Source organism: Sciurus vulgaris (assembly GCF_902686455.1).
Source record: "Sciurus vulgaris genome assembly, chromosome: 7".
Classification (NCBI taxonomy): Eukaryota; Metazoa; Chordata; class Mammalia; order Rodentia; family Sciuridae; genus Sciurus; species Sciurus vulgaris.
Genome location: NC_136467.1, coordinates 108,334,013 through 108,401,141, shown reverse-complemented (window position 1 = coordinate 108,401,141; position 67,129 = coordinate 108,334,013). Strand labels below are relative to the sequence as shown.

The window sequence follows — 67,129 nt, the reverse complement described above, 5'->3', positions numbered from 1 at the left end:
TTAAAACAAATGGTTCTGGAAAAATTAGATATCCATATGTAACAGAATGAAACTGCATCTCTATCTCTTCCCTGCATAGAAGCCAACTCAGAGTGAATTAAAGGCGTAGGATTCAGACCAGAAACACTTAAACTACTCAAAGAAAACACAGAATCAACACTTGAACATATTGGTGTGGGCACTGACTTCCTTAATAAGACTATTGAAACTTAAGAAATAAAACCGACAATTAATAAGTGGGATAGCATAAAATTAAAAAGCTTCTGGCAATGGTAAATGAGCATGAGGAGAGAGCCTCATGAATGGGAGGAAATCTTTGCTAGCTATTCTCCTGATGGGGATTAATATCCAGAATATATAAAGAACTCAAAAAAAAATTTTATTGTAAACAAATGGGATACATGTTGTTTCTCTGTACATGGAGTCAAGGCATGACTCCATTTGTGTAATCATAAATTTACATAGGGTAATGTTGTTTGATTCATTCTGTTATTTTTTTTCCCTTCTCCCCCACCCCTCCCACCCCTCTTTTCCCTCTATACAGTCCTTCCTTCCTCCATTCTTACCACCCTCCTTAACCCTAACCCTAACCCTAACTCCTCCCACCCCCCCATTATATATCATCATCCGCTTATCAGCGAGATCATTTGTCCTTTGGTTTTTTGAGATTGGCTTATCTCACTTAGCATGATAGTCTCCAATTTCATCCATTTGCCTGCAAATGCCATAATTTTATCATTCTTTATGGTGGAGTAATATTCCATTGTATATATATGCCACAGTTTCTTTATCTATTCATCAGTTGACATTTCTCAAAAGAAGAAATACAGATGGCCTACAAATATTTGAAAAAATGTTCAACATCCTTAGCAATTAGGGAAATGCAAATCAAAAGTACACTGAGGCAGGCACAGTGAGGTACACCTGTAATCCTAGCGGCTTGGGAGGCTGAGGAAGGAGGATCATGAATTCAAAGCCAGTCTCAGCAACTTAGTGAGACCCTAAGCAATGTGGGGAGACCCTGTCTCAAAATAAAAAATAAAAAAACAGGCTGGGGATGTGGCTTAGTGGTTAAGCACCCCTGATTTCAATCCCCAGTACCATGCAACAACAACAACAACAACAATAACAACAAAACAAAAATAAACCAAAAAAAAAAAAAAAAAAAAACTACACCGAGATTCATCTCACTCCAGATAGAATGACAATCATCAAGTATACAAATAGCAAGAATTTTTGGAAAAAGAACACTTTTATGTTATTGGTAAAACTACAAATTAGTAGAACCACTTTGGAAAGTAGTATGAAGATTCCTCCCCCCAAAAGGAATGGGAAGACCATTTGACTCAGCTGTCCCACTCCTTGGTACTTTCAGAGCATTTGAACAAGTCTGAAAGTATTTACATTGGCACAAGATATATGGCCTGGTAACTGTATTTATAAGATAGGCTCTTGGGCGTGGGCAAATGAAATAATGGCAAAGTACCTGGTGCGTATCATTAGATGGAAAGCATTTTTTTTGTTTGATAGATAAATGCAAAGGAAAAGTGTCAATAACCACCAGAAAAAAAGGAGTAAAGATTATGTCCTTCTCAGTTGAAGTCCAAAAGATATTTTAGTATTATTTCTCTTGGCAATGCTTTAATGATTTGTGGCAAAGAAGCCATAACAAACTTTGCTGTTGAATTTCTGCTTTAGTAACAAACATATTTTTATCGAATAAACTTACCTTCAATTTTTGAATTCTCTTACCCATCCCCCACTATTTCCCAACTTGCTTACTCATCCCCTGATTTCCTCTGTCGTTATGGTACTCCTTCCACCTGAGAAGTCTGCACTTGCTATTCCTACCTTAGAACTTTCTTTCTTCCAAAGCGTTCTACGTGGATCAGTCCCTGGTACCACTATTCAGTTCTTCTTCAAGTGAAGTGTCATCTTCTCAGGTGGGATTTTCCACATCATCATGTCTAATGCTATGTCCTATTAGGCAACAGGCTCTCTTTTTCTCCCTTATCTGGTTTATTTTTCTCTGTAGGGATGACTACTATGGCTCATGCATATTTGCCTAGATTTCCTTCTGAATTGTGGATCTTCCCCCAGAAGGACAAGGATTTTTGTGTTTTGTTTACTAACAAATTCTTAGCACTGGGAATAATGGCTTACAGTGAGAACTATTTGAATATTTGTTGAGTGAAATAACGGGATTCAAAGCAAAATGATCTTGCTTGTTTTTACAGCTGCAGTAGGAATCACCCTTCCTTTGGTTGCTGATGTCTCCTTAATTATTTGAAATTGTTAGACCTTAAATAAAATAGAGGCTGAGATAATACAATAATTATATTTAGGAACAAATGTTGTTTAAAATGTGGTTTTTAAAACACAGAACTCAAAAAGAATTTATGGGTCATGTCATCCTAGGTTTATAATGCTGGGGCATTATAGCTGTGGCTATTTAATTTGCCCCATAAAATAAAGAGGGTCATTGCTCCTAGACTCCCATGATCCTCAGGCCCCATAGTCTCATAATTTTTCTTCCTAGCACGTTGGAGGCAACAGGAGGAACAACCAGTTCAGAGTCTGAGCTTTTATATCTACTAACATCAACTTCTAACATTTATTTTTGTTCCTTGACAAGACAAAAAAGGCCTCTGTTTTTCAGAAACAGAAGATAGTTGCAAATACTTACCATCCCCTACCCTGGTTCTCTGCTTTCAATCATGTGCCCTTCTCAGAGAAGTACCTCATCCCTTGAGTTAAAGATCTTACTCTTTGAAGTCTGACCTAGGGAAGTTGGGTGGTAATATTAGATCTTACTGTTTTGTTTCATTTTTTTTTTTTTTGCTTAAAAAAATCACTCAATGCAATAATAAATACCTTATTCTTCATTCCATATTTTAAAGTACAGGTTGATTTTTAGTGAGATTATAACATAACATGCAGGTAAATCTAACATATGGTGGGGAGTCAGAACTGAGATGAAATGAATTTGAAATGAATTTGGTGACCTGATGACACTGAAATCCTTAAAAGCCTTATTCTTGTTGAAGTCATTTTGAATTGAGTTTTTTGATTTTTGCAATAAGAGTGCTAATACATGTGTGCAATTAGGTACATATATGAATGAGAGTATTTTGAAATATTACAATCTCATGAACAATAAAATAATCCAAACTTATAGGCTATCTGCTCCACTCTTGAATTCTACAGGTATGTATTATATTCTAGATACTGAAGAGGGAAATAAAACATCACATATTTTCTTTTCATAGATAAAGTTGAAAAGCCTAAGGTATTATAATAAGAGAAAACTACTAATTCTTCCATGCCATTTGATATGGACCCCTGAAAAGGTGCATTGTTTTACTATGGAAGGAAAAAAAGGTGAGAATAGAGCTTATAGATAATTTATAAAAACATGTAACAATGCAAGTTGATACTTTATAAGAAAGAATCTATCAAAATATTTTAAGCAGAAGGGAAATATATGCTAAGTATGTTCCAGAAAGAACTGTTTGGTGGAAGGTTAAATGATGAATTGGATTTGGGAAGATGTTAGGGCATCCCAAATTAACAGACCAGTGAACGAAGAATAATGACACTTGAAGATGTCTATCATGACCCCACAATACTAATCTTTTCTTTATAAGTTAAAACCTTATGACAACCTTGCGTGGAGCCAGTCTCTCAGTGTCCACTTTATATCTCTGCCCCACTTCGATGATTCTCTTACTATTACAAACATTTTCAATATTATTTTATCTGTAATGATGGTACATGACCAAAATGGCCTTTGATGTTATTCTTGCACTTATTTTAAGCAATAAGAAGTGCATCCATAAAAGATGCTGAATTTAATAATGAATGCTGTTTTTGTTCTGACTCCTCCATTGTCTGTCTGTCTGTCTGTCTCTCCCTCTTTCTTCTTGGGTCTCCCTATTCCTGGCGACATTGAAATATTCAAATTAGGCCAATGAATAACCCTAGCATGGCCTCTAAGGATTATAGTGAAAGGAAGAATCCACATTTCTCATGTTAAATTAAAATTCAACTACTTAGAAATTACAAAGTTTGGCGAGAAAGTCATGTAAAATGCCAAGATAAGCTACAAGCAAGGCCTCTTGTGTCAGGCAGCCAAGTTTGGTGGTTCCAAAGGAGAGGTGTTTGAAGGAAAATAAAAGGGACACCCCAGTGAACACACAGATGTTGGGAAAGCGCAGCAGCTGGATCGCCAGTGTGGAGAAAGTTTTAGAGTTCTGATAGAAGATCAAAGCAGCCACAACTTTCCCTTAAGCCAAAGCCTAATCCAGAGCAAAGCCACACTCTATTCAATTTTTTTTTTTTTTGTGGTGCTGGGAATTGAACCCATGGCCTTGTGCTTGCAAGGCAAGCACTTTGCCAACTGAGCTATCTCCCCAGCCCCTCTATTCAATTTTTTGAAGACTGAGAAAGGTAAGGAAACTGCAGAAGAAAAATTTGAAGTTAGCAGAGACTGGTTCATGAGTTTCAAGGAAAGAAGCCATCTCTATAACATAAATGAGCAGGCAGAAGCAGTAAACTGTGAATGTAGAAGCTATACTTTGCCTGGAGGACCTAGCTGAAGTCACTGATGAAGGCACTAACAATATACTTTCAATGCAGATAAAATAGATTTTTTCCAGCAGAAGATACCATCCAGACTTTCATAGAAAGAGTGGAGAAATCAATACTTGGCCTCAAAGCTTCCAAGGACAGGCTGACAATGAACTGGTGACTTTAAGCTGAAGCCAATATTCACTTACCATTCTGAAAATCCTAGAACCTAGGATCCTTAACAATTTTACTAAATCTACTCTGCCTGGGCTCTAAAATGGAACAAAGCCCAGATGAGATCCCATTGGTTCTCAATATGTTTTACTGAATATTTTAAGTCCACTGTTGAAATCCACCACTCAGAAAAAAATACTTACTAAGTATTGACAACGTACCTAGTTACCCAAGAACTTTGATGGAGATTTACAATCAGATGAATGTTGTGTTCATGCCTGCTGACATAGTATCCATTCTTCAGTCAATGGACAAAGACTAATTTTATATTCAGGTCCTATTATTTAAGAGATATATTTTATAAGGTTTTAGCTGCCATAGATAATAATTCCACTGATGGATCTGGGCAAAGTAAATTGAACATCTTCTGGGAAAGATTTGCCAGTCTAGATACTATTAAATACATTTCTAATTCATGGAAAGAGATCAAGATATCAACACTATTAGGGGTTTGGAAGAAATTGATTCCAATCCTCAAGACTTGAGGAGTCCAAGATTTCAGTGCAGGAAGTAATAGCAGACATGGTGGAAAGAGCGAGAGAAATAAAATTAGAAGTGGACTTTGGAGATGTGACTGAATTCCTGCCATCTCATGATAAAACATCAACAGATAAAGAACTGCTCTTTAAATTGGTTCTATTTAGTTATATATGATAGCAGAATCCATTTTGATATAATTATACAAGCATGGAATATATCTTATTCTAGTTAGGGTCCCATTCTTATGGATGTATGTGATGGTGGGATTCACTGTGTTGTTTTTATGATGTACATGGGAAAACTATGTCAGGTTCATTCCACTGTCTTTGCTTAGTCCCCCTCCCTTCCCTCCATCTCCCATTGTCAAACCTATTCCACTTCTATCCCCCAGCCCTTATTGTGGGCTAGCTTCCACTTATCAGAGAGAACATTCCTCCTTTGGTTTTTTGGGACTGGCTTACTTCACTTAGCATGATAGTCTCTTATAATCATCAGTTTGCTGGCAAATGTCATAAAGTCATTCTTCTCTTTGACTGAGTAATACTCCATTGTGTATATATACCACAGTTTCTTTATCCATTCGTCTGTTGAAGAGTACCTAGGTTGGTTCTATATCCTAGCTATTGTGAGTTGAGCTACTATAAACATTGATGTGGCTGCATCACTGTAGTATGCTGATTTTAAGTCCTTTGGGTATAAACTGAGGAGTGGGATAACTGGGTCAAATGGTGGTCCCATTCCAAATTTTTGAGGAATTTCCAGAAGAACTGCTTCTTACAGATGAGCAAAGCAACTGGTTTTCTGATCTAGAATCCATTCTTGGTTAAGATACCCTGAACTTTGTTGAAATGACAGTAAAAAATTTATAATGTTATATAAACTTATTTGATGAGGCAATGATAAATTTTGACAGGAACAATTCTGATTCTGAGGTAAGTCTTTCTGTGGATAAAATGTTTATCAAATAGCACTGCAAACTATAGAGAAATATTTTGTGAAGGAAGAACCATTTAGTATGGCAAATTTAATTACCGTCTTACCTTAAGAAAGTGGCACGGCCTCCCCAACCCTTGGCAACTATCACCCAGATCAGTCAGCAACCATGAACATTGAGACAAGACTCTCACCAGCAAAAACATTACATGTCACTGAAGGTTCAGATGATCATTAGTACCTTTTAGAAATAAAGCATTTTTCAATTAAGGCACATACATTTCTAGATATAATGTTATTTGTACACTGAGTGGGCTGCAGAACTGTGTAAACGTAACTTATATATGCACTACAAAACCAAAAATTTCATGTGACTTGCTTTGTTGTGACCTTTGTTTTATTGTGGCAGATTGGAACTAAACCTGCAGTATCTCCCAGGAATATCTATAATAATGATGTTCACATGTTTTATTATCATGAAACATTCAGAAATATTATGTCATGATAGTATAAAACTGTGAAAAAAATGGACAGAATTTTTTTTTTTTTTTTTAAGAATAGGGTCTGGTTATATTGCCCAGGTTGACCTTGAACTCTTGGACTAAAGCAATCCTACTATCCTACTATCTCAGCCTCCTAGCCACCATATCCTGGGTAGGGATTGTTGATATTCAGAAATACCATTGTTCGGAGAGTTAAGTGATTGTATGAAGAAAATGAGAAAAGGTGCAGATCATGATTCTCTAGAGCTCTTGGCCTTTCATTTTTCTACATGGTTTCGTAGGAGTCAGAACGTGGCTAGCATCTACTTTATTTCAGCATAGAAGATTTCTGCTTAGTTTCTCAGCTGCCATATCACCTTGACCCAGTGACCAGAATCAGTTGTTCCCTCTAATTTTTTTTTCTTGTGGAGTTAACTGTCTCTACCTTATTACTAAAGTTTAATCTTGACTTTGAGTTTATTAATTATCCCTGCTAATAGTTTAACCAAACATTTGGCAAGTCAGCACACCTAACAAAGCACTCTAAATTTTCAATAAAAAGACTGAAATGAATTTCTACCTCTATGAGCAGTAATTACTTCTGGTAAATGAATTTTTTTATTTTAGAAAACAATATAAAATCCACTTACATTGTTTTGATTTTTTAAAGAAAGTAATAATTTCCATGAAGTTGGGATATTGCAATGCAATGAATCAGCACATATGGCATATGCTAGATTCTCATTATATATTCTTTTTATATCTATTCTCATGTATTTATTTCTCTATTATGTATATTACACATATGTGCATGTTAAGCAAGTGCTCTACTGCCCAGCTACTCCCTGGCCTGAGCTACTTCTGAAGACTCATGTCATGAAGACTGTCCTTTGTTTACCAGAAAGCTACATAAAGGCATTGGGTATCCAGTGTATGTTCAATTATAAATGTAAGTTGATATATATCAGTGCACATAGAAGACTTTTAATTTAAATGTTCTTATTCTATTGATAATATGTACTTTGTATTAAATTTTAATGAGAAAATATTTTTACTTTCTTTTAAAATTTTAATGCGCCAACCATTCAACATATCAATATACTATTTTGAAATTTAAAAATGTGTGATCATTCTTTGCATAATGACATATTAGTGGGCCACATTTGTGATGGGGGTCCCCTAAGAAAAATTCCTAGTGATGTCATAATCATCCTAAAATCACAGCATAATGCATTAACCATGTTTGTGATGATCCAGAGTAAAGAAATCTGTGCTGCCAGTCAGAGTATAGAACATACAATTAGGTGCATTATCTAGTACTTAGTAATGGTAATAAATTAATTTGTTCTTGATTTATGTATTTACTATAGTCTTAATCATTATTTCAAAATCATCTAATTGTCATCTCATTTACTTTGAAAGTTTTACTGTTAAATCATATACTAAGTTATGACAGCTGCAGCCTCATGCATCTTATTTAACATGTCTCCTGATTGCATCAAGAGGTCATGTGAAAGAATCGACCTATACCATCCAGGTTTGAATAAGTAAACTCTATGGTGTTCATATAATGACATAATTGTCTAACAATGCATATCTCAGAACTTTATTCATTGGTAAGCCACACATGCCTCTATAAAAGAGAGAGAGGACATGGGAATCTACTAAACTTTTATGATTTATTTACATATTTTTTTTCTTGTATTTGTTTTAAAAGGAATTTCGCTCCTGTGTCTTTCTCTCATAGAAGTGATGTTTCAGGTTTGTTAAACAAGTAGGGGTGGCAATAATTTTAGTCTTTAATTTAATAAATCAAGGAACACATAGTGTTCTTTAATGTAACATTGTAGCAGTAAAGATTGTTTTTGGAAGTTAGAGTGACTTCTTATAACATCTCTATCAGCCTCACAAAACAGTCATCCAGCTATCATTAGTTATTTAAGAAGTTTACTTACTTAATTATGTACCTATTCCTTAAAACTCTTACTCAGTAGCTAATGTCAGGCAGAGCACTGGGTGGGGATTACTGAGCAGAACACGAGCTAAATACACACTAAGCTTAATAATGAACAATGATAGAATTGAGAAAATGTAAGGAAAGTCCAAGGGGCAATATAATTGATACATCATAAGGAAAAAGGTTAGGAAGGCAAATATATGGTAGGTAAAAAATGAGAGTATCAAGGATAAGTATATCAAATGATCACTAAAATTGCGTTCAGGGAGTCTGGACTTGGAATCAATGTAAGACTCAATAAATTCTAAGGATCTCTGCAATCTCCTTAGTGGGTGTCATAGTGCTTTTGTCTTTCAGAAGAGTGCAGAGCCATGGAAACTCCAAGAGTCCATTCAAGCTCCAACGTCTAACACTTTTCAGGCGAGTGAACCAAAAATGTACACAGAATTTAAAAACAAGAAGAGAATACTAGGACAGGTGTTCCTAGAACAGTTTACTGCGACACTCCCTGAATGTTACCATCTGCAGAGGCTCAGTGCTTTAGGGGATACAGAGAGGCGCCACCCATGATTACTAATAGCTTATATAACCTGATTGGCGTGATAGGCATCTGTGGAGAGTGTTGGTGCCAGTTCCGCCCGGGACACAGTCCCAGTGGTGTTCTCACTCCAGGGGCAAACATACTGGGTTGCTTTCTTCTTAGGGATATAAGTCTTCAGAAGATCTGGACTTACAGCTGACTTCACGTCCAGAAAAGAATCCTGATAGATTTATTACTATTATTATAAGAAAAGTGGAAAATAAAAAAACAAAAACAAAAACAAAGTTGCTGATGGCCAGGGCTACTTGCTCTCATCTCGTAACTGCTCCCCACTTCCCTAATCCTTGCCTTTCTATTTCTTCCTTGGGGTTGGGATATTTGTGATTGTGGAGGAGGTAACAGAATGAGGGGGGCAGGAGTGGCATCTCCAGGGTGAGGTCACTGTCACATGCTTTACCATTAGAATCAGCTTTCATCCAGATGCTTCTGACCACCTCACCCTGACTGGAGCATCAGAGTTAGCATCTTTCCCCCTGAATTCCCTCTGCAAAGGTGTGTCACTTGCAAAGGAGGTCAGTAGACCACTAAATATTACGCAGTTCCAAAACCCAAATAAACATAAGAATGTCCCTCTAAGGATCATTGAGATACAGCCATGCCTCACTCTGTGGAAGGCTGTAGAACTGATATTCCAGGGGACTCTGGGGGATGTCCTAGTGGAAGATAGAGTTCTAACACACCTCGCCTCCTCCTCACCACCTTTGGATACCAGCTCAAGTACCCTGTTAAAATACCAAAATAGAATGTACTTTCTTGGTTGCTTTCTCTACGATGCACAAGACAATAGAACTTTTATTTGACTTGAGTGAACATTTTTCTGTAAATTCAGTCAAGAGTCATGCTAACATGGTAGTGCTGTCATTCTGTCATAAGTCACTTTTGCCTTTAAAGAAAAGTTATGGGTCTTTTTCAAATAAGATACTTATGCACTAAGTATTTTCTCACTTTGTTCTTGCATGGTTGATTTTTGAACCTAAATTCTATCTTAGTTATTATCTTATTTCAGATTTTTGATGCTTGTTACCCTCGATTCTATCACTTAAAATATTAGCCACCTGTCCAAGTTTAGGATGATTATGTGCCACACCAAGGATTGCTCTTTCACAGTGATTGGATATTTATTTATTTATTTTTTTTGTATTGAGGATTGAACCCAAGGGCTCTTTACTACTGAGCTACATCCCCAGCACTTTTAATTTTTTTAAAAAATTTGAGACTGTCTCACTAAGTTATTTAGGGCCTTGCAAAGTTGTTGAAGTTGACCTCAAATTTGTGAGTCTCCTGCCTGAGCCTCCAATATTGTGTGACAGGCTGTTTAAAAGGTTAAAAGTGTGATTGAGAGGGAGGAAGGGGTGGGGGTATGAAAGATGGTGGAACGAGACAGACATCATTACCCTATGTACACATATGATTGCATGAATGGTGTGAATCTACATTGTGCACGCCACAGAAATGAAAAGTTGTACCCCATTTGTGTACAATGAATCAAAATTCAGTCTGTCAAAATAAAAAAAAATTAAAGAAAGTTTCTTTTAATAAGAGCAAAAGGAAATGATTTGAAGAGGCATTTCATTTCAGTTTATAAAGAAGCCAATGAAGAGCCTTGCCCTAGGAGATCACCCTCCCCCAGTAACCGCCCTGGAATCTGCCACCTGTGATGTCTGCCTTCCTCATATCATGCATCAGGTCAGTCAATGTCAGTCTGTAAAGGTTAAAATCAACAAAGCTGGATCTTATACTTAGTTTCCATCTCAATGGGTTCTAACAAGTTTCCAGGTGATACTGATGCTTTTGATGGGGACACTTTAGAAATCAAGCCTTAGACTGACCTACTCTGTCTAATTACATGGTCTTTATTACGTTTCTACTTAATAAATTCTAATTACATTCCAATCTTATCTCCAGAAGAGAAAATCTAGGTTGACTTGTTTGGAGTTTTGGGACTTTCCAAATATTCCAGTAGAAATTGATACTATCACTTGGTTTAACTAAGAAGAAATATTTTATTTATAAATTCCCGAGAAGTTGCTCATTGTTGTCCCAAATCACTACTTAATTGCTGGCTTGCGTGAAAATTACTGGAAGCATGGATTGACAACATCCAATTATGGTCAGAATCTTGTGCTGAACAAATAAATGTAGATGATATTTCCCCTCTAATTAGCATTTTTCAACTAGTTTCTTGTATCCATCATATTAGAAAATTGTCCCACATTGTTTTATAATGAAATTGTTGAAATTCAGATGAAACATGGGCACCCAACACATGTAGATTTGTAAAATGAGATCAATCTTGATTCATAAGCATAAACTGCTAAAGAGAAAAATTAAACTTAGAAAAAATTTTAAAAAATTATGTATTTTTAATTATAATTTTATATGACATCAGGTTCAAGAATGCTGATATTGCTGGAAATTGGAGGAATTTCTTATAGAATAACATCAGAATTTTAAGCTTTTTTTTCAAACTCTGATTTGCCATGTCAATCATTTTACTTTTTTGTTGGTTCCACAGTTTAACTATTGTGAGTTGAGATGCTATCTACATTGATGTGATTGTTTCACTGCAGTATGCTGATTTTAAGTCCTTTGGGTATATTCTGAAGAGTGTCATTACTGGGTCAAATGGTGGTTCCATTGCAAATTTTCTGAGGAATCTCCATACTGCTTTCCATAGTGGTTGTACCAAGTTGCAGTCCCACCAGCAAAGTATGATTGTATCTTTCCCCACACATCCTTGCCAACATTTATTGTTGCTTTATTCTTGATAATTGCCATTCTGACTGGAGTGAGATGAGATCTTATTGTAGTTTTGATTTGCATTTCTCAAATTACTAGAGATGTTGACCATTTTTTCATATATTTGTTGACCATTCTTATTTTTCTGTGAAGCATCTGTTCAGTTCCTTTGCCCATTTATTGATAATTTCTTTTTTGGTGTTAAGTTTTTTTTAGTTTTTTTTTTTTTTATATATCCTGGAAATTATTGCTCTATCTGAGGTGCAGAGGGCAAAGATTTTCTCCTATTCCATAGGCTCTTTCTTCATTCTCTTCATTATTTCCTTTGCTGTGAAGAAGCTTTCTAGTTTGATGCCATCCCACTTATTGATTCTTGATTTTATTTCTTGCATTGTAGGAGTTTTGTTGAGGAATTTGATCCCTAAGCTGATGTGTTGGAATGTTGGGCCTAAATTTTTTTCTTGTATGTGCAGGTTTTCTGTTCTACTACCTAGATCCTTGATCCACTTTGAGCTGAAATTTTTGCAGGGTGAGAGATAGAGGTTTCATTTTGCTACATATGGGTCTCCTATTTTTCCAAATGAATTTCATGATTGCTCTTTTTATTTCTATGTAAAATGTCATTGGGATTTTAATAGGAATTGTATTAAATCTGTGTAATGCTTTGGGTAGTATGGCCATTTTGACAATATTAATTCTGCCTATCCAACAGCATGGGAGATCTTTCCATTTTCTAAGGTCTTCATTCAATAGTTTATTATTTAGTCTTCAGGTGTTAGACTAGCTTCTATTTTTTTGTTTTTTCATTGATTTCTAATTTCATTCCATTATGATCTGATAGAATGCCGGATATTATCTCTATTTTTTTCTATTTGCTAAGTGTTGTTTCATGGAATAAGACATGATCTATTTTAGAGAAGGATCCATTTGCTGCTGAGAAGATAGTATATTTGCTTTTTGATGGATAAAATATTCTATATATGTCTGTTAAGTCTAAATCATTGATTGTATTATTCAGTTCTATAGTTTCTTTGTTTTTGTTTGGAGAATCTGTCCAGTATTGAGAGAGGTGTGTTAAAGTCCTCCAGTATTATTGTGTTGTGGTGTAGTTGACTCTTGAAATTGAGAAGGGATTGTTTGATGTATGTAGATGCTCCTGTGTTTGGGGCATACATATTTAAAATTTTTGTATCTTGTTGATGTATAATTGATGAAAAAATGAGCAATTGTTTCTGTTGGAGATCAAAAGTTTCTCAGCTTTCCTTCTCAACAGTTAGGTGGGATTTTTCTGGAGCTTGATTTTAGCTCCACCCTCAGGATTTTTGGGATTGCTAGAGTGTGAGGGTTAGTCTTCAAGGTAGAACTACTGGAGGTGGGTTGTAAGCTAGGTATGTTCCAGTCTCTTCGCTGTGTGCCAGGTGGTCTGGAGATTTTATGCCATCACACCTGCAGAGACCAGCAATTGCTGGTCCATGTTGGAAGACTGCACCCCAGGAATCTCCTCTGGGCTCCACTTATGTGGTATAGGAGCCTGTTCTTAGGCCCTTATGTGGCATGCATACCCTGTAATTCCTGTTCTCTGATTTAATCTTCAAACTCTATCTCTCCCACCCCTGCCCTTTCAAATTCCCTGTCAGGTGATTCTCTCCTAGTCAGTCCTGAGGGCTGGGTGCCAGGACCTATGCACCTATCTCTGAACTGTGTGCTGGACACATGCTAAAAGGGCATGTGGGGCCCAGTCCCATTGTGGACCTAGCTGTTCTGTGTTAGGTGGATCAAGACCAGGTGCTGAGACCTGTGGGCCAGCTGTGAAGCTGCTGAGTGATGGGCCAGGTTGGGGAGGGTTTGGGAGACAGGACTGGGAAGCTGGAGGGCCCTGTAGGGTGCTGTACTGATGCAGGACCTGGTGGGACCAGGGGACTGGTGGATGCCTGACTGGAGAGGGAGTTAAGGACCAGGCTCGTGCTGGGATTCACACAAATGGGCCCTGGGAACCCAGTGGGTGCTGACCTGCTGGCTGGGCGAGTTGAGAGCAAGATGTCTTGACACCCTCTTCCAACCTTCTAATTTACTGTAGCCAGCTTTGTCAGTCTCTGTGAGACTCAGGACTCATGGTGCTGGGGAGAGCCCAGCTCTCTAACCTATGTTCCCCTGGGCTAAATGCTCCCAGGTTTTGACTTTCCACAGGATTTTAGGCTCAGATAGACCCATGCAGACCTAGCTGCAAATTCACAGATCTGGGTTTCAGTTTCCCCAGGCTACCCCACTCTGCAGTCCCAAGATGGCTCCTGGATTGTGGAAGATTGATAAACTCCAGTTGAGAGGTCTGATTAACTCCAGTTGAGCAGTCTGTGGTTTGGTTAGGGCAGAATGCTCTTCCAGTCTCAGGAATTTTAACTGTAAGTCTCAGGGAGATGTGGAATTCCCACTGTCTGAGTCTTGGGTAACTAGGTTAAGAGAAATGCTGCCTCACACAAATTCACCATCTTCTCCCTCGTATGTACATACTCTTGTTACCAATACTCAGGACGTTCCCTTATGCCCTCATCCAATCAGATCCCTGCAAATTTTAATCTGTTTTTGTCCCCTGTTTTATAATTATAGAATTAGTTTTAATATAATAGAAATTAAAATCAATATAATTGAGTCAATTCATCATTTATAATGTTATAAGGAGCTTTTCAATGCTTAACTACCATTGAACTACACATATAACATATAGTGCTGTCAAAAAGAAACACGTCCCTGAATTAGAAAAAGTAATCTGAGAGCTTTATATAAGAAGTATAAATATTTCTTTTCAAATTAAATATTCAGAATGAGTACATTTTCAATCCAAACTGTCAATTAATTTTACCCTAGATCAAGAAACCATTGTGCAATGCCTAAAAATCATAGGCTTTGAGTTGTTCTATAGCTGAATTGAGTTCATGTTCTGATGTTTCCTAGCAGATTGTATGTGGGCAAAGGAACTAATTCTCCTATGTCTGCTCATTCATCTGCAAAATGCACAGAAATAAGAATATATAGGAAGAATACAATGCAAAAAGTAATATTAAAAATTCAGCATCACAACTAAAATGCAATAGGTTTTCTAACTAACTTTAATAGTATTAAGAAAGCATAGAAATGAATTAGAATTCATTCACCATCCTTCTCCTAAATATCTTACATCATTTCTTTTGTAAAAGTGAAGAATCATCTCAATTTGAAAAAGGTCAATGATGTGATAGAATTTAAGAATTCTATACATAAATTAAGGGCTCCTTATGTAATCATATTTCTCAATACAATTGGTTTTAAGATAGTTCTCATTATTATTTTTTTTGTGTGTGTGTCTCCTTTACTGAGAAAAACTATAAACCTTCTACCCAGTTACTACTGGGTGCTTGGAGGATATTGGGATTTCCTACCGTGTACTAACAAATCTTGTCACTCCCCCACAGCATCTGTCCTTTTCCTCCTGTTCTACTCTGACGTCATTCACAGTTCTGAGATGCAGAGGCCTGAGAGCTCTCCCAGAGCACAATGCTAGGAGATCAGGCCTCAAAGGCAAGTTTATCTCTGAGACTCCACTGAAGCTGAAGCCTTCAGTGGCTTCACTGCTGGTCACCAGTGCTGCAGTGAGAAAGATGGTTACTTACTGTGGTCAAGGAGAAATAATGAAAGGGAGTGTTCTCAAGTTTTCATTTAGAAATTGAGGAAGACCTAAGAAAATGGAAAGACCTCCCATGTTCTTTAATAGGCAGAATTTATATTGCCAAAATGGCCATATTACCAAAAGTGCTATACAGATTCAATGCAAGTTTCATCAAAATTCCAGTGACTTTTATGGAAATAGTAAAAGCAGCCATGAAATTCATTTGGAAAAAAATAAGAAACCCAGAATAACCAAAACAATCCTTAGAAAAGTGAAGCAGGAGGTTTCAAGATGGTGAACTAGAGGGTGGCTGCATTTCATGTTGCTCCAGGACTCAGGATTCAAAAGAGGAGATATTGAGAGACTTGGGACCAACTCAAAGCAGCCAGGTGAGTCTCTCCCGTTGGGGAGGCGTCCCCGATGGGGCGGTTGTCCCTGAACCAGGGAACTTTGTGAAGTAGAGCTGCCCGGCGAGACACTCCTCCCCCCGCTGGAGCAGTGAACTCAGACAACTGGGAGCATCATAGAGGAGGCCACTCAGCACAGCACTTGGACTCGGAGCAACCACTGGGGCTCCGGGCAGCTGCCCAGAGGAGGAGCTGGGCAGAGAGCTGTTTGGACTCAGAGCAACCACTCCTGAACACTGGGGCCTTCCCGGAGGAGGAGGAGGAGGAGGAGCGTGGCAGGTCACTTGGACTCAGAGCAACTGCACCAGAGCTACAGGTGGTTGTGAGAGGAGGAGCTGTGCAGCGAGCAGTTTGGATTCAAAACGACCACTCCTGAACACCGGGGCCTGCCCGGAGGAGGAGGAGGAGGAGGAGGAGGAGGAAGAGGAGGAGAGCGGCCACTTGGACTCGGAGTGACTGTACCAGAGTTACAGGCGGTCGCCAGAGGAGGAGCTGCGCGGCAAGCTGTTTGGACTCAGAGTGACCACTTCTGAACACCGGGGGGACAGCCCGGAGGAGCACGGCAGGTCGCTTGGACTCGAAGTGACTGCATCAGAGTTCCAGGCAGCTGCTCAGAGGAGGAGGCGAGTGGTGAGTTGTTTGGACTCAAAGTGACCGCTCCTGAACACCGGGGGACTGCCTGGAGGAGGAGTGTGGCAGGTCACTTGGTATTGAGCGGCCGCACCAGAGCTCCGGGCAGCTGCCTGGAGGAGGCGGGCAGCGGGTCGCTTGGACTCACAGCAACTCAGAGCGACCACTCCTGAATACCTGGGGGGCTGCCCGGAGGAGAAGGAGGAATGGGGTGAGTCACTTGGACTAGGAGTGACTGCCCAGGGCTATGGCGGTTGGCGGGAGGAGGAGGCGTGCAGTAAGTTGCTTGGACTCCTAGTGACCACACTGGAACACTGGGCAGCTGTCTGGAGGAAGAGGCGTGTGGCGGGTTGCTGGGTCTCAGAGGGACAGTACGGGGCTCCAGGTGGCTGCTCAGAGGAGGGGCCACATAGCCAGGCAATTAGGTGCAGAGCAGGGTCCCAGGACCTAGGAGGCTTCTTGTTGGAAGAGTTGCACAGAGACATGCTTAGGGGCAGAGTGAAGGTTCCAGGACTGCGGGCAGATTCTCTGAGGAGAGGCAGCCTAAGGAGACTCATCTGCAAAGGGTGAGGCTCCCAGGCCCGGGAGGTAGGTCTGGGACCCTGGAAACCTTGCAGAGGAAGGCAGCCCAGCCCAGGCAGTAGCTGTAGATTAAAGGGAACCTCTAGGACAGGAACTGACCAGCGAGACCACCCCACTGGGTGAGTCTTCCCTGCCGGGTGAGGTTTTCCCACAAGAACAGTGAAACCAGAGACACAGGCCCAAACAGGCCTTGCCTCAGCCCGCAGCCTAGTTCCCCTTTGGATGACCGTGGTCAACAAGTGGAGGCACCTCTGCCCACTAGCAGGGAATATACCCCACCTGAAGGCCACCACCCCTAGAGAGGCAGCTTCCTTGTGGAGCACTGCACTATCAACTTCCTCCAAGACTTCAGCCTACTGAAGGCTAAGAGGGGATATACTAGAAATCTTCAAGGACATTATAAGTCAATAGAGGAAATCTGCAATATCTCAGCGATCCACTGATACTTGAACAATATGAGAAAACAAGGGAAGAAAATGCCCCAAACAAATCTAGATGTTACATCAATGAAACCCAATGACAGCATGGAAGATATGACAGAAAAGGAGTGCAGAATGTACATAATTAAAATAATCAGGGAAGCAAATGATGAGATGAAAGAGCAAATGTAGGCACTGAATGATGAGATGAAAGAACAAATGGAGGCATTGAATGATCGCACCAATCAACAGTTAAAAGAGCAAATACAGGAAGCAAAAGATCATTTCAATAAAGAGTTAGAGATATTGGAAAAAAAAAACAAACAGAAATCCTTGGCATGAATGAAACAATAAACCAAATTAAGAACTCCATAGAAAGCATATCCAATATGATAGAACACCTGGAAGACAGAACCTCAGACATTGAAGAAAAAATATTTAACTTTGAAAACAAAGTTGAACAAACAGAGAAGATGGTAAGAAATTATGAACAGAATCTACAAGAATTATGGGATATCATGAAAAGGCCAAATTTAAGAATTATTGGGATTGAGGAAGGCTTAGAGAAACAAAGCAAAGGAATGAACTATCTATTCAATGAAATAGTATCAGAAAATTTCCTAAATCTGAAGAATGAAATGGAAAACGAAGTACAAGAGGCTTATAGGACTCCAAATACACAAAATTACAGCAGACCCACACCAAGGCACATTATTATGAAAATACTTAACATACAAAATAAAGACAGAATTTTAAAGGCTGTGAGAGAAGAGAACCAAATTACATTCAGGGGGAAACCAATACGGATATCAGCAGATTTTTCAATCCAGACCCTTAAAGCTACAAGGGCCTGGAACAACATTTTTCAAGCCCTGAAAGAAAATGGATGCCAACCAAGAATCTTATACCCAGCCAAACTTACCTTCAAATTTGAGGATGAAATAAAATCCTTCCATGATAAACAAAAGCTAAAAGAATTTACAAAAAGAAAGCCAGCATTACAGAGCATTCTCAGCAAAATATTCCATGAAGAAGAGTTGAAAAACAACGATGCAAATCAGCAAAGGGAGGAATTATCCTAAAGGAATTGTCAAATAAAGGAGGAACCAAGTCATGTCAAATAAATAAATAAATAAATAAATAAATAAAATAAAAAAATGAACCAAATGACCGGGAATACAAATCATATCTCAATAATAACCCTGAATGTTAATGGCCTGAACTCATCAATCAAAAGACATAGACGGGCAGATTGGATTAAAAAGAAAGATCCAACAATATGTTGCCTACAAGAGACTCATCTCATAGAAAAAGATACCCATAGACTAAAGGTGAAAGGATGGGGAAAAACATACCATGCACATGGACTCAGCAAAAAAGCTGGAGTATCCATCCTCATTTCAGATAATGTGGACTTCAAGCCAAAGTTAGTCAGAAGGGATGAAGATGGACATATCATACTGCTTAAGGGAAACATAAATCAGCAAGACATAACAATCATAAACATCTATGCCCCAAACATTGGCTCATGCATGTATGTCAAACAATACTTCTCAATTTCAGAAACCAAATAGACCATAACACAAAAATACTAGGTGATTTTAACATGCCTCTCTCACTACTGGACAGATCTTCCAAACAAAAATTGAATAAAGAAACCATAGATCTCAATAACACAATCAATAATTTATACTTAGCGGACATTCATAGAATATATCATCCAACCAAGAGCGAATATATTTTCTTCTCAGCAGCACATGGATCCTTCTCTAAGATAGACCATATATTATGCCACAAAGCTAATGTAGGCAAATACAAGGAGATAGAGACACTACCTTGTATTCTATGAGATCATAATGGATTGAAGTTAGAAATAAGTGAAAAAGTCAAAAACAGAAAATACTCCAACACCTGCAGATTAAACAATATGATATTATATGATGAATGGATAACAGAAGATATTAGGAAGGAAATTAAAAAATTCTTAGAGGTAAATGAGAACAAAGACACATCATATCAAAATCTCTGGGACACTATGTAAGCAGTACTTAGAAGAAAATTTATTTCATGGAGCGCATCTAATAAAAGAAGTAAAACTCAACAAATAAATGACCTAACACTACAGCTCAAAGCCCTGGAAAAAGAAGAACAGACCAGCACCAAAAGTAGTAGAAGACAGGAAATAGTTAAACTCACAGCTGAAATCAATGAAATTGAAACAAAAGAAACAATACAAAAAAATTGACAAAATAAATAGTTGGTTCTTCGAAAAAATAAACAAAATTGATAAACCTTTAGCCACACTAACAAAGAGAAGACAAGAGAAAACCCAAATCACTAAAATTCGGAATGAACAAGGAAATATCACAATAGACAGGATTGAAATACAAAACATAATTAGAAGCTATTTTGAAAATCTATACTCCAACAAAATAGAAAATTTCGAAGATATCAACAGGTTTCTAGAGACATATGAATTGCCTAAACTGAACGAGGAGGACATACACAATTTAAATAGACCAATTTCAAGTAATGAAATAGAAGAAGTCATCAAAAGCCTACCAACAAAGAAAAGTCCGGGACCAGATGGGTTCTTAGCCGAGTTCTACAAAACCTTTAAAGAAGAGCTCATTCCAATACTTCTCAAAGTATTCCATAAAATAGAAGAGGAGGGAACCCTCCCAAACTCATTCTATGAAGCCAATATCACACTGATACCTAAACCAGACAGAGACACATCGAGGATAGAAAATTTCAGACCAATATCCTTAATGAACATCAATGCAAAAATTCTCAACAAAATTGTAGCAAATCGCATACAAAAACATATTAAAAAGATAGTGCACCATGATCAAGTGGGTTTCATCCCAGGGATGCAATTTTGGTTCAACATCAGGAAATCAATAAATGTAATTCACCATATCAATAGACTTAAAGTCAAGAATCACATGATTATTTCAATCAATGCAGAAAAAGCATTTGATAAAATACAGCACCCCTTCATGCTCAAAACACTAGAAAAAATAGGGATAGTGGGAACATTCCTTAACATTGTAAAGGCCATCTATGCTAAGCCCATGGCTAATATCATTCTAAATGGTGAAAAACTGAAAGCATTCCCCCTAAAATCTGGAACAAGGCAGGGTTGCCCTCTTTCACCACTTCTATTCAATATCGTCCTTGAAACTCTAGCCAGAGCAATTAGACAGACCAAAGAAATTAAAGGGATACGAATAGGAAAAGAAGAACTCAAACTATCCCTATTTGCTGATGATATGATTATATACTTAGAGGAACCAGGAAATTCCACCAGAAAACTTTTAGAACTCATAAGTGAATTCAGTAAAGTAGCGGGATATAAGATCAGTGCACATAAATCTAATGCATTTTATACATAAGTGATGAATCTTTGGAAAGAATAATTAGGAAAACTACCCCATTCACAATAGCCTCGAAAAAAATAAAATACTTGGGAATCAATCTCACAAAAGAGGTGAAAGACCTCTACAATGAGAACTACAGAACACTAAAGAAAGAAATTGAAGAAAACCTTAGAAGATGGAAAGAGCTCCCATGTTCTTGGATAGGAAGAATTAATAGTGTCAAAATGGCCATACTACCTAAAGTGCTATACAGATTCAATGCAATTCCAATTAAAATCCCAATGACATACCTTACAGAAATAGAGCAAGCAATTATGAAATTCATCTGGAAGAATAAAAACCCATAATAGCTAAAGCAATCCTTAGCAGGAAGAGTGAAGCAGGGGGTATCACAATACCAGATCTTTAACTCTACTACAAAGCAATAGTAACAAAAACGGCATGGTATTGGTACCAAAATAGAAAGGTAGATCAATGGTACACAATAGAAGACATGGACACAAACCCAAATAAATACAATTTTCTCATACTAGACAAAGGGGCCAAAAATATGCAATGGAGAAAAGATAGCCTCTTCAACAAATGGTGCTGGGAGAATTGGAAATCCATATGCAACAGAATGAAACTAAACCCATATCTCTCACCATGCACGAAACTAAAGTCAAAATGGATTAAGGACCTCGGAATCAGACCAGAGACCCTGCAGATTATAGAAGAAAAAGTAGGTCCAGATCTTCAACATGTTGGCTTAGGACCAGACTTCCTCAACAGGACTCCCATAGCACAAGAAATAAAAGCAAGAATCAATAACTGGGACAGATTCAAACTAAAACGCTTTCTCTCAGCAAAGGAAACTATCAGCAATGCGATGAAAGAGCCTACAGAGTGGGAGTAAATCTTTGTCAATCATACTTCAGATAGAGCACTAATCTCCAGACTCTATAAAGAACTCAAAAAGCTCTACACCAAGAATACAAATAATCCAATTGACAAATCGGCTATGGAAATGAATAGTCACTTCACAGAAGAAGATCTACAAGCAATCAACAAACATATGGAAAAATGCTCAACATCTTTAGTAATAAGAGAAATGCAAATCAAAACTACCCTAAGATTCCATCTCACCCCGTTTAAAATGGCGATTATCAAGAACACAAGCAACAACAGGTGCTGGCGAGGATGTGGGGAGAAAGGTACACTCATACATTGCTGGTGGGGCTTCAAATTAGTGCAGCCACTCTGGAAAGCAGTGTGGAGATTTCTTAGAAAACTTGGAATGGAACCACCATTTGACCCAGCTATCCCACTCCTTGGCCTATACCCAAAGGACTTAAAATCAACATACTACAGAGATACAGCCACATCAATGTTCATAGCTGCTCAATTCACAATAGCCAGATTGTGGAACCAACCTAGATGTCCTTCAACTGATATGGATGAAGAAACTGTGGTATATATATATACAATGGAATATTATTCAGCCATAAAGAATGATAAAATTATGGCATTTGCAGGCAAATGGATGAAATTGGAGAATATCATGCTAAGTGAGAGAAGTCAATCTCAAAAAACCAAAGGACAGATGATATCACTAATAAGTGGATGATGATGACACATAATGTGGGGAGGGAGGGGTTAGTGTTAGGGTTAGAGTTAAGGATACGGAGGGCGGCAAGAATGGAGGAAGGATGGACTGTATAGAGGGAAAAAGGGGGCGGGAAGTGTGGGGGGATGGGGAAAATACCAGAATGAATCAAACAACATTACCCTATGTAAATTTATGTTTACTTAAATGGTATGCCTTTACGCCATATACAAACAGAGAAACAACATGTATCCCATTTGTTTACAATAAAAAATAAGAAAAGAAAAAAAAAGAAAAGTGAAACAGGAGGCATTACCATACCAGACCTTAAAATATTCTATAGAGCTATGGTAACAAAATCTGCATGGCATTGACACCAAAACAGGTAAGAAGATCAAAGAAGTAGATAGAAGACACAGAGACAAACCCACACAAATACAGTTGCCTCATACTAGGCAAAGCCACCAAAAACATGCATTGGAGAAAAGATAGCCTCTTCAACAAATGGTGCAGGCAAAACTGGAAATCAATATGTGGTAGAATGAAATTGAATATCTCTCACCCTGCAAAAAACTCAGCTCAAAGTGAATCAAAGATCTAGGTATTAGAACAGAAACCCTGCACATATAAAAAGAAAAATAAGGCCCAACATTACAACATATCAGCTTAGGGACAATTTCCTCAACAAAACTCCTAAATGCAAGAAATAGAATCAAGAATCAATAAATGGGATGGCATCAAACTAAAAACCTTCTTCAGAGCAAAGGAAACAATCAAGAGCATGAAGAGAGAGCCTATAGAATGGAAGAAAATCTTTGCCCCCTTCATCTCAGATAGAGCAATAATTTCCAGGATATATAAAGAACCAAAAGAACTTAACACCAAAAAGACAAATAACTCAATCAATAAATGGGCAAAGTAACTGAACAGATACTTCACTGAAGAAGAAATAAAAATGGTCAACAAATATATGGAAAAATGGTCAACATCTCTAGCAATTCGAGAAATGCAAATTCAAACTACACTGAGATTTCATTTCATTCCAGTCAGAATGGCAATTATCAAGAAGACAAATAATGATAAATGTTGGTGAGGATGTGGGGGAAAGGTACACTCATACATCATGGATGGACTACAAATTAGTGCAACCACTCTGTAAAAATAAAAAAAAAATAAAAAAAGAAATGCAGAAATTCCTCAAAACACTAGGAATGGAACCACCATTTGACCCAGTTATGCCACTCCTCAGTATATATGCAAAGGATTTAAAATCAGCATACTACAGTGACAGCAGTCCTACCAATGTTTATAGCAACACAAATCACAATAGCCAAACTCTGAGAACAGCCTAGGTGCCCTTCGATAGATGAATCCATAAAGAAAATGTAGTATATACACCCAGTGAATTATTACTTACCCATAAGAATGACTATATAACTTTTGCTGGTAAATGGACAAATGTGGAGACTCATTTGCTAAGTGAAATAAGCCCATTCCAAAAAACCAAAGGTCGAATGTTTTCCTTTACATGTGGAAGTTAACCCACAATAAGCAGAGGTTGAAGGGAAGAATAGAAATTCAGTACATTAGACAATGGGGAATGAAGGGAAGGGAAAGTAGAGAGGAAAAAGAAAACAGTGGAATGAAACAGACACAATTTTCCTATGTACAGTTATAAAAAAATTAGAGTGAATTCCACCATCATATACATCTATACAAATGGGGTCCAAACTAGAATAAGAGATATCCCATGCCTGTATAATTATATCAAAATGGATTCTACTGTCATGTATAACTAAAAAGAACCAATAAAAAAGAAATATTATGCCGTATCTTGGGTTTAAATCATCATGTGTACTGTGTGAAAGAGTTTGAGACCTCTTCCAGCCTCTCCTGAAGAGCCTTTCTCTGCTGTTGGTTATGCATGATGAGAAGGGAGTTGTTAATCTTTTAATGTAAATCTATGGGAAATGGGGTTTCTGTAAAAACAATCCAATTATGGAAAATGTAGTTTTGTTTTTAAAGGAAATTTAAGTAATTTTATCTAAATAATTCATCTTTGTTCAAAGAAATTTATTGTCTTCAAAAAGAACATATATAGTTGAAATAAAATAATCATTAATTACAGAAACATTCCAAATGAAGGATTTTGGACAGCACCTATCTCTTTATATAGTTTTGGGAAAACAGTACAAATAAAACTTAATTTCTCAAAAGATAAAGAGGTAAATTTGCATTTCTCCCTTTGTAGAGAACATTTTATATTATTTTTTGAATATTTTTTAGCATTCCAAGAGATTATTTGTGTTCCTAGTGACTAGCACTCTCTGTGTTCCTGTCTTCTAGTTTAACATATAGACACAGGGAGTACTTCTGCTTTGTTCACTGCTTTTTCCTTACCAGTTATATCTACCTCTATTACAAACCAATATCTCCAATTCCAAAACACCACCATGAGACTTAATCATGCATTCCCCCTTTCTATCACAGTGAGAAGACTGGCTCGCGTTATTCATAATGGTTTTGTTTGTTCAGTCATAGGATTGAGTTTGATTCCTGTGTCTATGTTAACAGCAAACAAAATCTTATTTACTGGGTCAGTGCAAAGAGATACAGTAGGTTCAGACATCAGACTCCTTAGACGCTCTTCAGGTCTTGGAGCTATTAAGTTTCTCCTCTTACGTACTTAGGGGCTAGGACCCAGAAGTGAAAGGAATCTGCCTTCAGTTCCATCTTGCTATTTCTGCTTTCTGGACTGCTTGGGCTTGGGGACCAATGATACCTCCACTGATGAGCAGAGTCCTGAGATCCAAGTCTTAGGGTTAGAATCATATGACTTTGCAAATAAAGATCAGTATTAGGTACCCCAGTGTGGGTAAATATTAGGTCTTCCTTTGATAAATGAATGGGCTGTTTTCCAAGTTTGGAGAACATAATCCATTGACTTAATTCCTGGACTGGAGATTTTAAGAAGGTCAGTCCCATTTCTGGGAGGTCAGTCTATAAGGGATCAATCTTGGACAAGCAAACACTTTCGGTTCCCCTTTTATTGGGGGTGGGGTACTGGGGAATTGAACCTTTACCATTCACTTTTAATTTCACATCTTTAAAACAAGTAGTGAGCACAATTCACAATGACTAAATTATGGAATCAACCCAGATGCCTGTTAATAGATGAATGGACTAAGAAATTAAGGTATACATACACAATGGAGTTCTACTTAGCCAAAAAGAATAATGAAATTATCATATTTCCTGGTAAACGGATGGAAATGGAGAACATCATGCTAAGTGAAATAAACCAGATGCAGAAACTCAAAGGTGGAATGCTTTCTGTCACATGCAGATTCTAGAGTAACATAAACGGGAGGAGGAGGAAAGGATAGGACATCATGAAGATATAGAAAAGATCAGCAATGTAGAAGGGGATCGAGAGGCAGAGTGAAGGGATGAGAAAGGGGAGGCAATGAGGAATGAATTCTTAGAACATCATGTTATATGCATATATAAATATACTACAGAGAATTTCACCTTTATATACGAGTAAAAATAACCAATCAAATGTAAACAGATGAGCAAAAGGAAGTCTAGCAGAGTAAAGAAAGGAGACCCAGGGAGGAGAGGGAGGACAGGAGGGAAAATGGGGAGGAAAGGGGGAGTCATTACTGAAACTGAATTCCATGCATGTATGATTTTGTCAGGATGAACCTAATTACTATATATAACTATAAGGCTCTAATTGGGGGAAAAGAAGCATATGTGAAGGAAGTAGCATTAATTTATTATCTTTCTAAGAAGATTATAAATGATCTGATCCCTACATTTAATTTTTTTATTTTTGTAATATTTATTTAGATGTGATTCCAAACTTCCTAAAAATTTCAAATATACAATATGAAAACAAAAAGTAATTAATATGTGTGAAGACTAACTGAGGGCTTGACATGTAACAAGTGTTTAGTAACATTTTTAACTTCTTGTCTTTTCAATATTTTCCTTAAAAAAACAAACAAACAAAAAAGGAAATAATACATTTCTTAAGATTCAGTTGTTGACATTACCATCTACGCAAAATAAAAAAAGCACTGAAAGCAAAATGAATAAAATAAATAATGTAACTATGGTGCTGAAAAATTAAGTGACTCATATTAATAACTGGAGAAAAACTTGAACAGAATTCCATTTTTCTAGTATTTAGAAAAATGAATTTGTTTTATATTATACAATACCCCTATTAATACTGAAGGTTTCAACATACGGACATTGAGAAGAGATGTTGCTAATTGCTTGGGCATTTTCAGTGGATGCTGTGATCTGAGCTCAACATACCCAGGTTATTACCACTACTAGCTTAGGATTATGCTTGAAATTCTACCATGGAAACTAGTGATTTCATTAAAATGAAAAGGAATACACAGGAGATTCTTGTTAAATTATTTTTTTCTCTTAGGAAAATGCATTAAACCCATTATGTACCACAAGTGATGTCCTGACAATTTACTAGGAACTTAGCTATTAACTGGTTGGGTCTTGAAGAAACAAGACATAAAATTGTTACATTTAGAAAAAAAACCCTGCTACATTTTGATGAGAAAGTGTTCTGAAAACACACCTTCTCCTGTTTAACTCTCAGGTGAGAATTGTCTTTATAATTTTCAGAATATCTTTAATGCCATTAATTTCAACATTAAGATTCCATTTTTAGAATGATTAACCTGCCTTTAATTTGCTGAAAAAAATCTATCTTTGAATTCACTACTTTTATTAACAATATCTCTTGGCATTGGTAATTGATCTATTGATAGTAGTTTCCATTGTAGATTGCTTTCAGTAAACACTGGCTATATACCCTGAATTGAGAGTGTCTGATTAACTAAAGTGACTATCCCTAAAGTGTGGTTTTAAAACCATGTTTTTGCATTTTAAAATCTATTACAGATATCAAAACACCCCTGTTCTTGGATCACCACTATAATTACTGTGCACTTCTAGTACGGTATTTTTTTTTATTTTTTATTTTTTTTAATTTAAACAAATGGGATACATGTTGTTTCTCTATTTGTACATGGAGTCAAGGCATACCATTTGTGTAATCATAAATTTACATAGGGTAATGTTGTTTGATTCATTCTGCTATTTTGTTTCCCTTCCCCCCAACCCCCAACCCCTCTTTTCCCTCTATACAGTCCTTCCTTCCTCCATTCTTACCACCCTTCTTATCCCTAACCCTAACCCTAACCCTAACACTAACATGAACCCCTCCTATCCCCCATATGTCCTCGTCCGCTTATCAGCGAGATCATTCCTACTTTAGATTTTTGAGATTGGCTTATCTCACTTAGCATGATATTCTCCAATTTCATCCATTTGCCTGCAAATGCCATAATTCTATCATTCTTCATGGCAGAGTAATATTCCATTGCATATATATGCCACAGTTTCTATATTCATTCATCAACTGAAGGGCATCTAGGTTGGTTCCACAATCTGGCTATGGTGAATTGAGCAGCTATGAACATTGATGTGGCTGTATCTCTATAGTATGCTGATTTTAAGTCCTTTGGGTATAGGCCAAGGAGTGGTCCAAGCTTTCTGAGGAATCTCTATACTGCTTTCCAGAGTGGCTACACTAATTTGCAACCCCAAAAGCAATGTATGAGTGTACATTTTTTCCCACATCCTCGCCAACACCTATTGTTGCTTGTGTTCTTGATAATCGCCATTCTAATTGGGGTGAGATGAAATCTTAGTGTAGTTTTGATTTGCATTTCTCTTATTACTAGAGATGTTAAACATTTTTCCATATGTTTGTTGATTGCTTGTAGATCTTCTTCTGTGAAGTGTCTGTTCATTTCCTTAGCCCATTTGTTGATTGGATTATTTGTACTCTTGGTGTAGAGTTTTTTGAGTTCTTTATACATTCTGGAAATTAGTGCTCTATCTGAAGTATGAGTGGCAAAGATATTCTCCCACTCTGTAGGCTCTCTCTTCACATTACTGATAGTTTCCTTTGCTGAGAGAAAGTTTTTTAGTTTGAATCTATCCCAGTGGTTGATTCTTGCTTTTATTTCTTGGGCTATGGGAGTCCTGTTAAGGAAGTCTGATCCTAAGCCAACAAGTTGAAGGTTTGGACCTACTTTTTCTTCTATAAGATGCAGGGTCTCTGGTCTGATTCCGAGGTTCTTGATCCATTGTGAGTTGAGTTTTGTGCAGGGTGAGAGATAGGGGTTTAATTTCATTCTGTTGCATGTGGATTTCCAGTTATCCCAGCACCATTTGTTGAAGAGGCTATCTTTTCTCTATTGCATATTTTTGGCACCTTTGTCTAGAATGAGAAAACTGTATTTATTTGGGTTTGTGTCCATGTCCTCTATTCTGTACCATTGATCTACCTTTCTATTTTGGTGCCAATACCATGCTGTTTTTGTTACTATTGCTTTGTAATAGAGTTGAAGATCTGGTATTGCGATACCCCCTGCTTTGCTCTTTCTACTGAGGATTGCTTTAGCTATTCTGGGTTTTTATTCTTCCAGATGAATTTCATAATTGCTTGCTCTATTCCTGTAAGGTACATCATTGGGATTTTAATTGGAATTGCATTGATTCTGAATAGCACTCTAGGTAGTATGGCCATTTTGACAATATTAATTCTGCCTATCCATGAACACGGGAGATCTTTCCATCTTCTAAGGTTTTCTTCAATTTCTTTCTTTAGTGTTCTGTAGTTCTCATTGTAGAGGTCTTTCACCTCTTTTGTGAGATTGATTCCCAAGTACTTTATTTTTTTTGATGCTAATGTGAATGGGGTAGTTTTCCTAATTTCTCTTTCTGAAGATTCATCACTTATGTACAAAAATGCATTGGATTTATGAGCATTGATCTTGTAATCTGCTACTTTACTGAATTCACTTATGAGTTCTAAGAGTTTTCTGGTGGAATTTCCAGGTTCCTCTAAATATATAATCATGTCATCAGCGAACAGGGATAGTTTGAGTTCTTCTTTTCCAATTCATATCCCTTTAATTTCTTTGGTTTGTCTAATTGCTCTGGCTAGAGTCTTAAGGACAATGTTGAATAGAAGTGGTGAAAGAGGGCATCCCTGCCTTGTTCCAGTGTTTAGGGGGAATGCTTTCAGTTTTTCACCATTTAGAATGATATTGGTCATGGGCTTAGCATAAATGGCCTTTACAAGGTTAAGGAATTTTCCCACTATCCCTATTTTTTCTAGTGTTTTGAGCATGAAGGGGTGCTGTATTTTTTCAAATGCTTTTTCTGCATTGATTGAAATAATCATGTGATTCTTGACTTTAAGTCTATTGATGTGGTGAATTACATTTATTGATTTCCTGATGTTGAACCAAACTTGCATCCCTGGGATGAAACCCACTTGATCATGGTGCACTATCTTTTTAATATGTTTTTGAATGTGATTTGCTAAAATTTTGTTGAGAATTTTTGCGTCGATGTTCATTAAGGATATTGGTCTGAAATTTTCTTTCCTCAATGTGTCTCTGTCTGGTTTAGGTATCAGTGTGATATTGGCTTCATAGAATGAGTTTGGGAGGGTTCCCTCCTCTTCTATTTTGTGGAATACTTTGAGAAGTATTGGAATGAGCTCTTCTTTAAAGGTTTTGTAGAACTCTGCTGAGAACCCATCTGGTCCCCAACTTTTCTTTATTGGTAGGCTTTTGATGACCTCTTCTATTTCTTTGCTTGAAATTGATTTATTTAAGTTGTGTATGTCCTCCTTGTTCAGTTTAGGTAATTCATATGTCTCTAGAAACTTGTTGATGTCTTCAAGGTTTTCTGTTTTGTTGGAGTATAGATTTTCAAAATAGCTTCTAGTTATGTTTTGTATTTCACTCGTGTCTGTTGTGATATTTCCTTGTTCATTCCGAATTTTAGTAATTTGAATTTTCTCCCTCTTTCTCTTTGTTAGTGTGGCTAAGGGTTTATCAATTTTGTTCATTTTTTCAAAGAACCAACTCTTTATTTTGTTAATTTTTCAATTGTTTCTTTTGTTTCAATTTCGTTGATTTCGGCTCTGATTTTAACTATTTCCTGTCTTCTACTTCTTTTGGTGTTGGTCTGCTCTTCTTTTTCTAGGGCTTTGAGCTGTAGTGTTAAGTCATTTATTTGTTGATTTCTACTTCTTTTGTTGAATGCGCCCCATGAAATAAATCTTCTTATAAGTACTGCTTTCATAGTGTCCCAGAGATTTTGATATGATGTGTCTTTGTTCTCGTTTACTTCTAAGAATTTTTTAATTTCCCTCCTGATGTCTTCTGCTATCCATTCATCATATAATAGTGTGTAATTTAATCTCCAGGTATTGGAGAAGTTTCTGTTTTTTATTCTGTCAATTTATTTCTAATGTCAATTCAGTATGATCTGATAGAGTACAAGGGAGTATCTCTGTCTTCTTGTATTTGCTATCAGTAGCTTTGTGGCATAAAACCTGGTGTATTTTAGAGAAGGATCCATGTGCTGCTGAGAAAATTGTATTTGTTCTTTGTTGGATGGTATATTCTATATATGTCAGTTAAGTCAATTGTTGATTGTGTTATGAGATCTATCGTTTCTTTATTCAAGTTTTTTCAGAAGATCTATCCATTGGTGGGAGAGGTGTGTTAAAATCGCCTAGTATTATTGTGTTGTGGTGTATTTGATTTCTGGATTTGAGAAGGATTTGTTTGACGTACATGGATGAGCCAATGTTCGGGGCATAGATATTTATGATTGTTATGTCTTGCTGACTTATGCTTCCCTTAAGCAGTACGTAATGTCCTTCTTTATCCCTTCTGACTAGTTTTGGCTTGAAGTCCCCATTATCTGAAATGACAATGGATACGCAAGCTTTTTTTGCTGTGTCCATGTGCATGATATGTTTTTTCCCATCCTTTCACCTTTAGTCTATGGGTATCTCTTTCTATGAGATGAGTCTCTTGCAGGCAGCATATTGTTGGATTTTTCTTTTTAATCTATTCTGCCAGTCTATGTCTTTTGATTGATGAGTTCAGGCCATTAACATTCATGGTTATTATTGTGATATGATTTGTATTCCCAGTCATTTGACTCATTTTTGTTTTTTGATATGATTTGGTTTCTCCTTTATTTGGCTATTCCTTTAGGCTAGTTCCTCCTGTTGCTGATTTGCATTGTTGTTTTTCACCTCTTCCTCATGGAATAGCTTGCTGAGAATGTTCTGTATTGCCAGCTTTCTTTTTGTAAATTCCTTTAGCTTTTGTTTATCATGGAAGGATCTTATTTCATCATCAAATATGAAAGTAAGTTTTGCTGGGTGTAAGATTCTTGGTTGGCATTCGTTTTCTTTCAGGGCTTGGTAAATGTTGTTCCAGGCCCTTCTAGCTTTTAGGGTCTGAATTGAAAAATCTGCTGATATTCTTATTGGTTTCCCCCTGAATGTAATTTGATTCTTTTCTTTCACAGCCTTTAAAATTTTGTCTTTATTTTGTATGTTAGGCATTTTTATAATAATGTGCCTTGGTGTGAGTCTGTTGTAATTTTGTATATTTGGAGTCCTATAAGCCTCTTGCACCTGGTTTTCCATTTCATTCTTCAGTTTTGGGAAATTTTCTGATATTATTTCATTGAACAGATTGTTCATTCTTTTGGTTTGTTTCTCTAAGCCTTCCTCAATCCCAGTAATTCTTAATTTTGGCCTTTTCATGATATCCCACAATTCTTGTAGATTCTGTTCATAATTTCTTACCATCTTCTCTGTTTGGTCAACTTTGTTTCCAAGATTAAATATTTTTTCTTCAATGTCTGAGATTCTGTCTTCCAGGTGTTCTATCCTATGGTTATGCTTTCTATGGAGTTTTTAACTTGGTTTATTGTTTCCTTCATTTCAAGGATTTCTGTTTGGTTTTTTTTTCAATATCTCTAACTCTTTATTGAAATGATCTTTTGCTTCCTGCATTTGCTCTTTTAACTTTTGATTGGTGCGATCATTTAATGCCTGCATTTGCTCTTTCATCATCTCCTTCAATGCCTGCATTTGCTCTTTCATCTCCTTGTTTGCTTCCCTGATTGTTTTAATTATGTACATTCTGAACTCCCTTTCTGACATTTCTTCTGCTGTGCTGTCATTGGGTTTTATTGATATAGTATCTAGGTTTGTTTGGGACATTTTCCTCCCTTATTTTCTCATATTGGTCAGATGTCAGTGGGACTCTGAGATATTGCAGATTTCCTCTATTGGCTTATAGTGTCCCTGTAGATTTCCAGTGTATCACCTTCCAGCCTTCAGTAGCCTGAAGTCTTGGAGTAACTTGATAAAGCAGTGCTTCCGAAGAAAGCTGCCCCTAGCCTGCTACTGGTTCCAGGGCTTGGAGCTGGCTCTGTGTGGAAAGGCTCTCACTGGGGGGCCTGCTCTGAGTTGCTGGCCATGTGGGAGGACCCTTCTGCCGGAGTGCACAGGGCTGCCTGGGGAAGACTCTAGCTGCCCTGCCCTACTCTGATAAGCTGCTCCTATCTGGCCCTGCCGCCCAGGCCGAGCTTCACCTGGTTGGGGAGACTCACCCTGTGGTTCTATTTTAGTCCGAGTCTCTCAATGCCTCTCCTTCTTGAATCCTGGGTTCTGGAGCGACTGGAGATGTAATCACCCTCTAGTCCACCATCTTGGATTGCCCTGTGGAAAGAGTCTGTGGCTGGAGGGGATAGGGCCGCCTGGAGATGTCTCTTGCTTTCCTGCCCTTGTCCCAGAGGCTGCTTGTGGATCGGAGCTCTCTGATGGCTTCGGGGACATGTGGCTGGCTCTGTGTAGAAAGGCTCTCACTGTGCGGTCTGCTCCGAGAAGCTAGCCTTGAAAGGCGAATCCCGCCAGAGGGAGCTGGGCTGCTTGGGGAAGTCCCTGGCTGCCCTGTCCTGGTCCCTGAAGCTGCCTGCGGGCCGAAGTTAGCCACACTGGCTCAGAGACTTGGAGCTGGTTCTGTGCAGAAAGGCTCTCACTGGGGTGCCTGCTTTGAGAAGCTGGAGAAGATGGCCATGTGGGAGGAGTCGCTGGAGTGTGCAGTGCTGCCTGTGGAAGACTCTAGCTGCCCTGCCCTACTCTGATAAGCTGCCCGTATCCGGGCCTGCCACCCAGGCCAAGCTTCACCCAGTGAGGGAGACTCACCCCGTGGCTCTATTTTAGTCCGAGTCTCTCAATGCCTCCCCTTCTTGAATCCTGGGTTCTGGAGCTACTGGAGATGCAGTCACCCTCTAGTCTGCCATCTTGGATCACCCTGTGGAAAGAGCCTTCTAGTATGTATATATTATATTGGATCACAATTACTTATGTGTTTAGTATTTTTCTTATAAGTTTTAATGCCATGGGCAAAGTCTCAATAGTTCATCTATTTCTTTGTGGCTTTTAAAATTTCATGTTTATTCATATCTTTCAAAATATATGTACAGAAAAAAAGGAAGATTTACAACAGGAAAGATTGCCTTATATGCAACACAAATTCCAATGAACGTATCATGGGATCACACATGATTTTGATCTGTTTCAAGCCAATCTTCTCAAGTCCATTTCCCAGCCATACTTAAGGTGCAGAAGCGATCCCAGGAGACAATGCAAGTGGAATGAATATAAAACAAACACCTTTTGCTTCTAGTCAGTGCTCAAGGGACCAGAAGATATATGCCAAATAGTTTAAGACAATTAAAATGTCAAGTGCCACAGGGAAGATAAACGATAACCAGAAAGTAGAAAGCTAGTGCTATTTAACAGAACTTCACAACACTAAAACAAATACAAATAAAAAAGGGTTAGGTAAGAGGGCTTCATTTGCTTTTTTTTCTTTTTTCTTTTTCTTTTTTTAATATCTCAAAAAGGAAGCCACTTGCTTGATATCAAAAGTGTTATGGAAAGAAATGATGAATCTGGAACCTAGTTTATTTGAGTAAATTGTATGAGGATGAGGAAGATTAGTCTAAAGAAAAGGAGAAGAAAGTGAAAAAAATGATACCTTCCTGGGCTACCCTTTCTGCCAGCCAGCTAGCCAGGGCCCAGAAGCAAACACCGATGACTTCCTCCCCACGTCCCAAGATGGATGCAATCCTAATTGAAGCCATTAAGGCATGCTTCCAGAAGAGTGGTGCATCAGTGGTTGCTATTCGAAAATATATCATCCATTAATATCCTTCTCTGGAGCTGGAGAGAAGGGGCTACCTCCTTAAACAAGTCCTGAAATGAGAACTGAATACAGGAATCATCAAACAGGTTAAAGGAAAAGGTGCATCTTGAAGTTTTGCTGTGGTCCAGAAATCAAGAAAAGCACCTCAGAAATCCAGAAACACAAAGAAGAGGAGCTCTGCAGAACCACAAGTAAAACTGGAGGATGTCCGCCCCCTGGCCTTTGCTCGCCTCTGTGAACCTGAAGAAGCTTCCTACAGTCTCATCAGGAAATATGTTTCTCAGTATTATCCTAAGCTTAGAATGGACATCAGGCCTCAGCTGTTGAAGAATGGAGAGAGCAGTAGAGAGAGGACAGTTAGAACAAATAACTGGCAAAGGTGTTTCGGGGACATTCCAGCTGAAGAAATCAGGGGAGAAACCCCTGGTTGGTGGAAGCCTGATGGAATATGCAATTTTGTCTGCCATTGCTGCCATGAATGAGCCGAAGACCTGTTCCAATACTGCTCTGAAGAAGTATGTCCTGGAGAATGACCCAGGGACCAATTCTATCGGATGCATTTAGTGAAGAAAACTACAGAAAAGTGAAAAGAATGGGTGGATGGAGCAGATCTTTGGTAAAGGATTCAGTGGCACATTCCAACTCTGTTTTCCATATTACCTCAGCCAGGAGTTCTGTTTCCAAAGAAAGAGCCAGATGATTCTAAAGATGAGGATGAAGACGAAGATGAATCATCAGAAGACAACTCTCAGGATGAAGAGCCACCTCCTAGGAGAAGTTTGCAGAAAGAAACCCCAGCCAAATCCCCAGGGAAGGCTGCTTCCATAAAGCAGAGAGGGTCCAAGCCTACGCCTAAAGTTCCAGCTGCCCAGAGGGGAAAAGCTAGGCCCCTGCCCAAGAAAGCACCCCCGAAAGCCAAAACTCCTGCCAAGAAAGCCAGACCCTCACACTCAGTCATCAAGAAACCTGATGGTACTCCCTCGAAGAAGCCTGCAGCCAATTCAAGAAAGGAAGTGAAATTACCTGGCAAGGGTAAATCCACCATGAAGAAGTCTTTCAAAGAAAAAAAAGTAAATTTTATAGGAAAAAAGGGTACCATGATGAAATTGAGAATCTTATTTTATAAGATCAGTGTGCATTTGTTTTAGTTTTGATGCTTATAAAATCACACTTTTTTCCTCCTGTATGAACATTGTGGGGAAGGAACATAACAAACCAATTTAGGCATTGTTAGCTTTAGGTGCTGTTCTTGGTGCCTGCCCCTTCCCTCAGTCATTTTAATTTCTGCAATGATCCTGAACTTGCCTAAACTATATAATCTATACTTGTCCTTTTTGCTTCCCTACCCCAACTCCTATTGTTATTTTTTCCTCCTCCCAGTTTTATCTAAACAGTTGCAAAGATTTTCATATTTGTAGAAAGCATCAACAACAGGATGCTGGTCAGGTGCTGGAAGGAGAAAGGAGGCAGCATAGCACTGACTTCATTGTAAAGCCTCCTACCTGGAGATGTCATCTATAGTTATAAAAATTAATTATTTATCTGAATCACTCCACTAACCCTTTCTTTCTAACTATAAACACAGAGACAACTTAGCTTTGGAAATAAGCCCAAGAGTGTGAACTCATCTATTTTATTAGTATATATTACAGTCCTAGATAGAAAAATTATAGCTATGCAATAGATAATAAAATTGCTTATTAATCACTTGGTATGTGTCAAGCAATATTAACTATCTAAAGAATTCAAAACATGGAGGTTTTCAAGATGGTGGACTAGAGGGTGGCTGCATTTCACGTTGCTCCAGGACTCAGGATTCGAAAGAGGAGATATTGAGAGACTTGGGACCAACTCAAAGCAGCCAGGTGAGTCTCTCCCATTTGGGAGGTGTCCTGGATGGGGCGGTAGTCCTGGAATGCAGGGAACTTTGTGAAGTAGAGCTGCCTGGTGACACACCCTTCCCCCCGCTGGAGCAGTGAACTCGGACAACTGGGAGCATCGTAGAGGAGGCTGCTCAGCACAGTGCTTGGACTCGGAGCAACCACTGGGGCTCCAGGCGGCTGCCCAGAGGAGGAGCTGAAAGGAGAGCTGTTTGGACTCAGAGCGACCACTACTGAACACCAGGGCCTGCCCTAAGGAGGAGGAGGAGCGCGGCGGGTTGCTTGGACTTGGAGTGACTTCATCAGAGCTCCAGGTGGATGCCAGAGAAGGAGGCAAGTGGTGAGTTGTTTGGACTCAAAGTGACCTCTCCTGAACACTGGGGGACTGCCCAGAGGAAGAGAAGGAATGGGGCGGGTCACTCGGACTCAGAGTGACTGCCCAGGGCTATGGGCGGTTGGCGGGAGGAGGAGGCACGCAGTGAGTTGCTTGGACTCCTAGTGACCGCCCCAGAACAACGGGTGACTGTCTGGAGGAAGAGGTGTGCGGTGGGTCACTGGGAATCGGAGTGACTGTACGGGGCTCCAGGTGGCTGCTCAGAGGAGGGACTGCATAGCCAGGCAATTAGGTGCAGAGCAGGGTCCCAGGACCTAGAAGGCTTCTTGTTGAAAGAGCCGCACAGAGACACGCTTAGGGGCGGAGCGAAGGTTCCAGGACTGCGGGCAGATTCTCTGAGGAGAGGCAGCCTAAGGAGACTTGTCTGCAAAGGGTGAGGCTCCCAGGCCCTGGAGGTAGGTCTGGGCCCCTGGGAACATTGCAGAGGAAGGCAGCCCAACCCAGGCGGTAGTTGTAGATTGAGGGGAACTGACCAGCGAGACCACCCCACCGGGTGAGTCTTCCCTGCCAGGTGAGGTTTTCCCACAAGGACGGAAAAACCAGAGACACAGGCCCAAACAGGCCTTGCCTCAGCCCTCAGCCTAGTTCCCCTTTGGATGACCATTGGTCAACAAGTGGAGGCACCTCTTTTCCACTAGGAGGGAATATACCACACCTGAAGGCCATCACCCATAGAGAGGCAGCTTCTTTGTGGAGCACCGCATTATCAACTTCCTCCAAGACCTCAGCCTACTGAAGGCTAAGAAGGGATATACTAGAAATCTTCAGGGACATTATAAGTCAATAGAGGAAATCTGCAATATCTCAGTGGTCCACTGATACCTGAAAAATATGAGAAAACAAGGGAAGAAAATGCCCCAAACAAATCTAGATGTTACATAAAAAAACCCAATGACAGCATGGCAGAAGAAATGACAGAAAAGGAGTGCAGAATGTACATAATTAAAATGACCAGGGAAGCAAATGAGAGATGGAGGAGCAAATGAAGGCACTGAATGATGAGATGAAAGAGCAAATGCAGGCATTGAATGATCACACCAATCGACAGTTAAAATGCAAATAAAGGAAGCAAAAGATCATTTCAATAAAGAGTTAGAGGTATTGAAAAAAAAAAAAACCAAACAGAAATCCTTAAAATGAAGGAAACAATAAACCAAATTAAGAACTCCAGAGAAAGCATATCCAATAGGATAGAACACCTGGAAGACAGAATCTCAGACATTGAAGAAAAAATATTTAACCTTGAAAACAAAGTTGACCAAATAGAGAAGATGGTAAGAAATCATGAACAGAATCTACAAGAATTATGGGATATCATGAAAACGCCAAATTTAAGAATTATTGGGATTGAGGAAGGCTTAGAGAAACAAAGCAAAGGAATGAACTATCTATTCAATGAAATAATACCAGAAAATTTCCTAAATCTGAAGAATGAAATGGAAAATCAAGTTGAAGAGGCTTATAGGACTCCAAATACACAAAATTACAACAGACCCACACCAAGGCACATTATTATGAAAATACCTAACATACAAAATAAAGACAGAATTTTAAAGGCTGTGAGAGAAAAGAACCAAATTACATTCAGGGGGAAACCAATACGGATATCAGCAGATTTTTCAATCCAGACCTTAAAAGCTAGAAGGGCCTGGAACAACATTTTTCAAGCCCTGAAAGAAAATGGATGCCAACCAAGAATCTTATACCCAGCAAACTTACCTTCAAATTTGACGATGAAATAAAATCCTTCCATGATAAACAAAAGCTAAAAGAATTTACAAAAAGAAAGCCAGCATTACAGAACATTCTCAGCAAAATATTCCACGAGGAAGAGATGAAAAACAAAGAAACCAGTCAGCAAAGGGAGGAATTATCCTAAAGGAATTGTCAAATAAAGGAGGAACCAATTCATGTCAAATAAATAAATAAATAAATAAGTAATATAAAATAAATGAACCAAATGACCAGGAATATAAATCATATCTCAATAATAACCATGAATGTTAATGGCCTGAATTCATCAATAAAAGACATAGACTGGCAGATTGGATTAAAAAGAAGGATCCAACAATATGTTGCCTGAAAGAGACTCACCTCGTAGAAAGAGATACACATAGACTAAAGGTGAAAGGATGGGAAAAACATACCACGCACATGGACTCAGCAAAAAAGCTGGAGTATCCATCCTCATTTCACATAATGTGGGCTTCAAGCCAAAGTTAGTCAGAAGGGATAAAGAAGGTCATTTCATACTGCTTAAGGGAAGCATAAATCAGGAAGATATAACAATCATAAACATCTATGCCCCAAACATTGGCTCATCCATGTATGTCAAACAAATCCTTCTCAATTTCAGAAACCAAATAGACCATAACACAATAATACCAGGTGATTTTAACCCTCCTCTCTCACCACTGGACAGATCTTCCAAACAAAAATTGAACAAAGAAACCATAGATCTCAATAACACAATCAACAATTTAGACTTAATAGACATTTATAGAGTATACCATCCAACCAAGAGCGAATAAACTTTCTTCTCAGTAGCACATGGATCCTTCTCTAAGATAGACCATATATTATGCCACAAAGCTAATGTTAGCAAATACAAGAAGATAGAGACACTACCTTGTATTCTATCAGATCATAATGGATAGAAGTTAGAAATAAATGAAAGAGTAAACAACAGAATCTACTCCAACACCTGGAGATTAAACAATATGCTATTATATGATGAATGGATAACAGAAGATATTAAGAAGGAAATTAAAAAATTCTTAGAGGTAAATGAGAACAAAGAAACATCATATCAAAATCTCTGGGACACTATGAAAGCAGTACTTAGAGGAAAATTTATTTCATGGAGCGCATTTAATAAAAGAAGTAAAACTCAACAAATAAACAACCTAACACTACAGCTCAAAGCCCTAGAAAAAGAAGAACAGACCAGCACCAAAAGTAGTAGAAGACAGGAAATAGTTAAACTCAGAGATGAAATCAACGAAATTGAAACAAAAGAAACAATACAAAAAATTGACAAAATAAATAGTTGGTTCTTTGAAAAAATAAACAAAATTGATAAACCTTTAGCCACACTAACAAAGAGAAGATGAGAGAAAGCCCAAATCACTGAAATTTGGAATGAACAAGGAAATATCACAACAGACACGAGTGAAATACAAAACATAATTAGAAGCTATTTTGAAAATCTATACTCCAACAAAATAGAAAATTTCAAAGACATCAACAGGTTTCTAGAGACATATGAATTGCCTAAACTGAACGAGGAGGACATACACAATTTAAACAGACCAATTTCAGGTAATGAAATAGAAGAAGTCATCAAAAGCCTACCAACAAAGAGAAGTCCGGGACCAGATGGTTTCTCAGCCGAGTTCTACAAAACCTTTAAAGCAGAGCTCATTCCAATACTTCTCAAAGTATTCCATAAAATAGAAGAGGAGGGAACCCTCCCAAACTCATTCTATGAAGCCAATATCACCCTCATACCTAAACCAGAGACACATCTAGGAAAGAAAATTACAGACCAATATCTTTAATGAACATCAACGCAAAAATTCTCAACAAAATTTTAGCAAATCACATACAAAAACATATTAAAAAGATAGTGCACCACGATCAAGTGGGTTTCATTCCAGGGATGCATGGTTGGTTCAACATCAGGAAATCAATAAATATAATTCACCATATCAATAGACTTAAAGTCAAGAATCACATGATTATTTCAATAGATGCAGAAATGCATTTGAAAAAATACAGCACCCCTTCATGCTCAAAACACTAGAAAAAATAGGGATAGTGGGAACATTCCTTAACATTGTAAAGGCCATCTACGCTAAGCCCATGGCTAATATCATTCTAAATGTTGAAAAAATGAAACATTCCCCCTAAACAGTGGAACAAGGCAGGGATGACCTTTTTCACCACTTCTATTCAATATCGTCCTTGAAACTCTAGCCAGAGCAATTAGACAGACCAAAGAAATTAAAGGGGTACAAATAGGAAAAGAAGAACTCAAACTATTCCTATTTGCTGATGATATGATTATATACTTAGAGGAACCAGGAAATTCCACCAGAAAACTTTTAGAACTCATAAGTGAATTCAGTAAAGTAGCGGGATATAAGATCAATGCACATAAATCTAATGCATTTTTATACATAAGTGATGAATCTTTGGAAAGAATAATTAGGAAAACTACCCCATTCACAATAGCCTCGAAAAAAATAAAATACTTGGGAATCAATCTCACAAAAGAGGTGAAAGACCTCTACAATGAGAACTACAGAACACTAAAGAAAGAAATTGAAGTAAACCTTAGAACATGGAAAGATCTCCCATTTTCATGGATAGGCAGAATTAATATTGTCAAAATGGCCATACTACCAAAAGTGCTATATAGATTCAATGCAATTCCAATTAAAATCCCAATGATGTACCTTACAGAAATAGAGCAAGTAATTATGAAATTCATCTGGAAGAATAAGAAACCCAGAATAGCTAAAACAATCCTTAGCAGGAAGAGTGAAACAGGGGGTATCACAATACCAGATCTTCAACTATACTGCAAAGCAATAGTAACAAAAACAGCATGGAATTAGTACCAAAATAGACAGGTAGATCAATGGTACAGAATGGAGGACACGGACACAAACCCAAATAAATACAATTTTCTCAAACTAGACAAAGGTGCCGAAAATATGCAATGGAGAAAAGATAGCCTCTTCAACAAATGGTGCTGGGAGAATTGGAAATCCATATGCAACTGAATGAAACTAAACCCATTCTCTCATCATGCATGAAACTAAGGTCAAAATGGATCAAGGATCTCGGAATCAGACCAGAGACCCTGCAGATTGTAGAAGAAAATGTAGGTCCAGATCTTCAACATATCGGCTTAGAACCAGACTTCCTCAACAGGACTCCCATAGCACAAGAAATAAAAGCAATAATCAATAACTGGGATAGATTTAAACTAAAAAGCTTTCTCTCAGCAAAGGAAACTATCAGCAATGCGAAGAAGGAGCCTACAGAGTGGGAGTAAATCTTTGCTACTCATAGTTCAGATAGAGCACTAATCTCCAGACTCTATAAAGAACTCAAAAAGCTCTACACCAAGAATACAAATAATCCAATTGAAAAATGGGCTACGGAAAGGAATAGACACTTCACAGAAGATCTACAAGCAATCAACAAATATATGGAAAAATGTTCAACATCTCTAGTAATAAGAGAAATGCAAATCAAAACTACTCTAAGATTCCATCTCACCCCGTTTAGAATGGCGATTATCAAGAACACAAGCAACAACAGGTGTTGGTGAGGATGTGGGGAGAAAGGTGCACTCATACATTGCTGGTGGGGCTGCAAATTTGTGCAGCCACTCTGGAAAGCAGTGTGGAGATTTCTTAGAAAACTTGGAATGGAACCACCATTTGACCTAGCTATACCACTCCTTGGCTTATACCCAAAGGACTTAAAATCACCATACTACAGAGATACAGCCACATCAATGTTCATAGCTGCTCAATTCACAATAGCCAGATTGTGGAACCAACCTAGATGTCCTCCAATTGATGAATGGATAAAGATAGTGTGGCGTATATATACAATGGAATATTACTCAGCCATAAAGAATGATAAAATTATGGCATTTGCAAGCAAATGGATGAAATTGGAGAATATCATGCTGAGTGAGATAAGCCAATCTCAAAAAACCAAAGGATGAATGATATCGCTAATAAGTGGATGATGACACATAATGGGGGGTGGGAGGGGTTAGTGTTAGGATTAGAGTTAGGGTTAGGGAGGGGGGCAAGAATGGAGGAAGGAAGGACTGTATAGAGGTAAAAGAGGGGTGGGAGGCATTGGGGGAAGGGAAAAAATAATAGAATGAATCAAACAATATTACCTTATGTAAATTTATGATTACACAAAGGGAATGCCTTTATGCCACGTACAATCACAGAAACAACATGTATCCCATTTGTTTACAAAAAAAAAAAAGAATTCAAAACATTACCAAAACTGTAGAGTTTAATGTGATGACTGAATACATGATAGGCATAAAAATGTTTTTTAAAATGATAGAAATGATCTTTTAGTCATTAGAATGTACCTTATAATTATGAAATTCTTACAATTTTAAGAATACATTTTATTTAGAAAGAATAAATCTGTATGAAGAAACAAAAATGTCATCAAATATCTAAAAACAAATTATACTCTGAATAAATGGAAGGACATATATTCTTAAATCGCATGAGTTAAAATTCTTCTTTATTAATTAAAAGGTGATACATTCTTCCTCTCTCCCAGAGAGAGAAAGCCAAATCAGTGGTCAGTGTAAGGGTATTTTAGAAGACAAAATGAGCTTATGAAAGAAAAATTTTCAGTTATTTAAAGGGAACCTTCTCATCTTTAAAATTTTATATCTGCTTTTTTGGGATTAATAAGTGTCAGTCAATAACTTAAAGATAGTTTGCATTTGGAGACATAGTCATGAATTTTCCTTATCTTCTAAAACTTATATTATCTATCAATGAAGTTATTTTTCATATTCCATACTCCTAGTTATCTCCCACCTAATAAATGCCTGACCGAGAGCAGAGTTGGTGATGAAGACCGCTGCATTCCTGCAGTGAATATGGAATAATGTCCGACTAGCACACAGCACAGTTCATGCCCTGCAACCCACAGGACTAAACAGGCATGTTTCTTGCCTGGGTGAACTCCGTTATTGAATAGGCTTTCATGACAAGAAAACTAATATATTTCCCTTGGGATCCAAGAGAGAGGAGTCACATCATGAAACACTGAACTGAGATTAAGAGATTCTGATCAGACTTGAATTTGAAAATCCAGCATAAACAAAATCAAGGAAGTGTGGAAGTGAACATTGTGACTGAGGAACCATAAAATTTCAGAAATAAATGAATTATGAGTGCATGAATGTGGAAGGAAACACATGACCAGTCAAGGGTGGATGAAATAGAGGAGCGGCTTGGGGGCTGTGCCAGTCAGTAGTGGTGCCACAGTGTCCACTGGGAACACTCACTCTGAAGAGGGATTTAGCAAAGCTTGTAACATCAAGCATTTGTGGATATTTGGAGTTGTGTGCAATTATGGACTTTGATGCTGGCTTTTTCTGAAGACATTCAGTTTAGAAATTTTGGAAATTTTATGTGATTAAAGAAGTATAAGATCATCATCATCGAAATTAGGAAAAAGCTGGACTGTTATACATTATCTCACAACTTACTGCACTTATCATAGAATGAGGTGAGTTTTATCATATAAATCAAGTTGTAAGGCAACAGGACATTTCTGAAAAAAAAAAAAAAACAAAAAACTTTAGTGAGAAAAAATGTTTTGAGTGATTGTTAATTAGCAATTACATTTCAAAGATTCCAAGGCAGTTTTTATATGTTAGATTTCTTTCTAACATTAGAATTAGATATACTTTTAAAAACTCTTAGAATAGCAAAGGTTTTCCAAATATTCAAAACACAGATCAGATCTTCCACCCAAAAGTAACTTTAACCTTACAACAAAATCCTTAAGATGGTTCTGCATTTAAATTCTTTCAAATGACCCATCAAAAATGAAATGTGCTTTATACAAAAAAAACCCTCAAATGGGGTTGGGATGTGGCTCAGTTGGTAGAGTGCCTGCCTCACAAACACAAGGCCCTGGGTTCAATCCCCAGCACGACAAAAACAAACAAACAAAAACCCTCAAATGGAAAATTCTGTGTTTTTCACATTGTCCCTGCATCTCTGTACTCTTGCAGTTACAAAAATAAATACTTCTACATCCCTGATATACGTTTAAATATTATAAACCATGGTTTATGAGAAATTGAGCTATTAAACTTAGGATGGAGAAATACTATTTTTGTGGAAGAATTTCCAATGAAATTTATGGAGAACTGAATATATGACAGACATGCTTCATGACAGGTGACATATCTTCCAGATATTTAATTTTTGTGGTTTATTCTAGGTAAATTGTTCAAAATTTTGGTCAGGGTGTATTCTCCTTTTTCTGCGGTGCTGGATTAATTTTGCTAAAGGCTTATTTAGAATTTTTCCTTGTATGTGAATGATAGCTATAGATCTGTATTTATTCTCCTCCTGAAATTTCTTTTAGTATTAGGATAACACTAATCTCAAAGAATAAATGAGAAGTATTTACTTCCACTCAATTTTCTGAAACAGATCGTGTGAAATTGGTATTTTTAAAAAAGTGTTTGTCAAATTAGAACAAATTAAAAAAGAGAATAAAATCAGAACTAACATTTACATCTGTGCATGCAAACAGACTAAAAATAAATCATGACTTTTATATCATAAAAAAGACTGTGAAGCCATCTGAGCCTAGAAAAAATTCTAAGACTTTAGAATTATGAATTAGATTTCTTTAATGGTATAAATGATTCAGATGACCTGTTTTATCTTAGAGGCATCAGTAACTCATAATATTTCACCACCTGTCTGGCCAGACTTAATTTCTGACTAACTTCAATAACTTTTTAAAAAAAACTTTTAGTTTTCCACTATAAATGGGCTGACTTTAACCTGTTATTAGCAATATTAAATAAAAAATTATGTAGAGACTTATGCATAATCTCCCTGAGATATTAATGACCATGTTTGTTTTACTACAAGTCTATATTTGTATATTCTGTTGGCTTATGTCCTCTATAAGGAGAGTACTTAAAGGTAAAAGTGAAAAAGTAAGAGCAGAACTGATGATCTACTTTTGTTAAAATTTAATTTTACAGTATTTTGGAAAAATTGCTCTGAATAATCATTTATCTGGGCTTAGTTACCTGGGGTTAATTATGGATACTATAAAAACACTGCATGAGAATCTCATTCCTGTAATTATTTAGATAAGCCTTTATTTAAAAATCTAATTACTTTTGTTTGAAAGAAAGACCAAAGACAAAGGTATATTTCAAGCTTTGAATTCATTCTTTATGCAGGTAAAATACCATGTCGTAGGGATGGCAATGATGTACAATGTTTCTTTGTTTATCATGTTGTTTTAGGAGACATGTAGTTCTCCTTTTTGATTCTATGACCCCAAGTTCTGTGGTTATACAACCTTCAAAACTCTTAAATTGATTAATTACACTTAAAGCAGCAAATTTATATCCAACTCCAAAGCTGTTTTGGTAGCTGATGTTACTTTTGTAAATTGCTGTAGGAGACACTTCTGTAAAGATCCAGGAGAAAAAACATTGCCATTTGGAATCACATTGTTAACTAGCATGCCTCCAATTTTCCCGGGTATGTCTCTGCTAAGTGATGCAGCTATTGCACGTTGTCCTGCACAGTGTGCACTAGGCATTTTAGTAAATTTTGTTTTCACATTGGCAAGTAGCCTTGCACTTTTCCTTGAGCAGTTCATGTTCACAGCCAGCTGTGCTCTTCAAGGACTCACAGTTACTAAGGAGATCTTCAAATTCACAACTATTGGCTGTAACGAAAACAGATTTAAATTACCTTAGTGTCATTTTCCACAGTAGCAGCAAAACAATTCATACATTCAAAGTGTATGAGGGAGGAGGGAGGAGGGGGCAAACAGGTCAGCATCACTTATAACTCATGTCTTGAGGGACATGTGAGATATCTTAGTTGAGCTCACTGATTAATCTATCACTTTTAATCCAGCGATCTATTTCTTTTCTTTCTTTCCTTTCCTTTTTTCTTTTTTGGTACTAGGGATTGAACCCAGGGATGCTTAACCACTGAGCCACATCCCCAACCCTTTTTATTTTTTATTTAGAGACAGGGTCTTGCTAAGTTCCTGAGACTGGCTTTGAACTCGCTCTGCACCCCTCCTACTCAGCCTCCAAAGCTGCTAGGATTATAGGTGTGCCCACCAAACACAGCCAGTGATATATTTCTAAAAGTACTTACCTATCATATTACCTTAGCAGGCAGAGTAAAATAAACACACATATATTTCTACACTCCAGAGTCCAATATGGGAGTCACTAGCTACATGTAGCTATTTAACTTTATAATAAGTTAAAATAAAAATTTAGTTTTGTAATTTTACTAGGCCTATTTCAAGTGTTCAGAGGCCACATGGGACTAGTGTAAATAGTCTTTATGAATGATCACAGATGTAAAAAGAGGACAATATTCTTTTTTCTCCTGATGTTTCTGAATGTTTCTAAAGTTCAACAAATTTAAAATAAACTTATCACAACAGATTGAGGATTCCTGTACTTTTCCTGCAGACTCAGTGAAATGATACTCTAACTACACAGTCCTTTAAGCCTGCAGGTGGATCCATTTCAAACTTCTCTCTCCTTTTGACAAGCACTCTACCAATGCAGATTACAAATATTGTCTTGTTTGTTTATTTTGCCAGTACTGCAATGATGATACCTACTTTTTAAAAATCCATATTTTCCTATAGTATCCTAACTGGCTTCCATTTCAACAGTTCTGCATATTATTGACAGAAAGTTCTCTATGAAACACAATTCTCATTTTGTCACTATTTGTTTAAAATCTTTCTCTTGTGTGCTCATTGCTAATGGGTTGAATTCTAAACTTCTTAAAAAGCAGCATTCAGCAGTGGTATAAGTATTCAACATTTTTCCTCCTTAGTGGGTTTATAGCCTTGATATCATCAATATAGTGGATTATAACTACATAATTGAATTAGAAAGAATGCTAACCACTGAGCGAATGCATGTGAAGGGTAGGTTGATTCTACCATTAACAATAATTTTCATGAATGTACCCCAGCTGTAGAACGCCAGCAGTTATTTTTACTTGTAATTATGACAATTAAAATTGAGACACATGACATTTTATTCTTTTCTTTTGCAACAGTATGTTTGTTCTGTGAGTCAATACTGAATACAGATTTGATTTTGTCATTAATAATGCACTCAAACTATTATCAGATTATAGAGTGTTTGATCATTTATTAGGGTAAACACTATGATCCTAATTATACTATAGAAAAGAAATGAAGAAGTTCACATGATGAACTTATTGGCACAAAAGAATAGTAGTAGTATTTGGCCTAGACTAAGCAATAATATAATCTCAATATCCTTAGATTTATACATTGAATTAAAAGAATAACTTGGCATAGTGATATTAGCTTTGATGAAACAAACTATTTGTCAGAAAGTGTATAATTGATATTAATCAACTCTACAGCACACTGATGGTAGATTACACATACGGCATATATTTTAATATTTTTTTTCATTACTGAGTTGTATAAGATGTTTATTTAGGCACACTATTAAGTATCTTTCTGGCTTTTGCTTGCATACACTATTTAATTGGTTAGTTTAGGAGATTTCTTAATTCATAAAAAGAAAGAACGTCAACTCTCTTATAGTAGCAAATTAATCACTTCAGACTTACTGCATAGTCCATTTTCACAGTTATTAGGACAACTGGCACAAGGTGTTCCTTGTTGATAAGGGGTATTCTTTTTACTCATGTTATTACCACTGAAATGTAAAATACACAGTGTCAAATGTCTTTAATTTGCTGTCTGGATCATACTCTAAGGCATCAGCTGCCAAATAGTTATCTGCCATTTTTAGTGATGTCAACAAAACTGAAAAACTATAATTCCCAAAGCATTAAGTTAGAAAGCAATATAAATTAAGAAAATGCTTCCTTCATACAATGACCTATCTCTTTGGTCATAATTACACAGCTGAGCCATTCAATTACGAACTAGCATATAGAATCTTTGATAATATTTCACATAGTATCAGTTTCTTTATCTCCAATAAATGCAGACAATTTGCTAAGGTGATGCACTCTTATTAGGGGCAAAGCATATTTCCTGGAGAGAAAGATTTTGGAGGTAGGTGGTTACAATAAAGAGAAGAATGCTCAGTGTTACCATATCTTTATATTTGAAAGATGAAAAGCACCATAATTTCTCTAATATAGAAAATAAAGCTTCAGAATATTTTTCCCTCTTGATGGACGTAGTGATTTTTAACTAGCGACTTGTGTGTTGTTGAGAACACATGCTGAAGAAAATTCTGTGAGTTTCTAGAGTTGGCCTGTGTGAGATTTTTATGTTACTAAAAAAATAAAGATAAAAATAAAAAAGGATGCTAGTTAAGAAAAGTTTTGATAAACACCAATACCCAGTGCAAAATGATCTCACACTGATTAAACCATGGGTTGATTATTTTTATGGGTCCCTTAATTAATTTGAAATTATACAGGATTTCAAATCTCAAGCATGCCAAGTGGGATGAGGGCCCAAGGCAATACACCTGATTGTTCCCCTGCAGAGATCAGAGCCGTTATGTGTGTGAGCACTGCGAAAAAAAAATCGTCAAGGAGACAGAAGAATGTTCTGGGAGTTATCCTTCCCCTGCTTCCTCTCATCACTCATTCCAACTGTCAATTCCTAAGCCTGGCTTCAGCGTCCTGTTCTGAGAGCCAGGCTTTGAGTTTGGATGCATTCTCCGAGGGCTTTTAGTTCTCTCCACTAAACCCTGATAAGTGCTTGCAGAAACACAACTTTGCAGTTCAACCTTCTCAAAATGGACTCACTCTCCATCACCTGGGTTATCTGTGTCTACACAAGTCCTATAGCGTATTTGAGTTTGGGGCTCCTTCCCTACAGTAATAAAGAATTTCAAATGTTAAAAAATGATATGTTATGAATATATCTTCATTATAGATTTTTTTGAGGATAATTTCAAACATATTGTTTGAGAAAAGGGAATGATTCTGGCTAACATCAAGCCATAAGATACTTATGGAATTTCTTAGGAAAATTCTGAGGAAGAAAAAGTCAAAATTTACCTTTTTCTGGATTCTGAAATATAATTAAGTTCTCTTTGAGACTCTTCAAAGGATGAGTCATTTGTGATGGTAATAATGTGTTGTTTAGATAAACATGAGTGGGACTATTTGAAGAAAGGACTGAAATTGCAATATACCAACCCCTATTTGCAATTCTACCAGCATCTCTTGCTTAATCATCAAGCTTCTAGAGACTCAGAGTGTGAAATTAGTACACTGACGATGCAAATCCTAGAGAGAGACCATATGTGCTCCTGGAGTAACCACAAACCTCAGGAAAGATAATTAAATAAATGATGTAATTTTATAAATTAGAAATGAGAGCTTGGTATTTTATTTGCAACTGAGAACTTGGACTCTGAGAAATTAAAGGTGTCTCAGTTTTAAGCATTGTTTCTAAAAATGTATGACTCCTTTATTGAATTATTCTCTTACTTTGGATTAATATGTGAGAATTTTAAAATATTAAACTGCAGAAAGAATTATTGGCATTAAACTCTAACATGTATACTTACGCAGGACAGTACTGGCAAACATAGAAGTATTTTAGACTCTCTTGATTGGGACAGTAGGCAATTCCACATCCAACGCGGAAGGACGAATACCAAACAACCTAGAAATCCATAAGGGAATGAGTATATCAGGGTTCATGTTAGAAAAGTAGAAAATATTTAAAAAGAAGTAGTAGCAACTATAATACTGAAGATGATACTGTTAAGTTTATGTCCACATATCTTATGAAAATATTTAAACTTAATGAATCAAAGTCACATACACACACAAATACATTTTCATGTACATTCACAACCTTATCTATTATATTATAGTAGCAATATGGAGTATGTTCCCCTGTCAAATATTTTTTGGGGGCTGGGGTTGTGGCTCAGTGGTAGAGCTCTTGCCTGCTATGTGTGAGGAACTGGGTTTGATTCTCAGCACTGCATATAAATAAATAAAATAAAAATCCATTGCCAACTAAAAATATTTAAAAAACCATTTTTTTGGACCATGGATAAAAATAGCAGATCTCAATGAACTATCAGCCAAATGCTGACTATTATGATTATTCAAGCTGCTGCCCCAAACTTATAATGTTTGTGGCAGAAGAATTTTCACCCATTCCTCTGACCTGAGTATAATGTCCAACAATTGCGAAAGGATTCTTTGGTCCTGCACCATAGGTAAAATCACGGCTCTCATCATACCAGCTTTGGATTGCAGTTGACCAGGAAGCAGGGTCACTTGACATGTAGAGATTCTCACCACATTTTGTAGCTAGGAAGGAGCAGATCATTCATGAGGAAGACAATGAAACTTGTCAAAGAAATTGACTACACAAATGCAAAGATGCTGCCTTTCAAGTACAGGGTCCATAGTTGCTAACTGCTGATTGATATACAATATGAGGAGGCTGTCTTAACTCTGGATCAACTTTAAAGCAGATTAGAAAACAGAATTGCCTAAATATGGAGGCTGGCCTGAACATGCAAATTTTTTAATAGGTTGAGAAGATCCCATTCATTAAAAATCCTCCCTCTGGATTATCCAGGATGCAATCATTTATACACCAAGTTTTTCATGTGTGTGTACCTTACTGCTTTCATTTTGTATGCATCCCTGTTACAGGCAGCCACCAACTTTAATTGCATTTTCTCTCCTGCTATTACTACCCTCACCAGAAGTTTTTCACAAATAGGACTCTCAAAAAATGTTCATTTTTCTGTGTAAAAAATAAAAGGCTTTTTCTTTTTTTGGTGCTGGGGATTGAACCCAGGGCCTTGAGCTTGCAAGGCAAGCACTCTACCAACTGAGCTATATCCCCAACCCCCTAATAAAACCCTTTTAAGACAGTCTTTAAGAGTCCCAGTTGAGAGACAACTGACCCCAGCAAACATAAAACTGTTCCCTTACCATCAAACAAAATGTCACAAATCCAAATTTTGCTCAGGGAGTGAGTAACGCATACTTTGTAGCCCAGAAATGTTTTCTATGCTTTGCAGGCTCTTAATCAATATTCACCTTTCAGTGGCTTGAAATATAATGTCTACATGCTGTTTGCAAAGAGGTTAAAATATTCTTGAATATCTTTTTTAACAGTGAAGAAAGTAACAATCTGACAGTATGCTTGGATCTTCAAGACTGTTTTTAGTCTTCCACTGAATATGATCATCTCTCTTTATAATTTTATTATAGCATCTACCTAAATAAATAGCTCAATTAAAATAACAGGTGAATGATTAACTGCTTTCAAACTGGACTTGCCTGTGTATATGTTATTCTAGATAGGAAGTTAAATATTTTATGTAAAACTCATGCATACAAGTTTTTCCTCTTGTAGTTTTTATAAACTTGATGTGTCTTATTGCTTTTTGAGTTAAGCTGTCTATGCATCATGAGCACCTAGTGCATACAAAATACGTGTCTGCTTGGTATAAAGCATTTGAAAATAAATATAATCAAAGTATTAATTTTGTGAATGTTGAACCTGATCATTTTTAATATGATTTTAAAAGGGCACATTGTTTTGGAATAAAACTGAGGAACAAGTCAACATTATTCAGTGTATTTTATGAATCCAAAAATTACATTTTGAAAAAGTTAAATCACAAAAAGGAAAGTTTGTTAGAAATCATAGAACTTGACTGAAAATTTTCAATATGACACTACTTCAATGTGTTCTTGGGTAAGTCACTTTCCTTCCAAATTTATTCTAATCTTTAAATTGCAAAATAGAGATACATGACCTGTATTACTCATGAGTTGGTAAGGAGGAAGAAATGAGATACTGCATGAGAAATGATTTGAATAATGTAAACAACAAATATGCACACAAAATTGTCCTTATCATTATCATCTCTCTACTTACATACAAATCATTTGAGTTTTAAAAGACAGCAGTATAAGCAGCATTTATTCACAAGGTCTGCTTTATGAAAAAGTCTACAAAAATCTATTATCATTGTATTTGTTCATTTATTCAACAAATATTTGCTCATCCACATACTGGTATGTCGTTCTTCTTGATCACTGTGCTGTAAAGTACACTTATTTGCCCACTTTTGGGCATTTGTTGTTGCTTCTTTGTTCCATTCCTAAATATCAAAAGAAAAAAAACACACTTAATGATTTAACCCCAAGGAAGCATATAATCTGTAGATTTATAAGCAATAATTTGAAACTCAGGTAGGAGTATTATCTAATGATCATTGTTATTAAAATGCATTTTTGTTGGCTTCATTTTCCATATGTCTTTATCTGTACCAGTGCCAATTTCCACACAAAGAGAAATCCACAGGTTGTGTGTCTAAGGAGAGAAATACCTATGATAAGAATATCTGATTACCTATTCATGCCTAGGATTTCCAGTAATGATGGTACTCTAAATAATAGACATGTGAAGTATTCGAATGATATTTTAATAAGCTGGCCTAGATTATTCCCAGCTGCATTTGAGGCCTATTCCTTTCCTATGATAGATACCTGGCTTTGAGGGACAAACCCTGGGATGTAGGGCTTTCATTTATATTAATAATGACAAAGGCCCTGAAGAAAAGGAGATTTCTTAAGACTAGAAATACAGTGAACAAAAAACTGATGACTTCATGCTGGATGCTCCAAGATTTGTCTTTTAATTTGTCATTCTCAACTTGTTCTCTAACCATTTTTCCAAACAAAAATAAGAAACACAGTCCTCCCCATATGAAAGGTGAAATAAAACAGCAAAATAGAGACAGAATGTTGCAAACCCATGAAGTTCTAAAGAGATGCCTGTTGCCAGCTGTCTGCTCCTTCCGCATCCAGTTCATGCCGCTTACATTACTGCTTCTTACCATTTTTAACATGTTGCTGGCAGGGGGAGAGACTGATTTCCTTAGTTCATTGTGTTTGTTTACAATCTCCATTTGCACTTGGGTTTGAGTGGTTAACAAAGAAGTAAAAGCTGGATCCTAAAGGAAAATAGGAAACTTTTAAAACATTTTAAAAATTTTCTTATAATAGTGAATAAATTAAAAAGTCACAAAGATCATGAAGTGTATATTTAGTTATGTAGTATTGCACAAATGTTAAAAGCAAATACTAGCTCTTGTCAAATGTTACAGTGTTTCTGAGCCAAAGCTGTGACTTAACTAGGAAAGTAGACCAAAGCATTGAAAATGGGGAGCAATTCATGGCGTGATAAATTAAAAACTCTGGGGCTACACATGCTAACTTCTGGTTTCAAGGGAATTCTCAATATAATTTTTTGTTAAACATGAGTGATAATATTTTAAAACCATAAAGGTTCATGCATATGCATTCATATCTGATCAGGTTGCAGAAAGATTGGATGAGGGTGGAGATGATTCATCCTCAACATTTTAGGCCACTTTGCAATGACATGGTATCTGCATTTGAGAATGTTTAGGTTTAATCCGAGCATATGTCAACCCAGTCAATACTTCAGAAAAAATGATTTTTACTTATTGTGTAGCACATTTTTCAGGCTAACTCAAAAGATATATTTGGAATATTAAAAAAAGTCTTCAAGAATGTTTGGAGGGAGCAAATCCATCTAACAGATTTACTGTTCCTTTTAATGACAAAAATGTAACTGATATTAAATCAGATACTGATATTTTCAATTTGTCTTTGTAATTGTGGATATAGGGGAGCTAAGCCTGGGGTGGAATAGGGCATGTGGATTGTTAATTAAGGATGAAGCTTATATTAACAAAAAGGGTTTGATGTTCCATGAGTATAAGAAAGATTTCAAAGTGCAAGTTTAAATGAACAGAGCCCATTATAGAATTTTTCTGATAATTTTGGGATACATCGCCCTCCCCTCCTCCTCCCAAATTTTGTTCCCTCAAGTTTCTTCAAGTACTCTACTAACTGCATTTTATTGCCAAAATCTAGTATGTGTTTATTTCTCCCTCCTAAGGACAAGGTAATATTAGTGAATGCCTTGTATCAATAGATCCAGCACATCTACTGCCTCCTAAGAAAGAATGCACATGTTAACATCAGAAGTGGCCAATCTCTGCCATTTATCAAAGCATAAAATAACATTGCTTGATGTTTTCTATTAACCTAAAAAACCTTGTCAAGTAGTTTCATTTCAAAACATAAAAACGGTAGTTTCTTAAAAAGAAGTACTTATTTTCTGCTTCTTATGCCATCTTGCTTTGTAAGTAAAAATTCTACTTTAGAAAAGAGATATTTTTTTTTTCAAAATGAGTATCAATAGAGCTTTGTTTGGGATCAGAAAATATGTGAAGTATTAAGAATAAAATGAATAAAATATGATAGCTACCTATCCTTTAAGGGTTCATATTGGATGGACAGTAAGACATAAGCAAAACTATGAGAGGGACCTATAAAATAGGAAGAAGAATCTGTTATTCTTACTTGTGGTTTGGGGAAGTCTTCGTAGAAAAAAATTCTTTTGGATTGGGGTTTTGAACGATGAATAAATTTTCTAAGCCATCTTGAGAAGGTATAGAAAATCATACCCACCAGACCATACATAGTTTCTGATCAGTAGTGATGCCAAAGGCAGAATGATTTTATAAATGAAGACCAGAGATGGATCAGAGATATTAAAGGCATTAGGAAATGTGATGAAAGAAAATCTCAGAGAGAAAATAAGAAAGACAGAAAACTATTTTAATACAGTCCTAGGTGAGGAACAGATTCTCTCCAGACTGACAATTTGATCACTGTAACACAATATCTGTATTTCTGAATGCCAAGTGAAATCTGAACCAAATGTCAGAGTTCTCCAGTATGAGGAGTCTTTGTCTGGAATACCCAGAGTTAGAAGAAGGTGTAAGAACAGATAGCACTGACCAAAGCTGTGTTCTCCTGGCCAACTGAGCACTACACAGCTCCTCATGGAAGAAGGTGAATAACCTTGTTTCTGAGGTCATTAAAGCAAAGGAACCCATTAGAAATAAAGGATTTGAATTCAAGACTTCACATAATAATAAAGTGTTCACAAACTGATTCTATGACTGTTCATACCTAAAACAGTATGGTCTTCAGAGTTAAGTTTTTCTTTTAAACTTTTCAAATCTTATGCAGTAATTATGAAACTTAAGTGTGGTGACAGTATGTGAAGAAATTTATTTCAATTTAAATTACATAAATATTTTGCTATTTTTTTTTTTTTTTGTAGAAACTACATAGAAATGGAAAGAAATAAGGAAATCAGAAAAGATCTTGGAGCAGGAGGACTATCATTAGCATTTTAAACTCAGAGACCAAGCTGTCCATTCAAAATGTAATTTAAGCATCATAAGCAATTTCAGTTGCAGATGGCCCTACTAAAGAAGGAAAAATATTAAATTACTTTAAATAATATATTTTATTTATACAGTATGTTAGTCCCCCAAAAGATATGTCTATGTCTTAATTCCCAGAATCCGTGAATGTGATCTTATTTGGAGAAAACATCTTTGTGAACGTAATTAAGTTAAGGATCTTGGGATGAGATCATTATGAATTATCCAAATGGGCCCTAAGACCAATGACAAATGTCTTTGTAAGAGACAGAGAGGAGAAGGTAAATGTGAACGTGGAGGTGGAGATTGGAGTCATGTGACCACAAGTCAAGGGATGCCATGAATTGGCAGAAGCCACCAGAAGCTAGGAGAAATGCATGGAACAGATCCTTCCTAAATCTTGCATTGGAATTGCAGCATTGCAGATACTTGATTGTAGACTTCAGGACTCCACAACTGTGAGAGAATAAATTTCTTTTCTTACAAGCCACCAAGCCTGTGGTAATTTGTCATAATAGCCCTATGAACTTAATCCATTGTTTAAATACCTAAAATGCTAGTGTTTGTGTATTTAATGTATAAATGACATTATTTTTGCCCTAAATCTTTGGTCTCTGATGAGTATCTCCAACCTTCAGTACAGCTTATCTTTTCCAGTGTTCAACAGTCACCTGTGACTGGGGGTTCCTGCCCTGGACAGCACACCTTTGCCTCCTTACCTTCCTGACTCACAGCCGTGTCAAGTGCTCTGAGCTACCAATGAGCATTCTGTGCCATACCATATGCTTTTGCTCTCAGAGTGGCTGGCCATCCCAGGAAGTTGTTGGATAGCTCTGAAAGGAGTTTCACTTTAATCTTACCTTTCCATCAGCAGATAAAGATGGAAGCAGCGTAGCAATGAGAAGTAGCACCACCGGGAGTAAAGCCATTGCTGGAAACAAAGTCAAAGCAAACAAAGGTCTTCACTGAAATAACCAATTCATGGGACTAAGAGGGGGAAAACCAATGTAATGACCTAAGTTATACCATGGAAGAGTGATTCCCAAATCCATTAATAATGTGACAAGGACTGCCATATAGTGTTATATTGTCAAATTTATTGCCTCATGTTATCCAATTTCCTTACATAGAAAAATACAAATAGAATCAAAGAATTGAAAGTCTAGCCTTTTCAAGCTTGTTTAATCCATGATTTGGTACAAAGACTATTTAATATTTTCATTCTCTTTTAAAAGACCCTCAGCAACTCATTGCCAAAGGTGTTCTTTCTTAATGTGTCAGAAAATCCTAGGTCTTACAGATGAAGAGGCAAGACCACTTCCTTGGGGAAGCACTCATCTTCCCATTGTTAGTCTTATAAACTGTTTATTTGTAAATTAAAGGAATAATGTCTTGATTTATTTCCTGAGTTTGGAACATGCAAATTCTATAAGGGACAAAATTTCAAACAATTTACTGTGGCAACTTCTCAGGTTTCACTGATTTATAAATAGTGTGTCCCAATAATAGGTCCATAAGCAGGAGAGAAATGAAATTTATTGATGGTTTTGGTAAAAATACAACCTATAACTTCATTCTTATACCTCAGTGTGGTGTGACTGTTTAAATTTTGCAGCTGAAGGAATTAAGGCTTACAATAGTTACTATGAAAATGGTAAATTCTTAGGTAATGTCAGAAATTAATCTTCCTCCTGTTATGACTTAAAAGCCAATTAACATTGAAAGGGACATTGTTTCAACAAAGCAAATCAAATTGTTGTAACACAATGAAGACATATTTTCATTTGAATAATTCCTATACTAATACATAACTATATATATGAACAATAACAAAAACAACATAGAAATGTACATAACATATACAAATAACTGTATTTTTGAGTTCCCCATTAGATGTAGTTCTACCATGATTATTTTGAAATCAAAGCATGAGAATTAAGTACATTTCAGAATTAATGTAAAAAATTCACTTAAATAACAAATTGATACTGCCTTTGTGTAACAATGCTATAATTTGCTTTCATAACTTCAAAAGTTTTATTGAGATCACTCTCAAAATTTATCAAGGTTAAAAACCATGGATAAATTCATTAATAGAGCATTCTATCCATTGCAACATAAAAATTTTTCACATAATAAAATATTTACCTTCGAATAAGTAATCAGTTGGTTCTCACGACAAAATAAAATACCTGCTTTCTCTGTAGAAAGAAGGAATTTGGAAAGAGAAGTTACAGCAGAATATATATTATACCTTTTTGGGCAAATTCTGGTCATGTATGTGAATCTCAGTCAACAAAGTTCTGCAATGGTATTTTTCATACCATCAGTCTCCAATTTCATTGTCAGTTTGATATTGTTTTGACATTGGTTCCCACATTAGCTTTTAACATGACTAAGTAAAGTAGGATCCTCTTTAACCAGCTCTCCCCACTTCTGAGGCACACAGCAACTAGGGAGGCAAAGACAGGAGGAGGATCTCAAGTTCAAAGCCAGCCTTAGCAACTTAGTGAGACCCTGTCTCAAAATAAAAATAAAAAAAAAAAAATAAAGAGGGCTGGGGATGGGGCTCAGTACCCCTGGGTTAAATCCCTGGCAAACAAAACAAAATGAAAAAATTGGACACTGACTTTTTGGCTAAATATTTCCAAACTGATCACTCAAGACTGGTTAATTATGAGAAGATTGCCTAGACCTGCCTTGCAAATGAACCTCCTGGCTCAGCTTTGTATAACTTCTACTTCCTACCTACTACCCACCTGTAGCCTACTATTGGTTAGGAGTTCAGTCTTTGGGAAGCATCAGGTCTCAAAGAGCCTCCCTGAGCTTCAGTTCTCTCCTATTAAAACGTAATTCGCACAGTATAGGTTTGTTTTGAAAACTGAAAGGCCTAATACATGTGAAAAAATGAGTATGATATTTACAAAATACAATGCATATAACCCTCAGTAAATAGAAATTATTGTTTATTATTATCCATTGCAAAACCTGGACTTTGCTGAACTCAAACTTTTTTCATAAAAACATGCTGTTTGAATTGCCAGTTTCAGAAGTGTTTGTGACCTGTTCTTCCTTCCAGGGATTACTGGGGGGGAGGGGGGGAGCATTCTAATATAATTAGAGATTCAAGCGTTCAATGATTAATTTTGGCAACTTTGGAAAAACAGTCTAACAACAAAGTTGCTATATCCTGTATCCTGATAGCTCATTGAAAGCATAGACATGAGCCTAAAGATTTTGTGTAGCTCAATCACCCAATATGCTATGTTAGGGTAATAATAATAATATTACTAATTTTACAGTTCACTAGACCAGGGGCCCTCATTCTCCTCTTTGGCACTTTTCACATACTTGCCATCCAACTTATAATCATCTTTGTTGCATCAATAAAAGTAGCAGCACTGTTGGTGAAAGTATTTTTAAGGAAATTTTTCCCTACCCATTAACTTTGTGCTATATCCCTTTAAACCCATATTCATACATAGTTGAAAAGTTGGTTACCATTTTTTTCCTTGCTACTTACTGATGGAAAAGCACCGTGCCCTTTCTTGTAGGTGTTTTAAGAACAGGATGACATGGTTCTCCTGGGGTGTTTATAGGAGCAGCATGGTGTACGGTTTCATAATTCTAGAACAGGGACATATAACATTTGAAATAAAGATGTGAAGAATAAAAAATATAGGATATAATCTCTGCCATCACTTTAAAGCTAATTAAATTGTTCAGTATTGTTCTCTGATACTTTAGTATGATCATGATCTCATCATTAGGACTATAATCTCCTGAGGGGAGACTGTGTTTCAATGTCCATGTTATTTCCTTCAAACATTAATAAAAAAAAAAGTGTACTTCTTAAGGAAATTCAAGTACTGTTGTTTGGCTAACTTCCTTGAAAAATTGAGCATATTTTCAAGACTCTTGATTACTTATTTAGGACTCCAATCTGCGTTCTTCAAGATATAATTTCTGTAACTAGTCTCCCACACAGTGAGCAGTGCCCATATGAATTTGGGGCCCTGTCTCTCTCAGGCGCTCGCTCTCTCTCTCTCTCTCTCTCTCTGCCCCTCTCTCTTAAATCCTAGACGCCAACAAGATGAAAGAAAATCCAAAAGCTAACTACCCAGTTCTAATTGTAATACTCAGTTTCTATAGCTGTGCATTCACAGCATTAATAAGAAACTAAAGTTCTTAATTTGATGTCAGGAAAGGCCAGATTTAGAAATGATTCCAAGATTCTGCTGTGACTCAGTGGGAGTTACGTAAATGGATGATTTATCTTTTAAGGTAGGTGAAGTGTTTCAAAAAGCTTGACCTGTATAGGAAAGCTTATCCCAAGTCCTCCGTGCATCAATGCGGGGCCACAAAACCGGACTACCAGTCAGCTCCGAATCTGGTGAAGCCCCGTCACCTCACCGCTCACTCTCCTCCTCGCCCCATCTCCGCTCCCACTCCCGACCTGGGTCATTGGTTATCTCCTAGCCTGCTCTAAGATTTACCCTGGCTCCAAGGCACAGATCTTGGTGCTGTAGGTCTGGAGCCAGAGAGCGGCTGCTGGTCGCCCCTCCGACGACGGCGATTGTAAACCCTCCCCAGTGTCGCCACGTGGGCGCGACGTCACCGCTTTGTGCCTTCAGCATTAACCGTCCCACACGTGGGCTTTCCCCACCGCCTCCCCATCCCCCTCCAGGACCGCACCGAGAGAATTCTACACGTTTTCCCTTGTGAAGAAAGGACTTTTCTCATTACCACCATTTGCCGAGGAAATAAATGTCTATTATCATACCTGTGCAGTATGAGGAGGAGAAGGAACATGTCAGAAGTCGGAATGCCCGGTAGTGTGGCTGAGAAAGGGGATGCTCTTTTTCAGATGCCAGAATTAATGTGGTTCATCATTTAAAAAGGAAATTGGAAATGTTCATTGATGCGTACCTTTGCAGGGCAGTTCCAGTGTGGTGCCAACAGGGAGCTTATGTAAAATTGTGAGCTTGCGGGTTTGCTCATGAATGCTTTATATTCGTGACCTTCTTCCTTTCGCAGCAGTTTTATGCTCAGAAAATTCAAGAATACTTAACAGGATGAACTCTTTTAGAATAATACCCAGAATACCTGACCTGTGGCTGCAGGTATCCCAGGAATTGGTTGGTAAGTCTTTCTTGCCAGAAGACTTGTGAGTGATAGACACATTTTCTTCTGTGCTTCAATGTTTTCAAGATGAAAAAGAATAAATTAACTCATCAGGTAAAGGAAGGGTTTGATGAAAAGATGTCAAACCAAGGATTAACATCCATCACATTTAGTTCTCTGTACATGGTGGAAAAAGAGACTTGGCATTCTCATTTCTACCTTTGAGGCTCAGTTAGGTACAACTGCCATGTTTCTTGGTGCTTAGGACCATTTTCATTTGACAGTGTAATAAAATAATTTCAAGTGGCTAATGCACTGACATCTTAGCTCTCCAATACCACTTGTTTTAGTTCATGTGCCCTTGACTAAAAATCTTTGAATTTTGACATCCTCCTAGACCTCTTACCTTTTGCAGTTACATCCAGTTAAAGTTCATTTCTGAAATTTTGCCTTTCTAAATGTTTTTCAAATTTATCCCTTGGTTCCTCTTTACTGCTACTTTTATGTTTTTACCATGACTTTCCTGGATTATTAACATTTTAAATACTTATTTTCGTGAAATCTCTACCTATCTTTACATAAATAGAATTATTTAGTACATTTGTTCTTTTTTTCTACTGCAAAACAATTCTTTCTTTCTTTCTTTCTTTCTTTCTTTCTTTCTTTCTTTCTTTCTTTCTTTCTTTCTTTCTTTCTTTCTTTCTTTCTTTTTTTCCTTTTCTTCTTGGTACTGGGGACTGAACTCAGGGGATTCCACCACTGAGCCACATCCCAGCCCCACTGAGTTGCTTAGTGCCTCACTTTTGCTGAGGCTGTATATGAACTGTTGATCCTCCTACCTCAGCCTCCTGAGTCACTAAGGACTACAGGCGTGGGCCATCACAATCAGCAACAATTCTTTTTTTTATTAAAATTTTTTTATTTTTACAGACTGCATTTTGATTCATTGTGCACAAATAGGGTACATCTTTTCTTTTCTATGGTTGTACACAATGTAGATTCACAACATTCGTGTAATCATGCATATACATAGGGTAATACTGTTTCATTCTAACAATTTTTTTCTTTTCTTTCTTTCTTTCTTTTTTCTTTCTTTATTAATTTTTTTCTTTGATCTAATTAGTTGTACATGACAATAGAATGCATTTATACATTTTGATAGATCATACATAAATGGAGTGTAATTTCTCATTTTTCTGATTGTACATATTGTAGGATCACATCGATCACGCAGTCATACATATACATGAGGTAATAATGTCTGTTTGACTCTACTATTCTTCCTGTCCCCTTACCCCCTCCCCTCCCTTCACTCCCCTCTACCTAACACAAAGCAACTCAATTCTTCCCTAGCCCCCTCCCCCTTATGGTGAATTAACAATTCTTTCTTAATTGTGAACATTTTGCTTCCATTTTTGGAGACATCATTGCTATAATTATTACTTGTTTCCATCTTCATGTAGCTACCTGATAGCAATGTGCAGGGTGGTTTCTGAGAAATTGGCAGCAGGAAGAATAAGTGTGTGGTCACAATTTCCCATATTAATTTTATAGCAGGAGAAATAGGAAAAAAGGGTGGGGTGTTCAGAGATAACAAAAAGTGCTTATGATGGATTTCATAGGAAAGGTAAATCCAGGATAAAAGAAGCCTGTATGTTTGGATCTTATGTTGGAGAGTATAAGGAAATCATCTCCATTTTTGAGAGGAAAAGTACAGGTCCTGCTAGGTATTCATGTCAAATTACAAGTCACAGTGTGCTGAGGAAAGCAGTGTTGAACGTGCTTCAGGGATGGGAGGACTTCCTTCTTATCTGTACTTTCACTGATGAACTGTGTGGCCCAAGGCAAATAAATTTCCAACTCTGGTGGCATTCGGTGTCTTTGAATTTACAATAAAAGGTTTGCATTAGATCATCACTGAGAACTGATGTTACTTCATCTTCAAAAATGGTTATTTTGTGTATGTGGTGTCTGCATTAGAGAGAAAAATTTTGTGCAAGTTTATCCTATTCTAACTAGAGATTCAGTCTCTCAAAACTATGAGAAAGTTCTTACTTCATTGCGGGGTGTCATATTATATTACTCTCTCACAGAGTGACCCAGAATAGCAATCAACCTCATAATATTCCATGTCTAATAACAAAGTATATAAAGACTAAAAGTGATCCATTTTTAATTGTGTAAGGCATTTTACCATTTTGACTGAAGAAGTATTATTAAAAAAAAGTAGGGGAAAAAATATTAGACTGAAAGATGTTGCAATGACGTTTTCACATTTAAGGTAATATAAAGGAGAAATTAAATAATGTGATTTGATTTTAACAAAGATAGGGTGGACCAGAAGGCTAAGATTGATATAGCCAAACCAAAGACTAAGAAATGTAGAAAACAGAAAAAATGTATTTAGGAAATAAACACAAGCTAAAGATCAAAAAGGAGCATCCACAAACAGGGAATGTGTACAAGAGAGTACAGATCATATCACAACAAAAGGAAAAAGTCAATTAGGAAGTTAACCACTAAGATACATCTCCAGCCCTTTTTTATTTTTTATTTTGAGACAGGATTTCACTAAGTTTCTGAGGCTGGTGTGGAACTTGTATCCTCCTGCATCAGCCTCCCCAAGTTGCTGGGATTACAAGTGTGTGCCACCATGCCTGGTAAGAAGTTAAAAGAAGAAAACAAACAGGATGTTGAGGACAAAACTTTGAATCAAAACCCAGATAAAAAGATAAAACTGTCTGTTCATGCTGTCTGTATTACAGATTTTTTCCTCAACATATTTTCATCAAAGCAAACAAAAACTCCATCCTAACTCAGATCATGCAGCAAATCATGTTAATGTTGATAATTTACCTTATTAGAGTACAAAGTCTCAGATGATTCTGATATTGCATTATGAATGAGTTTGCTAACTTTTATGCAAAGACAAACTTTGAATTCTGAAACAACCCAGTCCCAGTCCAGTTTTTGTGAGACTGAAGAAAAGGAGGCAGGCATTTAGTACTGTACAGAGTGCGGTTGATTGGGGAGTTACTGAGAGAACTGAAGTCTTGGATAGCAGCAAGATTAGGCAGATCCCTATCATTTGGGTGCAGGTTTATGTAGTAGGACAAAAGTGACTTTGCTTGAGCTGGAGCATACCTGGTTTATCTTAAGCTAATATCATGGAGTTGGGCACTTCAGTGCCAGGGTCTTATCATAAAGTTCCATGTACTACTCCAATAATGTTTTTTATAGCATTCTGGGAAACCATTCAGGGAAAACTGACTGGGGTTATTCTGAGTCTATCATCACAGTTACAGGAATCCCAGGAACCAATCCAACAATTAAACTTTATTCCAAGAATAGTATCGAGTCAGAAAGATCAATGAGCCTTTCCTGTGTGCTGTGAGGTGTGTAACATCAGGAAAATGCACACAAGATTTTGGTTTGAAAATAGCATAGACTTAGGGAAAAAAAAAAAAAAAAAAAAAAAGCAAAAAGCACTAGCTAAGGATGGAAAAGATAAGTGATTAGTAGGATTTTGTAAAGATAAATCTGCATCATCCAGCAAGACAACACTGGTGGCATCATCTCTATTAGACAACATGGTGGCAGAAGCTGGGAGCTGGTTTACTACACATTTGGGCCAACAGGATGAAGTCCATAAATGGTTCTTAAAACTAACAGCCAAATGACATGCTAGACCAAGAAACTGACTGTCCTGTCCCAAGATATTTCCTATAAGCCAGGACTACAGATAGAATGTCCAACCGGATCAATGGGATGGAGTTAGGAGGGTCACCTGACACTGACTTGTGGCCACCACCAGTCACAATATTTTAGGAACAGTCTGCCCCCTTTGCTATACTCTGTCCTGATGAAGCTCCTTTTTACTATGTACCCACTGAGCCAGGTCCACTACCTGGGATAGGAAAAGGGTCCTATGGTGGAGGAGGTGGGCAGTCTGTGCTATTGCCTCCTGCAACACACCATCCACCCACCCCTTCAGAGGTAGGCCAGATTATACTGTGTTGGGTTGCCTTGGTTAGTGGCTCCACCTGTAGTAGGACATTGTACACTTCTAAGACTGCTGTTCTAAAAGGATATATTCTAGTTTTAGCTCCCTCCCAAATCTGTGACCCTAAACTAGAGATACCTTTGTTTCTGCTGTTTTTTGCCGAAGAGCTCAACACATCTCATGTGGTGTGCTGATGACATTTAACTGCATTGGCATGCCTGGTGCAGGGTGCATAGAGGCTATACTTTGGCTCTCAGAATTTTTTCCTTTTCAAATACTTTCTGTAGGGGAGTAGCACAATCCCATGTGTTTCCCTTCTAAACTGGCCTGTATTGTGTATGTAGGTGTTAAACTAGATGAGAAAGGAAAGTCCACTGATAATCATACAAATCATCATACAACTACACCCTTTATGCTCTTGTAAAGAGGACAGGAAAGGTTTGCTCTTTATCTCACTCTATTCCTGATATCAAACAGACTTTACCCAATCAAAGCACCCCTAGTTCTGGGACCTTCATGGATTATCCAGTGCACTGAGTATTGTTGAGGAGGACAGACCATCTGCTTCTTCTTCTTTTTTTTTGGCATCCACTCTTTAGATCACACATTTTTTTTTTTAGTTTATCTTTATTATAAACAAATGGGATACATCTTGTTTCTCTGTTTGTACATGAAGTAGAGGCATACCATTTGTGTAATCATACATTTACATGGGGTAATGGTGTTTGATCATTCTGTTATTTTTTCCTCCCCCTCCCTTTTCCTTCTATAAAGTCCCTCCTTCCTCCACTCTTGCCTCCCTCCCTTCTTTCCTCTTTATTCATCTCAGATGTTTATTGGTTTACTGATTCTATAATGTTTGATTTGTTCCTAATCCATTTCCTTATCTAGTCTTCTGGTGAGGTTTATTCTTTCCTTATGTCCCCTGTTTGTGTTTATCCTGCTTCTTCTTCAGGTATAGGATTCCTCTAAGTATTTTCTGTACTACTTTTGTTGTGGGCATGAGCTACTGATCTTGGATGATCTTTATTTCTTCTTTAATCTTGAAAGATAGCTTGACGGGATATACTAATCTAGGTTGTCAGATTCTTTCTTCAATGAGAGTGAAATACAATAATTCCATGTTCTCCTGGTTTTAGATTTTTCTGCTCAGAGAGAGTTTCTGTTATTCTGATGGGTTCCCCTTTCTGAGTGACTGGCTGTTTCTCTATTTCAGTCTCCTATAGTCTTTGTTATGCACTTCTGTTAGTTTATGTCATGGAACAGTTCTTTTTCTGATAATTTCTGTTTGAATTTCTATGTGTATTCTGCAGGTTGGATGTCCATTTCTTTATCAAGTTTTGGTAAATTTTTTTTTATATTACTTCACTTAACATATTTCCTATGCCTTTAGCCTATAGCTCAACTCCATGTCTATTCTGATTATATGTATGTTTGGTGTTTTAATGGTGTCTCATAAATTTTGCATGTTTTATCCATTATTTCTCATTTTTAATTTTTGCATTAATGTGATAATGACACCTGTAATCGTCTTCATCTACTCTATTGATGAAGCTTTCAACTAAGTTTATTTCATTTATTAAACTTTTTCAAGGTTTCTGTTTGGTTGTGTTCAAAATTTCCATATCTTTATTGAATTGCTCTTTCTTATCTTACATGTCTTCTTTAATTAATTCAGTTGTTTATTTAGTATCTCTTTTGAACCATTTTAAACATCATTCTTTTGAATTCTTTGACATTTTATCCACTTTGAAAACTTTAGAATTTGTTAGTAGAGAGTTATGAACTTTTAGGAGAGTTGTATTGCCTTATATCTTTTGTTTCTATGTTGAG

At 37.1% G+C, this 67,129-nt stretch overlaps 1 protein-coding gene and 1 pseudogene across 2 annotated transcripts; one reads left to right on the top strand and one right to left on the bottom strand.

The window, feature by feature from the left end:
• Positions 1 to 23,005: 23,005 nt before the first annotated feature.
• LOC306666940 (heterochromatin protein 1-binding protein 3-like) lies at positions 23,006 to 36,377 on the top strand (annotated as a pseudogene). The gene is made up of 2 exons: positions 23,006 to 23,026; positions 34,583 to 36,377. The product of its transcript is annotated as a heterochromatin protein 1-binding protein 3-like (transcript).
• A 10,063-nt stretch (positions 36,378 to 46,440) lies between these two features.
• Positions 46,441 to 57,110, bottom strand: LOC306665567 (cysteine-rich secretory protein 2-like; the record flags this gene model as incomplete). The annotated part of the gene is made up of 7 exons (XM_079147193.1): positions 57,030 to 57,110; positions 53,737 to 53,853; positions 52,911 to 52,998; positions 51,036 to 51,181; positions 50,422 to 50,519; positions 48,491 to 48,579; positions 46,441 to 46,568 (listed from the first exon to the last, which is right to left on the bottom strand). Exons 1-7 carry the CDS (start codon positions 57,096 to 57,098, stop codon positions 46,441 to 46,443), a joined length of 735 nt encoding a protein of 244 aa, XP_079003319.1. The 5' UTR covers positions 57,099 to 57,110.
• Positions 57,111 to 67,129: the final 10,019 nt, after the last annotated feature.